The sequence below is a fragment of the Lytechinus variegatus genome, chromosome 7, assembly GCF_018143015.1.
Source record: "Lytechinus variegatus isolate NC3 chromosome 7, Lvar_3.0, whole genome shotgun sequence".
Classification (NCBI taxonomy): domain Eukaryota; kingdom Metazoa; phylum Echinodermata; class Echinoidea; order Temnopleuroida; family Toxopneustidae; genus Lytechinus; species Lytechinus variegatus.
In genome coordinates this window covers 14454713-14526801 of record NC_054746.1, presented here as the reverse complement: position 1 = coordinate 14526801, position 72089 = coordinate 14454713, and the positions used below count along the sequence as shown (strand labels likewise).

General features: G+C 35.5%; 3 protein-coding genes and 1 long non-coding RNA gene across 4 annotated transcripts; 2 read left to right on the top strand and 2 right to left on the bottom strand.

Moving 5' to 3' along the window:
* Positions 1-18763: 18763 nt before the first annotated feature.
* On the bottom strand, positions 18764-20702 carry LOC121418518. Its single transcript, XR_005970471.1, has 3 exons — positions 20608-20702; positions 19424-19495; positions 18764-18778 (listed from the first exon to the last, which is right to left on the bottom strand). It is a non-coding gene; the product is annotated as an uncharacterized LOC121418518 (long non-coding RNA).
* Positions 20703-21135: 433 nt separating this feature from the next.
* Positions 21136-31109, top strand: LOC121418516 (eukaryotic translation initiation factor 3 subunit K-like). Its single transcript, XM_041612429.1, has 7 exons — positions 21136-21286; positions 22318-22416; positions 23245-23365; positions 27510-27584; positions 28538-28604; positions 29870-30073; positions 30579-31109. Exons 1-7 carry the CDS (start codon positions 21231-21233, stop codon positions 30608-30610), a joined length of 654 nt encoding a protein of 217 aa, XP_041468363.1. The 5' UTR covers positions 21136-21230; the 3' UTR covers positions 30611-31109.
* A 610-nt stretch (positions 31110-31719) lies between these two features.
* Positions 31720-38552, bottom strand: LOC121418517 (acylphosphatase-1-like). The gene is made up of 4 exons (XM_041612430.1): positions 38441-38552; positions 35185-35201; positions 34294-34403; positions 31720-33632 (listed from the first exon to the last, which is right to left on the bottom strand). The coding sequence occupies exons 1-4, from the start codon at positions 38520-38522 to the stop codon at positions 33518-33520; spliced, it is 324 nt and encodes a 107-aa protein (XP_041468364.1). The 5' UTR covers positions 38523-38552; the 3' UTR covers positions 31720-33517.
* A 390-nt stretch (positions 38553-38942) lies between these two features.
* On the top strand, positions 38943-68685 carry LOC121418515 (proteasome activator complex subunit 4-like). The gene is made up of 39 exons (XM_041612428.1): positions 38943-39253; positions 40347-40487; positions 43418-43534; positions 44498-44542; positions 44960-45109; positions 46361-46424; positions 46741-46815; positions 47275-47394; positions 48011-48100; positions 48503-48561; positions 49051-49257; positions 50072-50258; positions 50872-51026; positions 51387-51540; positions 51999-52097; positions 52533-52670; positions 53136-53351; positions 53774-53928; positions 54214-54309; positions 54927-55098; positions 55585-55683; positions 56286-56444; positions 56870-56998; positions 57290-57484; positions 57912-58033; positions 58352-58405; positions 58732-58861; positions 59244-59488; positions 59924-60119; positions 60929-61081; positions 61542-61747; positions 62079-62210; positions 62755-62960; positions 63397-63473; positions 63906-64034; positions 64431-64586; positions 65147-65294; positions 65730-65863; positions 66414-68685. The coding sequence occupies exons 1-39, from the start codon at positions 39063-39065 to the stop codon at positions 66546-66548; spliced, it is 5436 nt and encodes a 1811-aa protein (XP_041468362.1). The 5' UTR covers positions 38943-39062; the 3' UTR covers positions 66549-68685.
* Positions 68686-72089: the final 3404 nt, after the last annotated feature.

The following is a 72089-nucleotide window of genomic DNA, read 5'->3' as shown; positions in this document are numbered from 1 at the left end:
TAATGCTGGAGCTTGATGCCAAGACGTTCATGGGGCACTCTATCAAAGGCCTGTTGCGATCACCATATATCAAACTGTCATACTGTCTGGAAATTCATACAATCTAGCAAGTTATAACTTATACTCATTTCGATAATCAGGCTATTATTTCACGTGGTATAGTCTGACAGTGAAATGTGTGATATCATTGTATCCAGCCTTCATACGCGTACCCAAAGTGATTCCAATGAAAATTATTTTCACGCAAAGTTTATGTGCTCTATATATAATGACAATTTTTTTTTTAGATAAGAAGACTGTTGCGACTCAAAAAAGTAACATGAGTCAGCGATGAATAACATAAAGCCTACTTATCAGCAAATCCCGGGGGGGGGGGCACTTCCATTCACGAGTGGATACCATGCGCGACCATGGGGTCTCGAAAAGCACCCTAAACACGTAATTTCCATATTCTGAAAATGCACCCCTTAACAAGTATTGGCGTGTGAAACCCTACCCTTAACAAGTATTGGAAACAAAACGATACTCTTGGCAAATATTCCCTGAAATGAACCCCTAAACAAGTACACGAATGTTTTATTGTTATGGGTCCTTCGGTCGTAGGCTTTAACCTTATTTGGTTTAGTACGACCCCATCTTCTACACCTCGCGCAAATCGGACTCTAAACACGAAGTGTTGGGAAAAAAAGGACATCCTTTATAAAACATTTTAATTTTGTTTTATCATCCCCGCAAATTCGACCCTAAACACGTAATTTTCCTAGCGAAATAGATACCCTTTTTCCATTAATTTTGCGTTTTTGACACCCTTATCACGTTACGTACGTAACGTGCCCTATCGTGAAAAGGACATCCTTTTTACGTGTTTTTTGGTCGCACATGGTATCCACTCGTCAGTGTAAGTGCCCCCCCCCCCCGGGCTGGGGAGTCATCATTTACATTGTTATGAATCTCTCTTCTTTTGCTTTGTCACTGTGTTCTTCTTTCCAGATTATACAAACTTTGCGGTGTTCCGTTTTGAATGAAATCACAACCTGCAAACATCCCTCAACAAACAACCGCAGTTGCTCTCATTGAAAATCGAATTTTAGTCCAAGTAGACGCTAAATACATTCTAGATAACTATAACAAAAAAGGCTCATGACTTCTTGTAGTGGAATATTATGAATTTTACATAAAATTGATTCGTCAGAAAAAATCAATATGACTGATTATGGAGAAGTATGACGGGTGAATGAATTATAGATCAGGATAGAGATAAACTGAAATAGGACATATTTAGTGTTGAAGCCTATTGTTTCTTTTTACTCTTGGGCTTTATTTATTTTATGTTAGACCAATGCACATATATTGATATGATGAATGATTAGCGTACATGGGAAAGCGGGCTTTGTACAGTTCACCAAGATACATTCAGCGGACATTCAGAACAGAAATTGGCTTCATAATATAGAACAAGAGGATTTAGTTGTCAGTTTTTGACCAACCGGTCTCGTCTTGACCGAATTCATGTATAGATGATCAAATTACATAAAATAATCAAGTGTGAAGTCTGTAGTTTTTATAATTATTAAAAGTTTTATTAGGCCTATAGCAAGAAGCATACTTCATGTTCTGCAGCCCCTAATATTATTACTTATTTCTATGATTTGATAAACAGAAATAAAAGGAAAAACGGATATTAAAAGAGGAGAATTCATTTTCATGTATTCATTTCATAAGATACAAAGCAGCTGCATGCAATAAAAAATGTGACTGTGGAATAATATAAAATGTCTGGCTTGCAAAACAGCGATTACCCTTGACCGCAAACATTCGTAATTCCGAAGCTTCGTTATTTCGAAGGTTCGGATATTCCGAAGGTTCGTAATTCCGAAGGTTCGTAATTCCGAAGGTTCGTTAGTCCGAAACGAAATGAGGTTCGTAATTCCGAAGATTCGTTAATCCGAAAACGAAATAAGGTTTGTTAGTCCGAAAACTAAATGATTGACGAACCTAATTTCGTTTTCGGACTAACGAACCTTCGGAACAAAGAACCTTATTTCGTTTTCGGATTAACGAACCTTCGGAAAATCGAACCTTATTTCGTTTTCGGATTATCGAACCTTCGGAACAACGCCACAAATGTTCGAATTAACGAACCCTTTTACGTTTTCGGATGAAGAACATCGAGGTATAGGCAATTTACATATTTCACGAACCTTCGGAATTACGAAGTGTAACCACCTTTGACAATGCATATACAAAGTAGTGAATAAAGAATGAAAGTAAAATCTACAATGAGTCATTTACCACCATTAATAATTGATACAGGTTGTAGGTTGAACCCGTCTAACTTTTGACTACTGATAATTCTTTTCCAAGAAGATCGGAAGTTCAGAGAAACTATAAAACTAAAGTATTCTTCTCAATAATGATAACATACTATCTTCCACCTTTGACCGACGCTTGGCCTTATATTTTCGTTTACCAGAAATTTCATTGGCCTATCCGAGTAAAAGAGTAGGCCTACATTATTGTTATTTTACGTAAATGAATTTCTCAATTTTTAGAAATATGAGATGACGTATAACCGATTGTGTATTGTGTATACATTGGGTTTGTGTTACACGAAGTTTATTACGTTACATATTCTCGGGTAGGCCTATATTCTTTTCATTAAAATCAGAGAAACAAGGAAAACTGAAACGAAAAATTATCAATCATCACCTACTTATACCATTTTTCCTTATGACAATTTGATAATTCATTGTAACTTGAAATTTATTTGCTTATTTATTTACTTATTTATTTACCACTGAGTCACCATGCCCGGTTATATTACCCGGAAAGAACGGAAGGGTATATAGGCCCTATAATAACATGAAAAATTAGGGAAATATGAAAAAAGGAACGCATGCATACATCCTCACAATAATTGTGTATGACATCCAACGTGAGGTGAAAATTGACGTATATCATTAGAAACACATTTTTTACATGATAATTTGAAAGAATTTACTAAAACTGCATTCTTAAGTGAATCTGGAATTTTTTTCCAGACTCTTGCGCAGGAAAAGAAAATATCATTTTATTGAAGCATTTAATATTGAGTTTAGGTGGAACAACATTTAGTGTATTATAATTCCGCGTAGGACCGTGTTCTAACTTCATGTCTTTCACAAACCATATCATACCATTTGAAATACCTAAAATATATGCCTGAATTTAAGCAAATATATTGAGTTGAGTTCTATCTTTGTTGCAGGCACATTTCGCCTTTTCAATGTATAACATACAAAGTCCAGGACATTATGAGAATTCTAAGTATACATCTATTATTTCTCGACCTATTATCTAAATCAATATTGTTCGAGATAATCTTAAATCATTTACACCTTCAATTGAATTAATAGATTAATCAAGGAATGTCATTTATTTGACAACTCTCCACAAGTTGAGACTTGAATTATGTTTATTGATAATGTCATTAAGAGATCATGAATGTTAGAATAATATTCATAATAGGGATTTTTTTAACATACAAGTGATGAAATGAAAAAATTATGAGGAATACACGGGTCTCTACACTGCCAGCAGATGACTAACCCAACTGAATGAAAATGTCGATTCCTTCTCAATGCAGCTTGAAAAAAAATCTGAGTACAATTCTTTATATTTATTCATTTTGAAAAGACTCTGTTAGTCTTTAAGTGATCTTATTTGTCATTGTTAATAAGTGTAAATAGCAGGATCTCTCTCTCTCTCTCTCTCTCTCTCTATTATGTAAGTCACCCTTATATATTAAATATATTTTTACATTTCAACTTGTTTTTTTTAGAAAGTAAGGTTAAATTGATGTTTCGAGGAAGGGTGGTGGTGACGGTGATCATAGAGCCCTATGGAAGACCAGTAATTTTTATCAACATTTTGATTGTGCATATTGTGTAATTTTACATACTCAGGCTACTCTGGATAAAGATTTGCAATAAATAAATAGATAGATAGATAGATAGAGAGTGAGTTAGATAGATAGATAGATAGATAAAGATAGATAGATAGCTAGATAGATAGATAGATAGACTATAGATAAATAAATGAACAAATGAATAAATAAATAATATAGTGCCATTAAAAGTCCCTTACATTTACTTCATGGACCTATTATAATAGGTCCATGGTTGTATTAAGGTAAAATGGTGAGCGATTTATTTTAATTTTTTAAGGGAATAATTGATTTGGTTGATTTAGCGTGTTTTTCACGGTGTTGCATTTCAGAGTAGGCCTGTTGAAATTAACTTGGGATTTCTGCACACGCTGGTGAATTTATTTAAACATGCATGCATGGGATCGTTTCTTTAAAAAAACAATTTTGAGCCTGAAAGAACATTATGGCCGTGCATTAATTGTTCAGGTTGTTTGGTCCCTATTTTTGACAATATCACCTTTCTTGTGTTCGCATTTCATATCCTCCGCCCTCTTTATATTAGTCTTGTATTTCAAACTTATTATTCCGAAATTGACATCCCGATCCCCGTGGCGCAGATCTAGAGCGATAGCATCGGCAGAATAGCATGAATAGGGACTGCGCGAGTAGCCTATACCGTGGGATTTTCAGACATGACGTCATTGTTTGCAATGAGTGTGAGGGGGGAAATCCCCGGTCAAAGATGCTATTCGCATGACAACATCCCATGACTCCTCTGAAGGGAGTGAACTAATTCCTAATATTAGATAGCCAAGACAGATAGACAAGCGTGATTGGTCCATAGCGCGTCACGTGATATGATCGAAATCGATGTATTTTCCAGGCCGGTCCACCTTCGATGAATATATTGACCAACCGGTCCATGAATATATTTTTACGTGTATGGCGCCCTCTTGTGGATTAGATGTTACCATGCATTATCGGCCTGCCTTGGGTCCTGGACCTGGACTGGGCTCGAACTTAGATTAGATCTAGGGCTAGGCCTAAACAAAGTTGATTTGAATAGAAAAGGGTCATTCACTGCGTTAGACTGATGGGATGTGTAAAAAAAATTCTTTGGACCACCTAAAGGATTAATATTTTCCCTCGTGATCACATTTTCCCTCAGCGCTGCGCGCTTCGGGAAAATATACCCCCTCGGGTAAATACAAATCCGGCGGTCCAAAGAATGTTTATATTACACACCCCATTAGTCAATATCTGTATATTGCGACATAGTGAATTGCAACGCGCCACGTATTTCATGGTATTTCAGATCAGACTCCGTACACCTACAGAGATATAATAATCTATAATCGTTAGAAAAACGTCACTTGACAAAGGAGGTTGTTCCCCGGGGGGGGGGGGCACTTACATTGACGAGTGGATACCATGCGCGACCAAAAAAACACGTAAAAAGGATGTCTTTTTCACGATAAGGCACGTTACGTACGTAACGTGATAAGGGTGTCAAAAAAATAAAAATAATGAAAAAAGGGTATCTATTTCGCAAGGAAAATTACGTGTTTAGGGTCGAATTTGCGGGGATGATAAAACAAAATTAAAATGTTTTATAAAGGATGTCTTTTTTGCCCCAACACTTCGTGTTTAGAGTACGATTTGCGCGAGGTGTAGAAGGTTGGGTCGTACTAAACCAAGAAAGGTAAAGCCGACGACCGAATGACCCGTAACAATAAAACAGTACTTGTTTAGGGGTTCATTTCAGGAAATATTTGCCAAGAGTATCGTTTTGTGGGGTCCGACCACTTGACCGAAGGTCCGCGAGGCCGAGGGTCCGCGAGACCGAGGGTCCGCGAGACCGAAGGCCCGCGAGACCGACTTTTTTCCCCTTCATCGGTTGCCGCGGTCGAGTGGTTTAAGACGCCTCGTTGCAGTGGCGTAACAGGTGCCTGTTAACTGGGGGGGGGGTGCCAAATAATTCCCGGTAACTATATAGAATCAGTGGCGTTGCTAGGATTTCATGACTCATGAGAAAGAGACACATATCTCACCAACAAATTATAATGCAAGCACACCTGCTCACCACCGCCCTAGCGGTGGTGCGAAACACGTACTGCGCGCACGAAACGTCTCTCTAGGGGGGTGTGGTGCAGGGAGGGGGATGTTTCTGCTACTTACAGTATAAACTTACGATCAGAGGCGTCAATCCTGGGGGGATGGGGGGGGGAACATATTGTTATTATCTTGTATCTTTTTATGGTACATCGCCATGTGGTCTACAACACCCATTTTATCTACTTTCAATGCAGTCTCATCCCACAGTGATAGATCCTACTTAACCATTTGGTCTAAAATTGATTTAGTCAATTACAATAATTTTCAGTAAGGCTATACCCATTTGGTCTAATTTTCACTTGGTCTAATAACACTTCATCCACATGGTTAAATAAATTGCAAATGAGCTAAATTTTCATTTGACAATACGTATACGTAGTGCATATTAGATCCACTGGGCATTAGACTAAATAAGAATTAGACTGAGTGGGTATTAGACCAAGTGAGTGTTGAACTTGATAGTAGACCAAATGGGTATAGCCCATGTGATATTAGACTATGTGAGAGGTAGACCACCTGCTTTAAGGCTAACTGGACAAACCTTAGTTGGATTGGCCAAGGTTTACATGGTAGAGCCAAGTCCTTGTCTTAATTTCTATCACTACTTTAATTATTGCACTAAGTTGGTCTCCTGTTCCAAAAAAAAAGATCAATGAAAATAAAAAAAATGTTTGTACACAGAAATTAAGGTACTAATTCATCTTTCTGCACTAACAATGCACAAACAATTGCAATAACCTTTTTTTCAATTATTATTCATGAAGAGGTTAATGTCATGAAATTCATTCAATACACTTAATGCCTGGAATAAATGTAAGTAAAAGGTACAAGGTCTTCTCATTTATCATTAAATAATATTGATTTATTAAAGATTGAAATACATGTAATACAAAACAGCAAAACCTTTGGTATCAAAATATGAATCATCATACTACAAGTTATCAGCAAATCAAATCTAGTTCCTCCAAAGCAGACATCAATCAAGGAAATTTAGGTGGAACAACATTTAGTGTATTATAATTCCGCGTAGGACCGTGTTCTAACTTCATGTCTTTCACAAACCATATCATACCATTTGAAATACCTAAAATATATGCCTGAATTTAAGCAAATATATTGAGTTGAGTTCTATCTTTGTTGCAGGCACATTTCGCCTTTTCAATGTATAACATGCAACAGTGGCGTACCGTGGGTCACGGCATTGGGGGGGCACCAGCAAAAATTTCGGGTCACTTAGGGAGCGCGCGAAGCGCGCTCAGTTGTCAGGTATACTGACTTAATAGAGATATTTTAAGCAGCTGTCAGGTATACTGACTTAATAGAGATATTTTAAGGACATGCAGTGCCATCAAACGGATATGTATCTTATTAAATAATGCGAGCGCGAAGCGCGAGCTGAAAATTTTTGATATTGAGGGCTAAAAATTGACATTATAAGCGAATTGTTTTGTAATCATGATACTTAACTGTCTCGCTAAACAAACAATGCGAGCGCGAAGCGCGAGCTAAAATTTTTGTATATACTGACCCTAAACAAGGAAATTTTAAGGATTATATTTTAGAATCCATTAAGAGTATAAATATCTCACCATAGTCATCTAATGCTATTGACATCCTTTGCTGATTTTGTTAGAATTACATCTAAACACAGTCATGAAGCACCTTTTGTAGTCATGTAATCATGATTATCATACGCATCTTACTAATCAAATACTGCAAGCGCAAAAGCGCGAGCTGAAAATTTAGGAAATATAGACCTGAAGAGGGGTATTCTAAGGGTTGTTTGTAGGAATTCTCTAAGACCCTACGTATTTGACTAACCAAATGATGCGAGCGCGAAGCGCGAGCTTAAATTTTTGTATATATTGACCACAAACATGGATATTTTAAGGACTATAGTTACGAATCCATTAAGTCAGAGTATACATATCTCACCATAGTCATCTAATGCGAGTGCCAAGCGCTTGCTGATTTTGTTAGAATTTCATCTAAACACATGGAGCACTTTTTGAAGTCATTGTAATCATGATTATTATACGCATCTCACTAATGAAATACTGCGAGCGCGAAGCGCGAGCTGAAAATCTAGGAAATTCAGACATGAAGAGGGGCATTCCAAGGCTTGTTTGTAGGAATTCACTAAGACCCCACGTATTTCACTAACCAAATGATGCGAGCGCGAAGCGCGAGCTAAAATTTTTTGATATTCCGATCAGCAAAATTGACATTTTAAGGACTGATTTTAGGAGTTCATGAAGAGCAGAAACCTCACCAATCCACTAAATGCGAACGTTAGCACGGACAGGAAATATTTTATATTAAGACCTTAAAATAAGGCAATAACTTTCAGTAGTCATGAAAAAGAAGAATATATCACTACTTAAAACAATAATAACTCTAATTGCGAGAAAATATATTATTTTGTTGTATATTGATTTGAAAACGGGAGGCTTTAGTATAGCAGGTCTATACAGTATATCTCGTTAAAAAGTCTATGCGAGCACCAGGAACAATTAAGACACAATTAAGCAAATAATGTTTCATAAAGTTGTGAAAAAATGCTTCTTATGTTATTTAACCTAATATTATGTAACACTATGATAAACAACAATTTCTTCTTTCCCCCAGTACGTTTCTCTTCCTTTTTCCCTCTTTTTCTCCTTTTCCCCGTTTTTTTGCCAGCCGATTGGGGGGGGCACGTGCCCCCCCATGCCCCCCGTAGTTACGCCACTGACATGCAAAGTCCAGGACATTATGAGAATTCTAAGTATACATCTATTATTTCTCGACCTATTATCTAAATCAGTATTGTTCGAGATAATCTTAAATCATTTACACCTTCAATTGAATTAATAGATTAATCAAGGAATGTCATTTATTTGACAACTCTCCACAAGTTGAGACTTGAATTATGTTTATTGATAATGTCATTAAGAGATCATGAATGTTAGAATAATATTCATAATAGGGATTTTTTTAACATACAAGTGATGAAATGAAAAAATTATGAGGAATACACGGGTCTCTACACTGCCAGCAGATGACTAACCCAACTGAATGAAAATGTCGATTCCTTCTCAATGCAGCTTGAAAAAAAATCTGAGTACAATTCTTTATATTTATTCATTTTGAAAAGACTCTGTTAGTCTTTAAGTGATCTTATTTGTCATTGTTAATAAGTGTAAATAGCAGGATCTCTCTCTCTCTCTATTATGTAAGTCACCCTTATATATTAAAATATATTTTTACATTTCAACTTGTTTTTTTTAGAAAGTAAGGTTAAATTGATGTTTCGAGGAAGGGTGGTGGTGACGGTGATCATAGAGCCCTATGGAAGACCAGTAATTTTTATCAACATTTTGATTGTGCATATTGTGTAATTTTACATACTCGGGCTACTCTGGATAAAGATTTGCAATAAATAAATAGATAGATAGATAGATAGATAGAGAGTTAGATAGATAGATAGATAGATAGATAAAGATAGATAGATAGCTAGATAGATAGATAGATAGATAGACTATAGATAAATAAATAAATGAACAAATGAATAAATAAATAATATAGTGCCATTAAAAGTCCCTTACATTTACTTCATGGATTTTATCATGAAATTCACCATTTCATGCCTCCTTATTATTTTTTTTTTTGGTATAATTATCCGCGCGTTGAAGTCCTGCTGTATTATCTCTGTTATCTTTCTTTATCTCTTTTCATTTTTATTTTCATATCCTTTGTGTGTGCTTCAATTGTTTGATTGTTTCTTGTTCTTTGTTCTGCTGTTCTCTGTTTTGTAAACTTGTCTGTCTTCGTAGGCAATTCTAAAATAATTATTTAGAGGGGTCCACACAATACAAGCACTGCTTTTTAGTGGATCCCTCCATTTTCACAGAATTTTTATTTTAAAATGGTTATGATAGTTGCTTATATATATTCTGTTTTGCTTTACTTCGTTTTATAGATAAATATCAAATACTGTACATGCCTGAATTTATTTTATCTGTATAAGTTCATTGTAACTATTTTGATCACATTACTTTGTTCTTCTGTTGAAAATGAAAAATAATAAATTGAATTGAATTGAATTGAATTGACCTATTATAATAGGTCCATGGTTGTATTAAGGTAAAATGGTGAGCGATTTATTTTATTTTTTTTAAGGGAATAATTGATTTGGTTGATTTAGCGTGTTTTTCACGGTGTTGCATTTCAGAGTAGGCCTGCTGAAATTAACTTGAGATTTCTGCACACGCTGGTGAATTTATTTAAACATGCATGCATGGGATCGTTTCTTTAAAAAAAACAATTTTGAGCCTGAAAGAACATTATGGCCGTGCATTAATTGTTCAGGTTGTTTGGTCCCTATTTTTGACAATATCACCTTTCTTGTGTTCGCATTTCATATCCTCCGCCCTCTTTATATTAGTCTTGTATTTCAAACTTATTATTCCGAAATTGACATCCCGATCCCCGTGGCGCAGATCTAGAGCGATAGCATCGGCAGAATTGCATGAATAGGGACTGCGCGAATAGCCTATACCGTGGGATTTTCAGACATGACGTCATTGTTTGCAATGAGTGTGAGGGGGGAAATCCCCGGTCAAAGATCCTATTCGCATGACAACATCCCATGACTCCTCTGAAGGGAGTGAACTAATTCCTAATATTAGATAGCCAAGACAGATAGCCAAGCGTGATTGGTCCATAGCGCGTCACGTGATATGATCGAAATCGATGTATTTCCCAGGCCGGTCCACCTTCGATGAATATATTGACCAACCGGTCCATGAATATATTTTTACGTGTATGGCGCCCTCTTGTGGATTAGATGTTACCATGCATTATCGGCCTGCCTTGGGTCCTGGACCTGGACTGGGCTCGAACTTAGATTAGATCTAGGGCTAGGCCTAAACAAAGTTGATTTGAATAGAAAAGGGTCATTCACTGCGTTAGACTGATGGGATGTGTAAAAAAAAATTCTTTGGACCACCTAAAGGATTAATATTTTCCCTCGTGATCATATTTTCCCTCAGCGCTGCGCGCTTCGGGAAAATATACCCCCTCGGGTAAATACAAATCCGGCGGTCCAAAGAATGTTTATATTACACACCCCATTAGTCAATATCTGTATATTGCGACATAGTGAATTGCAACGCGCCACGTATTTCGTGGTATTTCAGATCAGACTCCGTACACCTACAGAGATATAATAATCTATAATCGTTAGAAAAACGTCACTTGACAAAGGAGGTTGTTCCCCGGGGGGGGGGGGGGGGGCACTTACATTGACGAGTGGATACCATGCGCGACCAAAAAAACACGTAAAAAGGATGTCTTTTTCACGATAAGGCACGTTACGTACGTACGTGATAAGGGTGTCAAAAAAATAAAAATAATGAAAAAAGGGTATCTATTTCGCAAGGAAAATTACGTGTTTAGGGTCGAATTTGCGGGGATGATAAAACAAAATTAAAATGTTTTATAAAGGATGTCTTTTTTGCCCCAACACTTCGTGTTTAGAGTCCGATTTGCGCGAGGTGTAGAAGGTTGGGTCGTACTAAACCAAGAAAGGTAAAGCCGACGACCGAATGACCCGTAACAATAAAACAGTACTTGTTTAGGGGTTCATTTCAGGAAATATTTGCCAAGAGTATCGTTTTGTGGGGTCCGACCACTTGACCGAAGGTCCGCGAGGCCGAGGGTCCGCGAGACCGAGGGTCCGCGAGACCGAAGGCCCGCGAGACCGACTTTTTTCCCCTTCATCGGTTGCCGCGGTCGAGTGGTTTAAGACGCCTCGTTGCAGTGGCGTAACAGGTGCCTGTAAAGGGGGGGGGGGGGGGTGCCAAATAATTCCCGGTAACTATATAGAATCAGTGGCGTTGCTAGGATTTCATGACTCATGAGAAAGAGACACATATCTCACCAACAAATTATAATGCAAGCACACCTGCTCACCACCGCCCTATAGCGGTGGTGCGAAACACGTACTGCGCGCACGAAACGTCTCTCTAGGGGGGTGTGGTGCAGGGAGGGGGATGTTTCTGCTACTTACAGTGTAAACTTACGATCAGAGGCGTCAATCCTGGGGGGATAGGGGGGGGGACATATTGTTTACCCCCCTCCCAATAATTCCGGATATGTAAAAATAAAATAAGATTGTAATGTTAGACAGAAATCGGCAAGAACAACTCGTTCTTTATTCAAAATCGTGCTCAAAATATCCGTTTTTCAGAGTGGAATATAAAAATTTTCAGCTCGCGTTTCGCGCTCGCATCACTTCTTTAGCAATAAACCCATACTTTTCATGATTAAATAGGTGAATAGAATGTCCCGTTTTCAGGTAAACCTAAAAAAAAAACTCCCGCTTCGATTTGCAATAATATTTGGTTGGATATACATCTTGTTCTTTATTAAAAACGTCCATTACTGTCAATTTTTTCAGATCGAAATATCAAAATTTTCAGCTTGCGCGCTTGCGTCAATTGTTCTTTTAGTTACCCATCTTAATGCTTGGAATATCAAGCTTTCATTCGGCAACCGATGAAGGGAAAAAAGTCGGTCTCGCGGACCTTCGGCCTCGCGGGCCTTCGGTCTCGCGGACCCTCGGTCTCGCGGACCCTCGGTCTAGCGGACCCTCGGTCTCGCGGCCGGACCATAGGTCTAGCGGACCTTCGGTCTAGCGGGCTGTCACCCGTTTTGTTTCCAATACTTGTTAAGGGTAGGGTTTCACACGCCATTACATGTTAAGGGGTGCATTTTCGGAATATAGAAATTACGTGTTTAGGGTGCTTTTCGAGGCCCCATGGTCGCGCATGGTATCCACTCGTGAATGGAAGTGCCCCCCCCCCCCCGGGTTGTTCTTGATCACAGCTATGCAGGGGCGTCGATCCATTTTTCAGATTGGGGGGGGGGCCGGGGCAAAATCATTAACGTTCCAAAGGCGCTCGTTCGTACAAAACACCCACCCACACACACACGGCACACACATATGTACATACACACACACATATGTGTGTGTGTGTGTATATATGACTCATGAGACCCAGACACGTATCTCACCAACAAATTAATGCGAGTGCGAAGCGCGAGCTGACTTTTATTGTAGTCACGGTATGGAAAAGCGTGCCTGTTTAGGACTGTTTGTAGTAACTCATGAGGAGGATACATATCCACTACACATATGATACAAGTGCCGAGAGTGAGCTGATCGAAATTTCTTTATATTCTGATCTGAAAACTTTATATTCTAAGCATTTTTGGTACCAATGATTAAGATTTGTATCTAACAGAACAATAGATGCGAGCGCGAAGCGCGAGCTGAAAATTTTAATATGTCGATCTGAAAAAATGACGGTTTAATGGACGTTTTTGATGAAGAACAAGATATATATCCAAGAAAAGATGATCGCAAATCGAAGAAGGAGTTCTTTTGAGGTTTAGAACTGAAAATGGGACATGTACATTCACCTATTTAATCATGAAAAGAATGGGTTTTTGCTACAGAAATGATGCGAGCGCGAAGCGCGAGCTGAAAATTTTTATATTCCAATCTGAAAAGCGGACACTTTGAGCACGATTTTAAATCAAGAACGAGTTGTGTATCACCATCTCGCTCTGCTGAACATTACAATCTTGTTTTTTTTTAATGCATATCCGGAATTATTGGGGGGCAAAATTATATGTTTGCCCCTCAACATTTTTGTTTTTATCTATAGTCTTGAGGCTAGTCTTACGCGGGGACACGTTTCATTCCAATGCTGTAACTGATGTTTTTCATTTGGTATATATCACAAGATGGATAATTTTGCTAATCGTTTGGATCAGGCGTCCACTTTTTAATGGAATTTCCATTTTTTTCTTCCACAATTTATAAGTCTGCACAAATAAACAAATATTGACATAAATCTATTATGCCAGGGATGCCAGCATATGAGAAGGGCTATTTAATAAGGCCTATTTGATTCATCTCAAATCGATCGTAAAACTAAAAGTAATTCTTAAAGGAACAATCAGTTAGATTTGGAACATTCTCCATTTATTCAATAAATAATTTGCGTTCATTTCAATTTTTAATAAGATATTGCATGTTTTTAAGTTGAATATGATGTGACTGTGCTTCAAAACCATTTAAAAATGAACAAAGAAGAAATGAGGAAGAAGAAAATAAGAAAGAGAAAGAAGGTAAGCAAGAACAATAAAGGGATAAAAGAGAGAGGGGGACACAAAGATATTACGCTAGCTGGCCCGGGGGGGGGGGGGCACTTCCATTCACGAGTGGATACCATGCGCGACCATGGAGTCTCGAAAAGCACCCTAAACACGTAATTTCCATATTCTGAAAATGCACCCCTTAACAAGTATTGGCGTGTGAAACCATACCCGTAACAAGTATTGGAAACAAAACGATACTCTTGGCAAATATTCCCTGAAATGAACCCCTAAACAAGTTATGGGTCCTTCGGTCGTCGGCTTTACCTTATTTGGTTTAGTACGACCCCACCTTCTACACCTCGCGCAAATCGGACTCTAAACACGAAGTGTTGGGGCAAAAAGGACATCCTTTAGAAAACATTTTAATTTTGTTTTATCATCCCCGCAAATTCGACCCTAAACACGTAATTTTCCTATCGAAATAGATACCCTTTTTTCATTATTTTTGTGTTTTTGACACCCTTATCACGTTATGTACGTAACGTGCCATATCGTGAAAAGGACATCCTTTTTACGTGTTTTTTTGGTCGAGCATGGTATCCACTCGTCAGTGTAAGTGGCCCCCCGGGCAGCAAATCTACATCCCAATCATGTAAAGCTGCCTGGGAAAAATAAGTTATAAAGCTATAATGACCAAGTTTGTATGAGTTTTAGAATAAGGCTTTCATTTGTTTGGGGTAGATAGGCCCCATCAAAGTGTTTAACCGGAAAGCAGAATCCTCCTGGTTTCTAATTTATATAGTTTTATCTCAATATTGTTAAAGATTTTTATTTTTTGTACAAATAGGTTACGCTCATTAACTTTCACAAAGAGCAAGATTTGCAATGGGAATCACAATAAAGTTACATTTGTTATTCTCCCCGATACATTTTATAATGTATTACATTAAAAAAATATGAATATAAAAATAAATGAGGCACTGATTTCCAAGTTACACAAGCATTCCATCAAAGTACAACAAACCTCTTTCGAAGGAAATATATCATGTCATACAGTCATTCCCTAGTAAAACATGAACAAGATACAGAAATCAAAGGTAAAATGTGAATCAAGAGGGATTGGCGTTTAAAATGCTCTGATAATCTCACATAAACCTGTGAAGAAATACAAAAGTGACACATACATAAACAAGTGGAATGCCTCTGGCCGTCTCACCTGCATCACGCGGTTCAATAAAGCAGCAGTGCTCACTTTGAATACTACTCTAACTCGCACAAGATGTTCAGTGATACATGGTTACTCTTATTTCCCTTTTTTATGAACTAGACCAATAAACTTACAGAGATATGATGGTTATTCAACGAAAAACCCCAACATGGCCAAAGTTCATTGACCTTACATGACCTTTGACCTTGATCATGTGACCTGAAACTCGAACAGGATGTTCAGTGATACTTGATTACTCTTATGTACAAGTTTCATGAATCAGATCCATAAACTTTCAAAGTTATGATGGTAATTCAACAGATACACCCAATTCGGCCAAAGTTCATTGACCTTTGACCTTGGTCATGTGACCTGAAACGCGCACAGGATGTTCAGTGATACTTGATTACTCTAATGTCCAAGTTTAATGAACTAGACCAATAAATTTTCAAAGTTATGATGGTAATTCAACAGATACCCCCGATTCGGCCAAAGTTCATTGACCCAAAATGACCTTTGACCTTAATCATGAGACCTGAAACTTGCACAAAGCTTTCAGTGATGCTTGATTACTATTATGTCCAAGTTTCATGAATCAGATCCATAAACTTTCAAAGTTATGATGGGAATTCAACAGATATCCCCAATTCGGCCAAAGTTCATTGACCCTAAATGACCTTTGACCTTGGTCATGTGACGTGAAACTCATGCAGGATGTTCAGTGATACTTGATTAACCTTATGTCCAAGTTTCATGAACTAGGTCCATATATTTTCTAAGTTATGATGACATTTCAAAAACTTAACCTCAGGTTAAGATTTCGATGTTGATTCCTCCAACATGGTCTAAGTTCATTGACCCTAAATGACCTTTGACCTTGGTCATGTGACATGAAACTCTAATAGGATGTTCAGTAATACTTGATTAACCTTATGGCCAAGTTTTATTAACTAGGTCCATATACTTTCTAAGTTATGACATCATTTCAAAAACTTAACCTCAGGTTAAGATTTGATGTTGACGCCGCCGCCGCCGCCGCCGCCGCCGTCGCCGTCGGAAAAGCGGCGCCTATAGTCTCACTTTGCTTCGCAGGTGAGACAAAAATCAAATTTATCACATCAAACATTTGTATTTACAAAGTAATATATAATGTTCTCATCATAATACATGAACACCATTTCACACAACTGTCAATTCTTTTTCCCACAAATATAGAACTCCACATCTAACACACATTACTGTGCACAGTTTATACCTTGATATGTTTTAAAAACACATTATTCTTTATAATTATGCAATATCATGACACACTAAATTCAGTAAATGACATTGTTGAAAAAGCGTGTAAAATGACATCACAAGAAAACACACAAATCAAAAGATCATTTTCTTACTGAAAGATATTTAATATGTCAACAGACAAATAAATGCAAAGAACATGAATGAATGTGTGACATAAACCTTTGACCAAGCATGATACATTTCAGCTGTCTTATATCTTTTTATCAATTGGTCTATAACAACACTTAACCATTTGGTCTAAAATCAATTTAGCCAATTACAATAATTTTCAGTTAGGCTATAGCCATTTTGTCTAATTTCTAATTGGTCTAACAGTACTTTATCTACATATTTAAATAAATTGCAAATGAAGTAAATTTTCATTTGACAATAAGAATACAAAAGTGCATATCAGACCAACTGGGTATTAGACTAGATGAGAATTAGACTTAGTGGGCATTAGACCAAGTGAGTGTAGAAAGTGATAGTAGACCAAATGGGTATAGCCCATGTGGTATTAGACTATGTGAGAGGTAGACCAACTGCTTTTAGGCTAACTGAACGAACCTTAGATGGATTGGCCAAGGTTTACATGGTAGAGCCAAGTCCTTGTCTTAATTTCTATCACTACTTTAATTATTGCACTAAGTTGGTCTCCTGTTCCAAAAAAAAAAGATCAATGAAAATAAAAAAATGTTTGTACACAGAAATTAAGGTACTAATTCATCTTTCTGCACTAACAATGCACAAACAATTGCAATAACCTTTTTTCAATTATTATTCATGAAGAGGTTAATGTCATGAAATTCATTCAATACACTTAATGCCTGGAATAAATGCAAGTAAAAGGTACAAGGTCTTCTCATTTATCATTAAATAATATTGATTTATTAAAGATTGAAATACATGTAATACAAAACAGCAAAACCTTTGGTATCAAAATATGAATCATCATACTACAAGTTATCAGCAAATCAAATCTAGCTCCTCCAAAGCAGACATCAATCAAGGAAATTTAGTCTACTTGAACAGACTTCATGTGACACCAGGGCTGGGCACTGTAACATTGAAGTTAACCATTACCTTCTATTCAGTTACAGGCAAAACCATGAATTTCCTTGAAAGTGCCATCTGGATGACACCCCCCCCCCCCCATTGTCCATGAAATACTCCAAGTTTATTTATAGCTTCTTCCTTCAGCTTACACCAAAGTGGGGGAAAACACAATATAACATTATAACATACTAAGGGTCACAGGGAGTTACAGTGGTGTAATGAATAAAATAATCTTTGAGGGGGCACAACATTGCATAAGGTTAGGCAACAATTTTTAATTATGTAGCAAGTGAGCAAAAATAAGAAGTTTTCCTAAATGAAACTCTAATTTCATCAAAGATAAATTTGATTTTATGATTTCAATGTATCCAGAGTATACGGTAATTAATATTTAACCCTTTTCCATTTCATAATTATCTGGTAGAACAGTGGTGTAATGAATCAAATATTGGGGGGGGGGCCGGGTGGGGTGGGCACAACATGGCATATGTGGTTGGTGACATTTTTAATTATGTTGCAAATAGAAAAAAATAATTCAAAATCTAATTTTTATTCAAAAATAAGTTTTTCGAAATGAAACTCTAATTTTATCAAAGATATTTGTGATTTCAATGTATCCAGAGTATGATTAATATTCAATCCTTTTCCATTTAATAATTTCCTGTTGTTGTTGTTTTTGTGAAGCATTGGGAAAGGGATGCAAGTGCCCCCCCCCCCCATATGCCGGTGAGCTTGAATAGATCAATTCCTGCCTCACTGTGTCGTAATTGAGAGTTCAGAGTCTGTGCAAGCATACTAGATGATCACACCAACTTTTTTACCTGTTATTCCAACAGGAGCTCATCAAGAATATCGGAGCACATAATCTGGAAAATTTCAGCTCAGCAATAGCTATGGTTTCCTCCCATTTCCATTGGATCAGGTTTTATAAAGGCATCTCCTTCAAAACGTCCAATTCGGTCCAGACTGGACTGAATGTGATATGAATTTCAAACACTTAGACCCATCCGTTTCCTTCTTGCTTCTGTCTTCTCTTTGTTGGCTTGAAGTCGTACATGATACTGTGTTTTAATGGACAGAAAATGAAGTGAGAGCAGTGATCCATGTAATCATTACATCTGAATAAGCATATTATGATGAAACTCAGCTGTGAAATATCTGTAGCCACAACCTGGTAAATACTCATTCGCTTACATGTAGGTATGTTTGTATTCAAAGGTTTGTTACAACATGGATTTCCTTTGAAAAATTCTTAAAGATAAAAAAAATCATGTTAAATCAAAATACTCATCAGAATATTCAAATTTATAAAATAATATAAAAGGAAAACAAAATTTTTTAATCTTTCATTTGAATCAAATTGTTTTTAAGTACATTAAAACACAAATAAACTGATGATATAAATTGTAATGATAAAAATTATAACATGAAAAAATGAACATAAAAAAGTGAATGATCAGCGAATTTACAAAATAATGAAAATGATGGATATGAAGATGTTGACAAGGATTGGCATTACCGTAATGATGATGTCCATCATGACGACATTGATGATGGTGATGGCCCTATAAATACATGACCACATCAATATTGATGATCTTCATTACAGATTCTAAAATATAGAATGACCACATCTAGCAGAAAAAAGTGACATACTAGTGGGGAGAGAGAGATATTGAGGAAAAGGTAATCTGAGAGAGACCCACCTCTTTTTTAAAGCATTTGTTCATTGCTGTATTGTATTCGTCACATGCTCCAACAAACTTTCTCATAGGGTGCTGAAAAGTGGAACAAAAAATGAATTAAAGTAAAATTATCACATCATAAATTGCATAAATGACATGGAGCCTAACTAGCTAGATATCATCTAGAATGTAGCCTAGATTTATAGACTAATTAACTTAAATTGCCTAGACAGCTGAAATATGGCTGTTACAAAGTAGGAGCAGTTTAAAAACATTTTAAACATTAGGAGCAGTTTAAAACATGTCAAACATTAGAACAGTTTAAACATTAGCAGTTTAAAACATTTTTTAGAATTTTTCCGGGTTTTCCTCCTATACACACATTGAAGAAATAGATATCAAATCAAGACATAATCTAGCGGAACTGAAGAGACACTCAAACTGATGAGATTAATGACAAAAAATCTGATCAAGCCATTTATTGGTTAAGCCTTTAACAAGATTCTAGCATTAAACCTATCTCAGATCCCATGTCAAACCAAGCAACATCAATCTGCTCTTCCTACGAGATTTATACTATTTTTTATATTACACTGTACAGACAACTTTTAAAGAATATTGTCAAACTTATTAGTTAATAAAAATTCAAACATTGTTTCTATGGCAAAATAAACTCCCAAAGCAGTTCAGCGATTCAGTGCAAATTTTAAATTGATTGCAAAACATGTGGTTAACCTGGGAACTCCAAAGGCAAAGAGATTTGCAATTGCAATTGATTAGATTCTTGCAAATAAATTCCCTGTCCCTGAATGGAACCGATTCAATTCAACATTTATTTCCAAAGCCCCAAAAGCCAAAGCAAAGGTAAAGGTAAAAGCATGACTGAGAGCAGTTGCGGACCGTGACCTTGAGGCAACAAAGCATTGGAGGAGCACAGCATTGTTCACTTACAATACAGTGCCCCTCCAATGCTTCGTCTCCTCGTGTTACAGTCCGTCACTGATTGAGAGTCTAGTAGTCTTTTAGTTTTACATGTTAATGTTAACCACAATTCTCACAATTTAAACACTTCATTTAACTTAAATTAAGCTTAACTAACACACAACATGCACGATAACATTAAAGTTACATCTTACTTAAACTATCTAACATGGATACAGTTTACAGTAAGGTCTTGTCAATTTTAACCACATGTTTATTATAACCTTCGTTCGTAGGATGAGTGTCTACTTGCTTGGCTTTTTTTACTGTAAACCGTATTCAGTCTACATATGTATCCTTGACTTGTTATTTTCATTGCTCTCGCTAGCTATTCACCTGTTTGTGGCAGTCAAGAAGTTGTCGTATGATGGCATTGCATTCATCGGAATGTAGATGTGGTGACAGATCTGGATGCATATTCTCTTATTCTTCCAATAATTAATAAACAAGCAACGGAAAATCAATAAATGGACGTGATCGTGACGTGCAATGCGGCAGCTGATGTAGAATGCCCAAATACATGAAGATCAACGTGTGGGACTGTATACGCATTATACAATTGAAGATGTAGATTTGTACTGCACGTATGCAGGCGTTTTTACATGTCGTATAAATTAAAAAGAGTAATATCACTAAAAACATGGGATGAAAAAATATATTTTACATTGATTATTATTATTCACTCATGACTATTAGGGCCATTTATCCAAAATGATACATTTATGATCAATTTTAAATTCATATTTCATTGCAATAATCAAAAGATCCTCATTCAACGCCTAAACCCGGACACAGACCCACACGTGAAACTGAATTAACCGAGACCCGACCAATATTGAGGGATAAAATGGCTTTTGAACAGGCCCAAGCTGCTGTTTCGTCGATGCTACATGGTATAAATAGGTAAATTGAAACTGAATCATTAATTACATGGAAAAACAATTACAGGAATGATGTGGGTTTTTTGTTGGCTGACTTAAGTTACAATTCCAGTCAGGACACTGACTGCAGCTGCATGCAGGGCTTGTGCGATTTCTATATGCATACAGATGTATAGGTAATGACACGGTTCCATGATACATTCATCCAAGATGTAAATGAGCGAAGTCGCTGGCTGTTGTGTGTAAGATCAACTAGTGAATGAGAGATGATGAATAACACAATATGGTATGCTTAATAGTTCAATGTTCTACCAGGGCCTGGCATTGCCATGGCCTGGGTTGTATTATTAAAAAAAATGTTTTTTAAATGTTTTCATTTATTTTAGTTTAGGACTTTAGTTTAGCAAAGTTTAGGGCAGGGCGGCCGAAGTTAGATATTCACTAAAACTGTTTTTAAAACTCACCGTTTGAAAAATCTGGCAAAGACAAAGTGTATTTCAAAACAAAATTATTGTGCCAACCCTGATTATTAGTTCAATTGTTTTCTTTATTTGAAATATAATTGTAAGGCTTACTAGTAGAGGTCTAGTTGATCATTTTGCATTGCTTTGCTGGCTTATATGATCATGATGAGGGGGACCTAAAGCTACGCACTTTGTTTTCAAACAATAAATGTGCATGTTTCCGAACACCTCTTGATTTCGCCGCCCGATGTATAGGCCTAAGGGGTACTAAAGCTATGCACTCGATTTATCATACAAAGAAATAGTATTTCCTGTGCCTCAATTTCTAAACTATATCTAGGAAAATATGAAATTAAAGTGGATATAACTCCGAAATTCCAAACAGCCAGTTCTCTGCATTCAAGGATTTATTGCAGCCTCTGTATAAAAATTGAATAGGGATTGTTCATCACTCTGCAGTCACTGCTTCACACATGTACACTGAGCTAGAGTGCACATTTATTTTGCCATTGGAATTGCATGTGCAATGGAGTGGTGTGTAGTTTCAGGACCCCCTATGGTACCATATATTTTTTTTTGTAATGTCTAGGTACAATCCTGAGAATCTTGCTAACCTGGAGAAATATGTGGAGATCCAAGTCAGAGAAAACCAATATGATCTGGAAGCAAATCTCGCCATTTTGAAATTGTAAGTATCAAGTGGGATAAAACATTAGAAAGATAATGTTTTAAGCTTTGAAATGGGGGATAGGTGAAAACAATGACTGAGCTGTTTATTTCATGTTATTAATTGAGATTCCAGTCTTTTGCCTGATTTTATCTCCTGAGAACATACAATGTCAGCCTCTTTCAAGTTACAGCACGTACAGGATGTGATATGACCTGGCTTCTTTTCAGGCACAGAGAGTAAAGCATATTGCAATACTCCGTCAAAAGCTCCCCAGAGCGATTGTTCATAAGATGCACTATGTATGAATCAAGAAAGCTGAAATGTATGGCCTAACACATATTTGAAGTTTATAAGCTCTTTTGTGTGCATTGCACCAGAAATTTATCATTATCAATTTGCTATTTGGTAAATCTGATTTTGCACAGGGTGTATGATTACATGTAGTTCCACATTTTTTTCCAATCATCTGAGAAAGTAGTATTTACAATTCAATTACAACAATCTAACCTTTGATTTTAAAAAAGTAATCAGAATCACAATTACCCTAAAAGTAGGATTATGTTGAATGGTGGATTGAAAATGAATACAATCAGTTCCAGTACATAGATCTATATTTTTTGTGTGTAGGAAAATAGGACAAGGGGAAAAAAATGAAACCTCTTATTTTGGAGCCATTGTCTTATAAGGTCTTGGAGAATTCAATTTAGCTGTTATTTTTCTACTAATTTGGGGAATAAAATATTGTGCAGAATTGATGGAGAATATGTGTACAATCTAGCAACTTTCGAAATGTGTGAGTAAATATAATTTTGATATTCTTCCATCTTTGTATCCAACTATCCATAGGTATCAGCTGAATCCAGCGCACTTCAAAATGCACACAGCTGCTCTTATCTTTCTCAAGGCAATGACCAACCTTCCACATACCGATGTCATCCTTTGCAAATGCCTCTTAGACAATGATGTTGTATCCTTTTGTTATCACAATGCCTGTTATACTTGTATTCTAATTTGGAAACAAGCTTGATTGGTATATTCATGAGCAGAGGCCCATTTTCATGAAGAGTTTCAATTATCATGGTAAGCTTGATTGTGGTTGGCTGCTGAGCCATGTTACCATGGTAGTTGCCATAATGGCAATTAAAATAGTTGTAACTCTTTATGAAAGAGGGCCCTGTATCATCCGAGAATTTTAGTTATATTTAGGTTTCAGGTTATTTGCAGGGGCAGCACCATAGGGGTGGGACAGAGAGGCAGATGCCCCCTATGAACCCCCAATGATTATTCAAGTTTTTAAGAAGAAGAAAACAAAGACAAAAAAGAGAGAGGAGGAAAGATTTAGATAGGCTTTATTACATAGTACAATTGAAAAAGAAAGAGTCTGACATCATTGTAGTTTTGTAATTTTAATGATTTTACACAAAATTTTACTTAAAGATTAATTTTTATTCCATGAGAAGGAGAAAAATAGTGGCTCATAATATTCGAGATATACATGTACCAGTCCCTCTTTTTACCATCACCTTGAAAACAAAATTGTCAGAGGAATAATTTATTGTTGAAATAATTGGAATAAGAAGTGCTGGTTCTGGTAGTTCTGTATTATATTTGCCCCAATTTCCTTTGTATTTGTATGTTTGATATTTTAGCACTTGACTGGTACTTTTGTCTCCTATGGTATTCATTATTATGTATGTGAGCACTACAGTGCGTATTAAAAAAAAGTTTACACTTTGAAAAAATCCTGTAAAATTATACATTTGTAATATCCTGAAGATTTTTCTACATTTTAACATTGGTACAGATCCATTTAAGCAAATGACGATATAACTATCGAAAAATATTTCCGCTTGAGTGAGCACCACTTTTGAAAAGTTGGTGAAAAATGATTTGCGCAGAACTTTGAAATAGTTATGCGAATAAAAGTAAACCTTTATCATGAAGAACACGTAGAATTTAGCAAGTAAAATCGATTTGAAGATATCTTTGACCTCTTTTAACTTGTTTCCTTGCCCTATACACTTTGAAGAGTGCATTGTGCCCCGTCCCACACACCAAGGCCATCAAGACGATAATTGATTTACACTGAGCTGTGATGTACATAAAATGAATTAGGCTTGATTTTCATTTTGTTAATCATTGTCAAGCTTGGGAAAAGTGTGGAGAAACAAGTATTAAATGAAAAATGAAATGTCAACCCACTTTAAATAATAAAAACTTAGTGAAAAAGTGCTGGAGATGTCTGATGTAAACATTTGTTCAGATACAGTTATGTCCTCAGATCCAGCTGGCACAAAAAGGGTGAAAGTTGTGCTTACTAAGTGTTGAAATTTCAATTTGGGTGGCAACTTAATTTGTTTAAAAATGCTTGAATGTATCTTAATTTACTAAAAGTGCAAGGGAAATGTAGGAAAAAATGTATCGCAGGGTAAGTTTGTTTTCGCCCTTTCCCATTGACACTGCGTGAAAACGGGCATTTCTGCGTAAACAGATTTCTGCGAGCTCTACAAAAATGGACAGTTCTCATTGAAGTGTAACATACTGTCAAAACTTTTACTTTCATTGGATAGATAAGACTCAAATCCGAGATTATATGTGAAGAAAATACCCACATGTTGTACAGTGCGTATCAAAAAAAGTTTACACTTTGAAAAAGCCCTTGGAATTAGAAAATATACAACATGTGGGTAATTTTTTCACATATAATTATGGGTTTGGGTCTCATCTATCCAATGAAGGTAAAAGTTTTGACAGAATGTTACACTTGAGTGAGCACTGTCCATTTTTGTAAAGCTCGCAGAAATCTGTTTGCGCAGAAATGCTTGTTTTCACGCTGTGTCAAGGGGAAAGGGCGAAATCAAACTTACCCTGCAAAGCATTCCTCATAAATTTCCCTAGCACTTTTAGCCAATTGAAATAAAAACGGATACATTCAAGCATTTTGTAACATCTTTGCCGCCCAAATTTGAAATTTCAACACTTAGTAAGCACAACCTTTACCCTTTTTGTGCCAGCTGGATCTGAGGACATAACTGTATCTGAACAAAAGTTTATATCAGACATCTCCAGCATTTTTCACTAAGTTTTTATCATTTAAAGTTGGTTTACATTTCATTTTCATTTAATACTTGTTTCTCCACACTTTTCCCAAGCTTGGCAATGATAAATAAAATAAAAATCAAGCCTAAGCCATTTCATGTAAATCACCGCTCAGTGTAAAGCAAATATCGATGGACTCGGTGTGTGGGGGAGTGGGATGGGATGCAATGCACTCTTCGAAGTGTTTTGGGCAAGGAAACAAGTTTAAAAAGGTAAAAGATATCTTCATATCAATTTTACTTGCTAATTTCCATGTGTTCTTCATGATTAAGGTCTACTTTTATTCGCATAACTATTTCAAAGTTCTGCGCAAATCATTTTTCACCAACTTTTCATAAGCAAGTGGTGCTCACTCAAGCGGAAATATTTTTCGACAGTTATATCGTCATTTGCTTAAATGGATCTGTACCAATGCTAAAGTGTGGAAAAATCATCAGGATATTACAAATATATAATTTTACAGGATTTTTTCTAGGTGTAAACTTTTTTTTGTTACGCACTGTATAATATTTAATTCCCAGAGCTTTTTCAAAGTGTAAACTTTTTTTTGATACGCACTGTATAGTGCAAAGAAATAAGAAACGAGATATAATTTTATTCAAAAGGCAATTTATTTTACTTTTCATCAGAAACATCTTTTAATGAATGGTTATGAAGAATTGCATTATTTTTGGATGAAGTTTAAGAGACAATATGACCAATATTTAAGAAATAGGTGAATAGGCCTACATGTAATTTCCAGATGGCAGCCGCTTGATGTATTTTATAGAGCATGAGGAATGCAAGCTAGAATAGACTAACAATTGATCTTATTGAATAATTTAGCGAATGCCTTTACCATAATTGTGCTCAGATTAGTTTTAATGTTTTATTAAATTCTTATAATAGTCATTGGCCTAAACTCACAAAGGTGGTCTGAAATCTGCGGTTTGAAACTATGGGTTATAAATGAAGATTTTATCCATTAATCACACAGTATTTAGTGTTTACAGTGGTGCTCAAAAGTTAGTGAACCCAACCAGAAAATGAACATATTTAAAGTGTTCAAATTCTGCATTGTTTTAAATATTTAATGGTGAAATCGGTTACAATTCGCAATTCCGAAGGTTCGTAATTCCGAAACACGTAAATTGCCTATACCTCGATGTTCGTTAATCCGAAAACGTAAAAGGGTTTATTAATCCGAACATTTGAGGTTCGATATTCCGACGTTTGATAATTCGAAAACGAAATAAGGTTTGATGTTTCAAAGGTTCTTTATCCGAAAACGATATAAGGTTCGTTGTTCCGAAGGTTCGTTAATCTGAAAATGAAATAAGGTTCATTATTCATTTCATTTTCGGACTAACGAACCTTCGGAATTCGAACCTCATTTCGTTTTCGGATTAACGAACCTTCGGAATTACGAATCTCACTTCGTTTTAGGACAAACGAACCTTCAGAATTACGAATCTTCGGAATACGAACCTTCCGAATAACGAACCTTCCGAATATCCGAACCTTTCGAATATCCGAACCATCGGAATAACGAAGCTTCGGAATTACAAATGTATGTGGTTGAAATCAGGTGATAAAATATTACATTCGATACAGTTAGTTTCTCTGTGCTCGCCGAACATTGTAGTATTGTTGTCTACATTCATCCCTCTGTATGAAAGAGTGCATTTTGTAATGGGTTTCACTAATGTTTGAGCACATCTGCTTAAGTGTTCATGATGTTGATTGCATGTTATTTTTACAGAACATTAATGCTAGTTACCAAGTTTACGTCATTAATGAGCCCACTGTTTGTGAAAATTAATTTACATAAACAGTCGACTTGAAGAGAAGAGTAACAAATATCCTATGAAAAAAAACACATGCTTTCATTATTGGAAGCTTTCACAAATTACATGCTGAATTATTTAAGTGTAATCAATGCAAGATCTGCATAAAGTGTAGATTCAAAACCACCATTGTGTGAATTAGGACCTTTATGTTTATCTCATTTTCCTTAACATGATATTTTTTAGCAACAAGAGGAACCACTGGCATCCATTTGTTACTTTGCAGGATTATTAGAAACCTGTCACTTTAAACAGTTCTGGGTAAGTTTCAATATTTACAGGGAGCTTTGTCAATTTTTGCCTAAGTCAAATCCTTTGGGACCGCAAAAATCTTTTTGACTTAAGGTTTAGGAGAATAATGTTAGTTGTTTTGATCTAAAAAATTCTTTTGACTTTATATAGGCAAATGTTTGGCTTATGGAGGGTTGACTTCGGCAAATTCATCTGTAGTTTCAATCAATTCCTCTTTTCTAGCAATATACTTGCAAGTACAATCCCTACTACATGTAGCTTACTTGGTGATGATAAAAAGGGAGAGTTTCAGTTGCGTCTAGTTTAGTACCTTAAGGAGCTCTTTTTTTAAAGTTTGTAGGCACTTTAACATTTTGTTCAGTGTAGATTATTACAAAAGCTATCTTGAGGATAATGTTTGGTTCATTATTAAATGGAGGATCCCATGTAATGGCTGTAAGTGAAATGTCATTCCTGTGTCACGTGATGTAATATCTTAAGTATACATTTACTGTAGTATATGCCGTACAGGAATATTGTCGAATTTTAGTTGATTGCTGAACATGTATTGAAACTTATATATTTTGAGTGTGTAGAGACAATTGATGAAAAGCATCATCTTTTTGTGATATAATCGTTCTAAAAATTGGATGAACTGACAGACTGGACAGAAATGATTGAAGACCCTGTAATCAGGGGCAGATCCAGGATTTTCAAAAAAAAGGGGGGGGCACATTTTCCTGAGGAAAATTTGACTAGAGAAAAAAAAGGTTTCCACCCGAAATTTAAGGTTATTTCATTCATGGAAAATATGGCCCCTGGATCTGCCAGTGCCTATAATGCTATTCTACATATTGTAGCACAACAATGTCACAGGCCTGTGCAATACTGCAGAGTATAGCAGAACAAGCCTTTAAAAAAGACAGCTATGCAAAACAAAAATTGCCACCATCACATCTTGTATGTTTCATATCACTTAACAGATTGAGTATGATGCCAGGCCTGCAGCCTTACAAAATATTGCTGGTTTTCACAATGCCATCAGAAAATGTAAGTAGTTTATTGAGAACACTTACATGTACCGGTAATTGATTATTCTTTGGGTTGTTTTTACCAAGTTGAAGCACATTTACAATCAGGATCATTATCATGACATGGTAGATGGAGAGCCCCACTTTGCCACTTTTGTTTTTTATCTTCAGTAGATTTTACTCATTTCAGATGTAACAATATAAAATGTACAAAGGTTAAAAAATGGGTAGCACCTCAAAAAGCTTACTCTTGTTGAGCAAGGTGCTCCCTCGGAAGAAAATTTGTCACTATGTAAATGTGAACTGAAGTATCATGTAGAAAATCTTCAAATTTGCATACTTCACATTATATGGCACTATATTGAATATATTTGGGGTTTTATTAAAGAGTTTCCTGTCATGTTGAAATGATTAGATTTGGATAGTTGCCTTGACCATCTGCAATGAAATAAAGAATGAAGTCGACAAAATTGAATTACATGTGACTCAGTTTAAGTTTAATCTTTGGGTACCACAGAAATCTTTTTGATTTATGAGGAAATAAAAGATCATAAAGCCGCTTATAGTTATGCACAACTTCAGGCACGACTGGAACATTATCTCAGGTGCTAAGTGAGCTACATAGTGATAGTGTGGCACAAGAAATGTTCACCAGTCGTGTGTTAAGTCTTGTGTAACTTTACGAACAGCTTTATGAAACACCCACCTGGTCTGAAGAAATGCCTTGACTTGGTGATAACTCAACGTATGAATGGTCAACTTGAATAGGGTATTCTGTAATTGGGGTTTGATGTTAGTGATACAATAATGGCAGATGTGTCTTTTCTCATCCTTCAGCAATAAGATATAATAATAATCCTGATGTATTTTTTAGGTAAATTTACCCATGAAATTACATGTCAAATGGATATCTCATTCCTTTCACATTTTATTTTTGTCAGTAAATTTTTCTACCAAAAATATACCATTACCATAATTCATTTTAAATGAAATTTCTTTATGTAGAATGTACATTCATATTTGTTTGAAAATATCAATTCTTTTGAAATCTCAGTTCGATCAATGTCGATCTGGCACCACTCATTGGCTGCCAGGTCCACGATCGATTTGGCAAAATGAATTAGAGGATGTCTTGTTCTTATTTCTATTTCGAACAATATATATGGATTTCTATCATAAATTGTATTATTTCATATTTTTGCATTTCATACTCAAGTAATTTTGAAGCTGTGCATGACTTGTGGTGATTTTCTTTTTGTGCTTTGAATGACCTTTCACCTGCAGTCATCTGTCATGTGATCAACAGTACCTACCAGACCATTGAGAAGGTACAGCTTGGTGAACTTCTAGGAATATCAGATGATACAGAGCTGAAGAGTTGGATGGCCAACTATGACTGGAAGGAACTTGATGGGGGTAAGGTCTTCATTTCCAATCAGGATGAAAGCGTCAAGACGAAGAACATCACAGAGAAAATTGGCTTTGATAGTAAGTGTGAATGCATATGTAGTTTGAGTTTCTTGGCATTTGTTTTTCCCAACAGAGATTTTCAAAGATTTTATGCTTTTAAACTGATCTAAATTTGGACTTCCACTTTAATTATTCTGAACTAGAGAAGTGGTCCCAACAGCTAAAATTACCCATCATTGTTGATAGTTTAAGTCTGCATAAATAAACTTAAGTTGAAGCAATTTTACAGAGGGTCCTGTAACACAAAGTTTAGTGATTGATTGTACAATCAATTAGCATGCCTGTTTGCGCATAAGATCAATCCTTAAGCTTTGCATGAGGGGTCAAGGTTGTTTGCAAATTTATAAGAAAAATTAACCTCTTAGTTTCCTAAATCAAAGTGATTTGACTTGGGGCTATAGTGGATATGTTATTTTCTTATTTTCATCTGGAAAGATATAAAAACAAAGACCTTATACTTTGTTTTTTTTAATGTTTCAAAAGACGGTTAATGAAAGTACCTTTCTTATCAATTTATTTGCAGATGTGGCTACTGTTATGAAGATATCCCAGTGACCCTTGAGTAAGACAACATGGACAATTCATAAACTTTACAAATACCATTCTGAAAATGGCAGTGATACGGAGTGTATATGAGACACATTCATGTAGTGGAGCAATTTATGACCTTGTTGTGACCTACAAGAAGTTCAATGTGATTTGTCTTCATGTTCCAGTGTATAGAGGTCTGCTGTTCAAGTGCATCATGGGATTCCTCTACTTTCTGTGTGTTGTCGTGTTTACCATTCGTTTCAGTTTAGAATCATGTTATATTTATGTAGGTCAATTCATATTAGCATTTACAAATACTTTACAAAACAGTGAATTTAAGTTCTTGTCCTTGTGGAATATTTACACCATGTAAGAAAGATTCTGGAATTAATACCGAATTGACCACTAAAATAACGGTGGGAATAGTATTCAAATGATTCTAATATTTGAAAATTCATATTTGTTATTTTGACACTGATATTATCATGACAGGTCTGCCCAAAGGCAACTGTCAAAGAATATACTGCAAAGCAAAACAGAATGGTATTTAATTCCCAAATGCATAAATTGGCATAATTGATTAAATAAAGGTCAAGTCCACCCCAGAAAATGTTGACTTGAATAGAGAAATATCAGACTAGCATAATGCCGAAAATTTCATCAAAATCTGATTTAAGAATATGTCATTTTAAAATTTCGCTTATTTTTCACAAAACAGTTCGGCAACATGCAAATTAGAGTCGATATCCCTCACTGTTTCTTTTGCTTTCATTGTTTATATTATACAATGTTTCAATTTTTACAGATTTGACAACTTGATTGAATTATATAGTATTAAACAATGCTAATTCCACATGTTCAGGGAGGAATTGATTAACTTGACAATGAGGAAAAAAATTAGAATATTTCATATTTCTGATAATAAAATACAGTAGAAATAGTGGATGACGTCATCAGTTGCCTCATTTGCATACCAACCAGGATGTGCATATAACTGTTTTGTTAAATTAAGCGAAAGTGTGATATGTCATAATTTTTTTTATTTTACATCGGATTTTGATGAAATTTTCAGTGTTATGCTTGTTGGATTTTTCTCTTTTTATTCAAATCAAATTAACTTTTTGTTGGGGTGGACTTGACCTTAAATTATGGAAGATTTTAGGGAAATTTACTGTATAATCTTACTGATCCAGCGCTCCATAATGTAAATGAATGCGATGAAGTAAAAAAATGAAAGAACCAATCTGATTGGTTTCTGGTCAAATGAACAAAGGGTGCATGCTACAATGAATCTAGATTAGTCATTGGCATTTGATTGCAAACCTTTGTTACAGAGCCAAAATAGCCTGGTACTGTAATGGTTAACAAAACTATGTAATTTTGATCGTCATGAGAAATCCAATTTGTCCATTATGTTATGAAAGCCTATTATTCACTTTTCTTGGAAAGCAGCATGAAAGATAATTGTGGACGATTAAGTTTAATATCACTTTTGACCCACTTGTCATTATAAAATAATACAAAAGCTCTGAATGAATCATTAGAATACCTTAGAAGTTTGCAAGTATATACAGATTTATTTATTACAATAACAAAAGAAACACTGTTTATATTGTAACTAAAAAATCACGAAATATCATTTCAGTGTTAAACAAGTACTAGGCCTATAATGCAATGCAGGGAAATCAGTTACCATTAAAATTGAATGTACACAAAAGCACTATTGTACAATATGTAAGTAAACAATAGTGTAATACTGTTTTAACAAAGCCTCATGACATTATGGATTTTTTTAAAGGTTAACGTAATAGTGTATTCTGATATGAAATACCAAGGAAAGAGACTTTCAGAAAGATGTTTCAAAACACAAAGGTTGTCTTTTCCCCAACTACAATGGATTTAGGTGATTTCCAATCAACTGCATTTTTACAGTAATTAATATTAAGCTTGTGATATTGATTGCAATGCTACTTCATAAAAATGCATCAATACATGTGTTTCCAATTAGAGTGCACTGTCCCTTCCATTATTTGTCTTTTTTTTTACATATAAGAAAATCCTTCACAGTATCAAGGTGGAATATGTTTCTTTTTAACCAGTATCCATGTTTCATTTCTTCTATAGATATGAAGAGTTATCAGAGAATGTCAATAAATTTGTACAGAATTTTGACTGTATATCTCTTAAGACACTCAATCTTGTTGACAGAATTTTTATTAAATTTTCCTGGTGATCTATTTCATGCTTTCATTGTGAAATTTAGGGATGCCAGTCATTGTCACAGCCTTAGAGGGCAAGAATAATCTGGAGATGTTGGCACCCATGAATCAGCCATATATCAAGTTAGACTTGATAGAAACTGAACATCTTTGCTTTGGGGACAAAAGGAAGAAGTTTTTCAATCTTTTTTTTTACAATACTGTTTTTAGTCGTGCATTATTTTTTTTTGCCTTATTGAAGGAATAATGTTTGAAATCCAGAGAACAAATGGACCATCACTTCAGTCTGTGATTGACTCCCACAACAAATACAGCTCTAATCAGGCATTTTGTAAATGAAAATGCCTTAAATATGGCCTTTACATGCTGAAATACTACTTTAGTACTTTCCTGAACTTTGCATCCCTTAAATTTTATGGTTAAATAGGAAATGATACATCTATTTGAAGCATCAGCAATAAATGTATTACATTAATGGCCATTATATTTATTCGAATTCAAAACACTTTATAAATCTTAAAATAAACAATTGAAACAATAGGATACACTTCAGATTATAGCTGTTATCAATCTGATTAAATTACATTTATAAGCACTCTGTACAAGGTACATGCAAATTTATCACTGCAGACTTGTAAAGAAAATAAATATTAAGACACTTTGCCCAATAATAATGAATACAACTCAAGTAAATCGGGTATTTGCAAGCCTGCTACCTTATAATGTCAAATGATTTAAAAGTTAGCTCATCAACATTCTTCTCATTCGAGAATACTGCCTTGTCAATCCTTGACTTCGGGCTTCCTTTAGTTTTCAACCAACTTTTCCTACAAGGAAAGAAAAAATGACAAAGAAAGAGAAATGCCATTTTAAACTGAAATGTATTTTATGTGTTGGTTACAATGATAAATGTTTGAGACCTAGTTATTATTCACAAATTCACTTCATATCATATATCCTGTGATAAGTGTTTCAGAAATTATTTGAAAATGAAAATTTGAGAAATTATTGGCGTTAAAAGTGGCCAAGTGCTACACAAAATGCATTACTGGATCAAATTTTACAAAACTGATCATTGCCTTTGGGCATACATGTACAGGTTGTAAAGTGCAATTATATTTAGATTATCAAAGTCTATCATTCTGGTCAAAAGCCAGAGCTACATGTAGTGATTGTGACTTTTCCAATGCATTAACACCGAGGATTAATGTGATTTTCCTTTCGAACATTATTAGAACATTAACAACAAACCAATTTCCCCAGTTCTTCTTTATGGTATTAGCCAAACTCTGAAATGTTGTCCTTTCATCCCAAAGGGGATGTTTATCTTGAATTCAAGTCAATTTTGATAAAAGCACAAAAATGAGCGAAGCATATTTTGTCACTGGTTCATTTATATTCTTATATTTTCCTTTTTCAGAATTAAAAGCAACTTAACATCAAGGAGGACTTCCGCCTTGTGCGTTTCTTTTGAATATAAATGCTTACATCAGTCTGATTTTATCTTCTTGTCCCTGTGCTTGCCCAATAACTGTTCCTTTGTTAGTGTTTTGTACCCATCCTGTCAGAGCTAAATCCTTTGCTTTCCTTCTCGTATCCTATGGAGAGGGAAAGAATTAGATTCGTAAGCATATTCAACCTGCAGATTTTCTTGTAACATAAGCCAAATTGTTTTACATTTGCACCACAAAACAAGGCCTACTTCTAGAGCTATGATAATTCTCCTGTTAACACTAAAACAGCTACAGGTTTAATATGATACTTAAAACATATTAACATCACTTACAAAATGGGCTGAAAGTGTATTTGTGCAATAATTTACTTTTGATCTTTAAACTGGATGTCTTCTCCCTGAAACAGTGCTTAAATTGTGAAGGAAGAAGACTTTTGTTTGATACAGGCCGTTTTAATTTCCTTACGAAATACAAAAGCATGCATTATGAAACCATAGTAAGAATATGTTGCATAGATCTATATAACTAGAGTCTACAGATATTATTCTCTTCAGAACCTAAATGAACTGTCTATTCATTTTGGGGTTAAATTCTCTGCAGCAATAATTAAATTTCTCCTCTGCACTCAGAGAATTTATGGTTGAAATATGAACCAACTAAATATTGGTAAAAAAAAAATCAAATTCCTTTTGCATACAATTTTGTATTAGCCAACTGTTGGTAAGTTCATATCTGAACAAACTTATAGGTTGGTTAAACAATTTCTGAGTGTAAGTCCGAACTTTTGTTAAATCTAAGACATATTTTTCCATTAGTAAAGATAAATCATATTGCTTTGGCTTTTATTCTGCAAAACATGTCACCATTACAATAGGCTTGACTGAAAGATAAGAACATCAGATGTGGGTGTGTAATGTTCACTTACCCTTCTAAAGAAGACACCTGCAAAATAATCATACATTAAAGAGAAAGTTTAAAAAGTTTGATTGGGAGAGATTAAGAGGTAGCTCTTCTAGAATAATTGTACAACTTGATCGATCAGGAATAAGTAATTTAGTCTAAACTATTTCTTATTTTATTTTCATACCCTCACACATTTATCTGTCAGTATACTCCATTTCCTTTAAATTGATAAGCAAATGAAGAAAAGGGTAAAACCTGATAGAAAAAATCTTAAGTACTGAAGTGATAAGAACTTAAAAAAATCTAAATTGGTAAATGACATTGCTGAGATGAGAAGACTCCAAACTAAAAGAAATAGCATGAATGCATGCAAGTAAAATGAGATTAATAAATGCAAAATATCCATTAAAACTTAAAGCTTAAAGAGAAATGCCAGTAGTTGCAGTAAACACTGATTTCATAAGAAATAAGTCTGTAAAACCACGCTTAATTGTCAGTATATCATCGAGGATCTAGATCTGGTAAAGTTACATAAACTGAACTTTGTGAAATCTTGAAATCTACGCTAAAAAATGTTCACACTGAAGATCACCGACAAAGATAGGCACACGTGGGACAGCGTATTATTATTGCTGGAATAAAGACCCGACGGAAGTGACCGAATCAGCGCTTATTTTGCTTATTTCTCAGCAATTACACAACTTCTTCCAGAATCCTTTGGCACATATTTTTTATTCATACAAACAGACACTTTGGTGGTCATTATATTAGATTCTGTAAAAAGTCATTTTGAGATCGTTACCAATACTGGAATTCATCTTTAAGTCTGAGACTGAAGTACTATGGAGCTGTACTCCATAGGCCATGTAATTTGAAAAGATTTCTCAAAATTGAGTTCCACCTTCACTGCTCTTCTTCTGTTGAAGTACAGTCCACCGTCTGATGTATTATTGTTATTAGATACGGGTCATTCCATGCCAATTCACCCAATGAATGTGCAATTTTGCACCCGACCGTCTCAGAATTTGTTGTAATTTGGTATATTCAACATGGCCCAAGCACAAAACAAAAAAATTAGTCCAATCGGTCTGTCGGTTCTCGCGCTACGGCCCGCCCTTTTCTCCTTGTTTTGACAAAAATGGGCGTGACCTTCAACTTTCAATGGCCACTGCATCGTTACGTGTTGACCAATTTTCATGAAACTGGTACCATTTGATAGGAAATTCAGAGAGGAATCCAAAACATGCATCGAATAATGTATTGGAGCAATTTATAAGGTCATGACCTTTGACCTTAACTTTGACCTTGAGTTTGACCCCTGGACAAATAATTTTTTAACTTGATTTTCGTGTATGTTAATTATTGGTATGATATTGACAAAATATGTTAAAATCAATGATGATATTTTATTTCTTCACCTTTAAAAACTCTTCCAAAGATACCATGAAATTTCACTCTAGTCCCACACACTGATATTCATGTTAGTAAAGTGTTTACCAGTTACATGATTTCTTCCAATCTTCAGTTACAGCATGCAAACACATGAAAAGAAATTAAGCTTAATCAGTTTACAAATAAAAGACTAAACCTTTATGCTAATGAATAGGTATCTGTTTAGGCATTTTATGATTCAGCAATATATATCTTATACATATATATATATATATATATACATGTATATATTTTGATGATAAAAGTGAAGACTTTACTACTATGAATATATATGATATATATTGCCGAACATCAAAATGAATATATATTGATGAACATCAAAATGCCTAAACAGATACCTATTCATGAGCATAAAGGTTTAATCTTTTATTTGTGAACTGATTAAGCTTAATTTCTTTTCATGTGCTTGCATACTGTAACTTAAGATTGGAATGGAAGAAATCATGTAACTGGTAAACACTTTACTAACATGAATATCAGTGTGTGGGACTAGAGTGAAATTTCATGGTATCTTTGGAAGAGTTTTTAAAGGTGAAGAAATAAAATATCATCATTGATTTTAACATATTTTGTCAATATCATACCAATAATTAACATACACGAAAATCAAGTTAAAAAATTATTTGTCCGGGGGTCAAACTCAAGGTCAAAGTTAAGGTCAAAGGTCATGACCTTATAAATTGCTCCAATACATTATTCGATGCATGTTTTGGATTCCTCTCTGAATTTCCTATCAAATGGTACCAGTTTCATGAAAATTGGTCAACACGTAACGACGCAGTGGCCATTGAAAGTTGAAGGTCATGCCCATTTTTGTCAAAACAAGGAGAAAAGGGCGGGCCGTAGCGCGAGAACCGACGGACCGATTGGACTAATTTTTTTGTTTTGTGCTTGGGCCATGTTGAATTTTATGTATACCAAATTACAACGAATTCTGAGACGGTCGGGTGCAACCACTGGGTGAATCCAGATGGAATGACCCTATACCAGCAATTGTCCACATTGGCATTGCATTTCTACTATGGTACATGAGCAAAAAAGATAATTCATTCAAACAAAACCTTGGTCTAAAAAGGTTTTTTTTTTAAAGATATGCATAGATCAAACACTAAATGACAAAATTTTTATTATTCCAAAAGCCATTTCAAAACAGAATTCTTGTCAGCTTTAGTTTGATCAAAGCCAGGCAATCACAATTATACCCATTCATATAATGTAATCGACATGATCGAGTGCAAATTCAACTGAATTTTCGGACTTTAGTACTTAGTAGTAGTACGATGGGGGGTCGGGTGTCCGGACACTTTATATTTTTGAAGCCATCTTTTTTGTCATTGGATTACACTAAATTATATGAACTCAATAGTTGTAGTTCTAAAAAATTTGTTTTAAAAATTAATGAAACTTCACCTGTAAATTTTTCCAAATGACTTTCTAAAATTGATCGTCCAGACACACAACTGGGTAAACCTTGAGACCCCCCCCACCCATTTTTCTGACTGTAGTGTAGGCCCTAACAGCATTACAACAGCGAGTCATCGTCTCTGTACTGTACAGATATCAGCATAGTGCCAGTGCCCTCCTGCTCTACGGTACGGAGTCTAGGCTAGCTCTGCCGACGTCACGGACGGGACTGTCGTGTTGCGCTTGCACTGTGTTGCCAACACTAATTAACTATTGCTGTAGTGTCGGCAGCAGAAATGCCAGAAGCCATGGCAATGTTCTACCCAATAACATGATTTTAATTCACTTGATTAAAAGAGGAAGAAAGAATACATCCATCACAGGCATCACTACAATACTGTTATGATTTCGAACACTTTTACCTTGAACTTTTCCAAATATTTCGAAATCTATTGACCTCCAAATTATCTGTTTTGTTGAAGCAGACGCTCCTGATGTCGCCATGTTTACAATTTTAATGATCTTTCTTTCCTCGTTCACACTTTGTAATGCTATCATATAAAATTTAAAGAAATTCAAACAAAATTAAGATTTTTTGATAATGATCATAATTCAATAAATAAAAAATAGTATATTTAAATACACTCAAATGTCTAAAAATAAAGATAAAAATTATATTACTTTATCGATTTATTTACTTTTAGAATAGGCCAATCCATTTTTCAAGTAGGGTGGTTGGGATAAAGATGTTCAATATAACCTTGATATTTGTGCATGATCATCCAAAAATTGATTCAAACTAAATTAATCTTAGTTTTAAAAATTGAAGAATGTTCTTTAAAAAATGTTTACGTAAAACAGGCGACCTCCCGTAAACTTTTTCATGTTTCGGAATTAACTCGTAAGCCTGCGATATTAATCAACTAGTCATGACGTGTGAAAAACATGTCGGATTGTGAAATGGGCTAATTCATCGTAAATTTCAGGAGCAGAACCCCAAGCCAGGCCCAAATGCAAGGTTGATTGTCAATCAACGAAGACAATATGGAAGATCAAGATGGAAACGATTCTCGCTACCAAAAAGAATTGATTTACAACAAGCTATTGCCATATTCATCAGAATTCGAGGAGGAATCCAAGAAGCATCTGAGTGAAATCAAAACCAATTTATCGCTTGCTGTGCAGCTTCGTGAACTTCGCCCCGGTGTGCTCTTTTGGACCGGGAAGTTTGCCGCGTAAGTTGACCCGTAATACCGACTCCAGTCGCTAGCCGCGCCGCTCCTCTTTATACTAGACTCTTAACTAAATAATCTCACTCTTTCTGCTGCTAAAATAAAGCTAGTGGTATCGCAGTAAATTAATAAGGATTTTATTATTGTTGTTTGGTAATGCAAATAGAAAATGGGATGCATTGCATCTATAATTTGGAGCTGGATCTGGAGCTCCGTCTCGGCGGGAGACTCAGTCTCCAAAAAAAAAAAAATGCCCAATCAATTTAAAAGTATTGCCTTTAAAAAAAAGGCTTGACTAAGTAGAATGGCCAATGGAATTTATTAATTACGAAAGTAACAATGACAATGTAATATGAGACGTGATACTGATAATATGTGACTTTACTTTAAGATCTTAATTCTTATGTAGGTCACTGACACTGATTTGGAATTTAAGTTTTGAATGATAGGAATGTATGAATATGATCCAGACCAAAATGATCAATGATCATGAAACTTGTATTAAAGTGTATAAACTCAGCTCAGACAGTATGTAAACTTTTTGTATGGAAAAACATGTTTCAAAATAAGATTTTCTCCAGATGGTATTATGCCCAGCCACCATAAAATCTGCCAGACGGATTGAATAATTCATTTGTATTCATTTGAATTTCTTGTTTTTAATTATGAAAATTTACTATCGGGTCTAATTTCAATGCCATGGAATAAACATCATTGTCATTTATAACTGAAAAAAAAATTGCTGCCTGTTTTCTGTGAGATTTAGACATTATAAAGTGGTTCTCCATGTCTGAAGTTGAATATTTTTTTACCATTTTTTACTTTGAGTCAGACAAATGAATATCTGTCTCTGTAAATTGCAGATGTAAAGTTTGTGGTATTTGGGTGTCTTCTTCAATAGTCATCGATTCGTGCAAATCCACATATTCACAAACGGTGGGCACTGTGCAAATATAAGGCATCACATCATACATTTTTATAATTCATTTCCCTGATATTAAAGGCAAAGAGAGAACAGTTATGAAATATTGTCCTAGACTGATCTGATGCAGATGAAAAAATATGTAATGGTGCCATCTGCATTCATTTTCTCCAGGTATATTCATTATTATGGCCAAAAATTCAGCAAGGAGGAACATGTGGCCTTCATCAAGCTATATCTAGAGCTTTTCAACATTCCAGACCTGGAATTTAAGATCATGTCAGAGTTTGCCAGAGTTTTAATCATACTCCTCAAGTAAGTTATCAAAGATCTTTGTTTTCCTATTTTCCATATTAATGTCATTAAGTTTTATAGTGGTATGTTTGTCTACGGTGCATTGTGTGATTGCTCTTAAGCAAATAAACTTGCACAGCTGATTTGGATATAATTTCTATATTGCTTTTTCACACTAAGATAAAAATTTGCCTCCTTATTGTTGACAATAAACATGAAATTGACATGAGGCCATTCCTTTTCACTTCTTGACATTAAAAGAAATGTAAACGAAAAAAGGAGTAGGAAAGAAATTTAGAGAACTTTAAAGAATTTTTTTTTCAAAGAAAGATATAACATAAAATATGGAAAAAATGAAATAAAGGAACATATCAGAAAACATAAACAAAAAGAAAAACAAAAGAAGAAAATGTGATTAAATACAAAGAAAGGGAAAGAAAGAAGGAGAATAAATAAGAAAAAGAAACCTCAAAGAATAATAAGGAAACTACAAAAATAACTTGATAAAAACAGCTCTGGCAAAATTAGTCAATTTTTACTGGTTGTATAAAGCCAAGCAAAGAAGAAGAACATTGGAAATCATGTAATCAACAAAAGAATATTCAATTTTTGTCTCTTTATAAACAAATCAAATTAAGGTCATTCAAATTTTCCAATATCTCTTGCACTGACCAAATCTTATTTTCCAAGAAAACCAGTAATTATATGATTTGGTACAGCTATAGAAAGACAAAATACTACTTGATGCAAGAAAAAAAAACTTTAAAAAACAACAACTGCATTTTAAAACTGAAAATTTTGTCAACCACTCTATCATTTGATTCAAATTTCACTGTTTATTCTCAATACAAGGGCAAAAAAAAAACAGTTTTCTCATTTAGATTTACCAGTGTTTTTTATGAGGAGGCAAATTGAAATCTTTATTTTAAATTGACTGATTTTGTTGATGAAGCAAAATTGAATGTCACCATTTTGATGGAATGCATTTTTACACCATATTAAAGTTACAATGAGAAAGCAGTATTGATATTTCCATTTTGAAGTCATTCAATCATAGTTGAAATGGGCACTCTGCCAGGGAATCTATATCAATGTTTTTAACCCTTCACCCTCTTTTTTATACAGTTACTAGTATTTGATATCTAATGAGATAGCAAAATTGAATGGATTTGTATTTCCCCATTTTCATTTGATGTTATTTCCAATAAGACTGCAAAATTGAAATGATTTTTATTTCATATTTATTCACTTTTCTACTGAAGAATCAAAGTGGAATATTACCATTTTTATTATGTTACATATTTCATCGATCATGAAAGCAGGTGAGATTCCTGAGGCCTGTCTTACAAAGAGTGGCGATTGATCCGATTAATCACAATTATGGATGGCCAGCAAAGTAATTTGACAATTTGGTGTGTTCTCCTTTATTTTCATAGGACATTTTGCAAATTTCCTGTACAAAAAAATATGACACTGATGGATTTTCATAGAGTTACAATTGATTGGATCAATCACAACTCTTTGTAAGAAAGGGCCCTGGTTCTTGAGCCACCTTGTTTGATGACAGATGGAATATGTCAATTAATTTTTTATCATGAGAAAACAATATTCAGATTTGCCATTTTGATAATCACTATTGAATTTTAGCACTCTACCAAGCAAAAAAATATTTTTCCACCATCACCCTAGCTTTGATTAAGACAAAGTATTGATTATCCAATGAGAAAGCAAAATTGGATGATATCATCATTTTGATTTGATGTTGATTTCTAATGAGAAGGCAAAAGTGAATATCACTATTTTGATTTGATGTTGATTTCCAATGAGAAAGCAAAATTGGATACCACCATTTTGAGTTGATGCTGATTTTTAATGAGAAGGCAAAATTGAATATCACCATTTTGATTTAAAGTTGACTTCCAATGAGAAAGCAAAATTGAATATCACCATTTTGATTTATTGTTAAATTTGATAAGGCGGCAAAAGTCAATATCACCATTTGATTTCATGTTGATTTTAAGTGAGGAAGCGAAATTGAATGTCACCATTTTGAGTTGATGTTGATTGTGATGAGGAGGCCAAATTGAATATCACCATTTTGATTTGATGTTGATTTTAAGTGAGGAAGCAAAATTGAATGTCACCATTTTTATTTATTGTTAAATTTGATGAGGGGGCAAAAGTCAATATCACCATTTGATTTGATGTTGATTTTGAGTGAGGAAGCAAAATTGAATGTCACCATTTTGAGTTGATGTTGATTGTGATGAGGAGGCAAAATTGAATGTCACCATTTTGATTTGATGTTGATTTTGATGAGGAGGCAAAATTGAATATCACCATTTTGATTTGTTGTTGATTTTCAATGAGAAAGCAAAATTGAATATCACCAATTTGATTTGATTTTGATTTTCAGTAAGAAAAAAAAATGAATATCACAACATATTATTTTGATTCTGATTTCTCATGAGATGAGTTGAATATCACAATTTTTTCATGTTAATTTTCAATGAGAGAGCAAAATTGAATATCACTTGTAAACATCATGATTTTCATTTTTGCTTCTTCCTGGCAAGCCAGTCTCAATCTTTGAGGGTTTAAAGAATTACCTACATGTACATGTACATTACATTTTTCAAAAGTATGCATTTTACTTTTAAGCGTTTTTTTTTTTTAAAGATCTGATCAAATTTATAGATTTTTTTCCACCTTAGTAGGGCATATTTTTCAAGCACAAATTGGAAAAATGAAAAAGGGCAAGACAATTTCCAAGGCCAAATGCATGGGCATTATGGTCAACCAGCTGGGCATCCATGACCATGGGCTTTGTTTGCCTTAATTCATTTAAGCTCCGTTTTAAAATAATTATGAACGCTCAATCAGAACTTGAAGACTTTATAGATGTATTTTTCGTAAGGGAATTCTGAAATGTATTATTTTGCCCTTTTTAGGAAGCGACGTTTACTCTCGCGAGATGACTTGGTAATACCTTGGCGACCTATGTACAAGATTGTTGAAAGGATCCTGTACTCCCCTTATGAGCCACTAGGCTTGGAGTGGTACCCACAGTAAGTTTTACTTCTACTCTGGTTTTATTGATCTAAGGAGTATTTGATAGCTCAGCTGGCTAAAGGGTTTTCTCAAGCCCACACTTCATGAAACTTCATTTTCCTGATCATGAGGAATAGGAATTGACATGCCTAACTCCCTAGGCCAAGTCACATGACAATTTATCAATTTGAATTGATTGTGATTTTCCCAGCCAATGAAATAAAATATTTTTTGGTAGATGCGATTGTTACTTAAATTTGGTTTGTGAATTAACTTTTGGAAGTGGATATTTTGATATATATAGTGCATGCTTTGCTATTTTAAATTTTTGTTTGTCCACCTAAATGTGATGTTGATTTGATGTTTAATTTTGGTTAGAAGTAAACTATCCTGCTTTCTTAATCTATTCACTGTTGCACCAGAACACAGTCTATTCCAAGTCCCTGAACCAGTTAGTGCCGGAGAGAGGCCTTGAAAAGGAAATGAGATTTTACAGCCAAAAATCAAGTCCTTTATGCAAATTTACCACAGAGTTTACATTACTATCAAAATTCCGTTACCATGATTTTCACCTGTCAGATGAGATGTATGTACTTGCACATATTTTTACCATTCGACAATTTTCCACAATGAAATCAAAACATTGGATTGCTATGAAAGTCACTTTGTTTATGCGATAGTTCAGAAGACAGGGCTATGCAATTACATATTGATCATTCCATCACTTGAATTTCACACAATTTTATCAGTACACCACCCAACTTTTTTTTTTACCTTTAACAGCTTCACATAATGCATATCTTCTGCTATGCTGTGATGTATAAACATTGAATAATATATTTCCAAACAATGCTACTCCACAGACACACCATAAAATAAAAATAAAACAAAACTGGTAATTGATATCTGTCATATTTTAGTTAATATGTGTATCAAATCCTTTCTGGATGTTTTAAGTAATTTCTCCTTTCTGTTTTCAGCACTCTGGAAAATCGTCTGAAGTCTCTCATACGTATGTCTAGACCGTAAGTGGGTTTCATATTGCATTTTGTACTTTAATAGCTTTTATGTCCAAGTGTATGAATTATTGTGACACTTAAACTTGATGAAGATGTGTTTATACTGTTGTCTTCCAGGGGATGTGGCCAATTTTATGGTATTGAAAACATGTTCTTTTATACAAATCACATTCGGGTAATTTTTATGTACAGCTTGTGAAAAACTTCATTATTTGTGATCCAGTGTAGACTTTAAGTAATGAAAGCAAATGATATTGACACAGACTATGTATGAAATTATGAGAGAAAAACATTGATTGTATGTATCTTTTGGCAGGCAATTTGTGATATCCATGTCATTTAGCTATGGGATGTGTAAATTATGTATGAATGTAGTAAATAACCAAATAAAATGTGTGTATTGCTACTCTTTCAAAATCACAGATATTTCTCAGTTGACAGTACTAGAGAAATGCTTGAAGAGTGGCGCCCTCTCTTGTGCCCATTTGACGAGACCATGGCTAAAGGTATCCAGTACATGGAGTGTTTCCTCCCGACATTGCTTCCACCAGAACAACACGAGCATGGGTTCAAGTGAGTGCATTGGGTGTTACTTGAAAATGTTATGTTGGTGTTAGTGTATTAGTATTGATAGCATTGACCATCATGCTGACTCTTGTAGCTATACCACCAAATGCTGGTGTTCGTATTTGAAATGATACCAATTGTAGTGATTTCAATTCATGTTAGGTGAGTTTCATTTCATGTTAGGTGAGTTAGCCGGTGCTGTTCATGCCCATAATTAACATTAATGCCAGCTTAACTTGAAATCACCAATCACCTAGGGTTATGGCTTATCTAAATGAATGATTTCATCTTGATTGAAAGTAAATTTTAAAGGACAAGTCCACCCCAACAAAAACTTGATTTGAATAAACAGAGAAAAATTCAACAGACATAACACTAAATATTTCATCAAAATCGGATGTAAAATAAGAAAGTTATGGCATTTTAAAGTTTCACCTATTTTTAACAAAATAGTTATATGAACGAGCCAGTTACATCCAAATGAGAGAGTTGATGACATCACTCACTCACTATTTCTTTTGTATTTTATTATATGAAATATGAAATATTTTTATTTTCTCGTCATTGTCATGTGAAATGAAGTTTCATTCCTCCCTGAACACGTGGAATTCCATTATTTTAACATTTTGTGCTTCAGGCAAGGAGGTCCTAATCGTCATATTTGTAAAAATAGAAATATTGTATAATTCAAACAATAAAAAAAAAGAAATAGTGAGTGAGTGACATCATCGAGTCTCTCATTTGGATGTAACTGGCTCGTTCATTTTGTTGAAAATAAGCGAAACTTTGAAATGTCATAACTTTCTTATTTTACATCCGATTTTGATGAAATTTTCAGCATTGTGCTTGTCTGATTTTTCTCTATTGATTCAAATCAACATTTTTCTGAGGTGGACTTGACCTTTAACTACCTGTATGATACAGCTGGTGGGATAAAACTTTTTATCATTTCAATAACAACAATGATATCCAGTTCTTGTCTCAATACATGTGGAAGGTTCAAATTTTAATGGAACGATTATCCCATTGGCCAAATTAGTATGGCAGGCATATAAATCATTAATCAAGCATATCAAGCATTATTCATGAAGAATTTGCAACAGATATTGAGACATCAAGAAAAGCAAGGTTTATATGAATGGGACTTAGTAACAAGTTTAGTATGTAGAAAAAACAAAAGAAGAACCATCACATTTGTATGTATCCACTTTATGTGAAGTTGATGTAGATAATAATACCTTTTGTTTTGTCTTATAGGTTGTGGTTGGATGAAATGATTAGTATATGGAACAATTCTCAGAACTCTCCTCACATAGAATCAGTAAGTATTATTAAATTCAATTGCAATGAGATCCCTTTATTGATATAGATCCATAATCATTTGATGTTTAGTAACTACATAGTTTTAATCTGTGATTTAAGGTAAAGTCTGCCCTTACAAGTTGACTTCGATAAATACAGAAAGAGAAAAATGAAACAGGTAGGGAAATGAAATTTTCATCAAAATTTTAATTGGGGTTAAGTGTCCATAATATCAGACCCAACCCCATACGGTGTGCTTATCAAACTAGTCTAAACTATAGTTATGTACCAATTAATACTTCAAGTAATAATCATGTTTCCCTTTCTTTCTACAGGCACTAGTAGACTTATTTTCTAGACTAGCATCAGAGAATATAGGATACATCGATTGGGATCCACACATACCAAAGGTGAGTGGATCTATATTGACAGTAGGTATTAATGATACTTTCCTCTTATCTATCCCTTATACAATGGGCAATGTCCCTAATGCGCTTTACAGAATGTTATTACCATGGTCCTTGAATCCTGGCTTTCCCGCATACAATGTATGCACTTTCTCCACTCCATGAAAGTAAACATTGCTATATTGAACTTGAAATCCTTGTGATACTATGAATAATATTTCTATTTATTTGGGGCTCATATCCACTCCACAGAATGCTCAATCAAGGTGCTAACTATCATTATCCTGTGTTGTGATCAGATTGTATCAGATTTTGTTAAGGACAAACTTGTCCTCATTTCTTATTTGAAGTGGTTTTACCTTTCGCAATGTGCTAGATCTTGATAATAAAGGATGGTTGTGGAACAGTTGGAATGAAGGAAGGGAAGATGTGTTTTTTTTTCAATTTTCTTCTTTTTTTCAGATATTCACCTGTTTCTTGAGAGGCCTTAGTCTACCTGTAGGTTCTAAGAAGCTTCAGGTTGCTCGTAATGGGAAAGGCTTTGATGTTGGTCCATTAGCAACATGGATTGTGTCAATGCTGGTAAGAGAAAAATAGTTTGTTTTTTTGTTCATTCGGTAATGAAGTGTTCAGTTGAGTCCATTTGATTATTTTTTCCCTGAAATGCATTTGAATTAATTGAATCACAATGAAATCCATTAAATAGGTATATTTATATAGAATAAGGTGAAAAAGTACAGACCTTCACCAAATTACTCTATCAAAAAGTAGTGGGAAAAACAGAGGCCCCAGGCCTATCACAGGCAGGCTTGTCCTTGTCCTTGACATATGATGATTACGTGATATATACATACATATGCAAGATCTAATGCAAGATCATGGTTTCACTCTTTAGTGACCTGGGTTTGATTCCCACTTGATGCACATGTGCCCTTTGGAAAGGTATTTATTATCATTACCAAGCCACTCAGAGAGGACCTTGAGCTTTCAGTTCTTTGATTGCTTTCTCACAAGCATTCATGCTTTCTCAGCAATGAGGTTCAGAAGCCATAAAACAGGCATTGTTGCCTCATGAATTTAAACCTATGGTTCACCAAATGATATTTTAAGGAGTAATGTGAATGCTTTTTTGCCTTTGAAAAGCTGGGATATACAGCTTTGTTTGACCTTGTTCTTCTCTTCTTGCTTCATTTCACAGGGTCACACAAAGACTTGTCAGGACCATCTGCAAAAGTTCTTTGTGGCAACAGATTCCTACTTCCATCCATCAAATTCTGGGAAATACTCTGTAAGCATCCTCAATATTTAATGAAATGATATGAAATAAAAAGAATTAAAATGATATTAATTTACTTGGGTTTGCGAGGCCAGAATTCCATGAAATGTGTACATCCAATTCCTATTCGCAGGATCTTCCTGTGTGATATGTCTATGCTTTGTACTTAATACAAAAAGGTGTAATGCTATCAAATTATCATTGCTGTAATAGTTCATGAATTGAAGAGAAATTTGAGATAATCAACAGGTTGACTGTGTTTTGGGAGTATTGCTCCACTGTAACTTTGAGCAGATTCGTTTTAAATGGAACATTTTTAACTAGTTAGCTGTAATAACTTGCATTTCATTAGAGCACATTCCAACCAATAGTGAATAATAACTATATGTTTGTTTGTTTCAATTGATCTATTAGTTCAGCTTACAGAGGGTGCTTGGTCAGCTAGCCAGTGAATTCATCAAGAGATTACACAGGTGAATACGTTAAACTACACCGAAACATTTTCACTTCATTACTTGTCCCCCCCCCTCGAACAAAGGTTGCATTTGATGTTATGAATTTTTTTGTACTCTTCTGCCATTCCCTTTCCACCATCTAACGATGTTGCAATTAACCGAAATGAAAAGTATGGATTCAAGGGAGCAGAAATTGTAAAATGGACTTGGCAATATATTGGCACATTCAATAACTAAATAAAAGTGAATATTTGTGACAATAATTAGTCATGACACTTGCTTATACAGGATAATAGTGCTTAACGCTTTATCAGATGTCTCTAAAAGGGCTCTTCAATATGATTACTTGGCTTTGGCAGAGCACCTGTTAGTGGCGTTCTAGGAGTCTTGGATATTTACAGAGTTGTAAGTACCTACAACTGTGCCATATCATGATATCGCCACTAACACATATGTGCATTATTTTGTTTATTAATGTGATGTGTGTTGTAATTTCTTTATTGTCAGAGAGAGGTATAAGAAACCGTCCTGGCAGCACCCGATACCTGATGATTACAAGCTGACAGATGATGACATCACAGCTTTTGTTGAGAGCATCAAAGCCCCAGTATTCCTAGCCATGTACAGTAAGATGGGCCACAGGGATGCTGCTTCAACACTACATAACCTGGCATTACTCAGACCAGAGCTAGTGATACCAACACTGCTTGAAAAGTGAGAAACATCACCTTTTTTTTTAGGTTTTAAGTGTCAAATTTGTAATAAAAATATTTAATTATTGTAAAATTTATTTCTAAAATGAGTTTCCTCTTTTTTTATGAGACGCATTGTATGTAATTGTTCTACTACTACACTACACTGCACTACAAATCTGACTCATCTATGAATGAATCAACAGTGGTTCGTTAGCTTCGCGATCTGACATGAGAATTGGTAAATCATGTAACAAATAATTTGTATCCCTACATATCAACAGAATTTAAAGGTTTCTGACCTCATGTTTTATTTGGGAGGCGAAACAACAGAAATAAATTCCTTCTCACTACAGAAACAATGACCAGCAAACCTCATACAACATTTAATTACCGTGGTGAAAGAGTTCCATGAATTTCATCTTTTGTTTTGTGATCTCTCCAACTGATATTTTGTATCCTCATTAAAAGTTTAGTAGATATACCATCTAGTCTATCTTTTAAGGACTTTGTGATTGTTCATGTTTCTGAACCATGCAAAAGGATACTTTCTATGCATGCCCTAAACAGGGAGAGTTTTGTTGAAAAAGAAATATTTTTATTCCCATTCTTGTCTTTGGCTAGTAGAAGACTGGGTTGCCACTCCTCAGCCCCCATGTGACAGGTAGTACCGAGCTACATGTTATCGGTAGCAAGTCATTCCAAGATTGGGCAGATATCTGCCCAACCACATTTATGTTGGAAAGACTGACCTGACAGACAAAAGAAATTTGAAAAAGAAGTTTGCTCAACCATAATTGTTCACCCCCATCTCCTTTTACCCTTGTTGGCACCAGGACCTACAAGGCCTTAGATACCTTGACAGAGCCCCACCAGCTGATAGCCACTGTGAGCTGTCTAGTGACGGTATCTTGCACCATGCTCAAGGGAGGCAAGTGGCTTCCCGATGGCCCCACCCACCTACTACCTCTCCTCCATGCTATGCTACCTGGTATAGACCCCAACGACTTTGCTAAGTGCATGGTAGGTACTGCTGCTTCATGATAGTCACATTTAATTCTAATTGGGTAATTTGATAAAATTTGTGAAGGAAAAGAGTGGTCAATTTCAGATTGTATACATAAATAATTAGAGATTCATTCAAAAGTAACATACATAATGACATGTGATGAAATTTATTTTGTACTTGTAATGGTGAAAAGGAATTTATGCAATTCATAATACATGCTTCATCAACTTTTAATTACCATGATAGACTTCATGGAATAGCCTGTTCTTTTTCCTATAGATCTATTAATATCATGCACTGCAAATGAAAATTGAATTATTCAAAAAATGTTTAAATGATGAATCACAAGTGCAGCAAGAATGAGGATTAATATCAGTAGACCATAAGTGAGATGCCATAAATATTGTGTTTAAATGAGGTTTGTAATCACTTTGAAAGAGATACTCTGTATTTAATGCATTATGTTACTGTTTAGGACCATGTTTTCAACCAATCAATCGGGATTAACGTCACAGCAAGGGTACAACTTGTGCGCATGTATCATGAAACCCACAAATTGTAAGATGCTTCTCTGTCTGCCATGAAAACTCTCTATCCACATGAAGTTTTTTTTTCCTTAAACCTCAGGTCACACTGCAAGCTATCTCTACCTTCACTGTCATGGTACCAATAGTAGATTGTTCTGAAGCTCCCCTGGTAAGAGATGACATCACGGAACAAGAGAGGGAGCTCTGCTCAGCAACAGCAACCTTTGAAGATTTTGTGCTTCTCTTCATGGACAGGTAGTGTGCCTGTTTAGATGATTTTTTTAATTCAAGCCTTATAGAAATGGGTAACTGTCTGCTAGGAAATGAAATAATAAGAGATTCATTCTGTGGAGGGGTGGGGAAGAAATGATAAAGTGGTTACAGAACAGACAATGATTGATAATTAGAAAAGCAGGAGGAAAATTCAACAAAGGCTTAAAGAAATGGACTAAAAGCATCAGAGATAGGGAAAAAATTATTTTGATATATCTTCAGAATTTACAAAAAGTACTGTCCCTCATAACAAACTATGTTTTTCCTATCCACCTACATTTACCTTTCTTTCTCAATTATTATAATGTTAATTATGTAAATGTATCTTCCCATTGATTTTAGATGTTTCAATCTGATTGAAGCATGTTCCATTGAGCACACCCGAAGCCAGGACAATGATCAGGAGAAAGTCAATCACCAAGAAGCCATGGTGGATGTAGGATTGTCATCAACATTCAGTACCATCTGTTCTCAGAGCTCACCTCAGATATACAAGGTCAGACACAATGTCATGGTTTATGGTACAATGTCCGACTTAAAACATTACTGTGCAATGTCAGACACAATGAAAAGTATAGAATAGTAATAGTATATGGTTTGTGGTACAAGGTCAGATTTAATTTCATGTTTTAGAGTAGAATGTCTCGGTACATGGTACAATGTCGGACAAAATATTATAGTACAAGGTCAGACTCGGTGTTATGTTATATGGTGCAAGGTCAGGCACATTGATATGGTGCAAGATCAGAAAACGATGTCATGTGTTATGGTACATGGTCAGACACAATGTCATGGAGGTCGAGTGTGATGTCATAGTTGGTGGATGATCAAAGACGAGAGTTGAAACTGATCCACCCATCATACAGTTTAGTTATGCCAAGAATAATTGTCTATATTATCAACCCCAAGTATTCAATATGTAATTTTTTTTTCCTTTTCTTTCAAATCTCACAGGCAGCTGCTGATAGACTGTTCCGCTATGTTTCATCATCCATTTTGGAAACTAAGGTGTCGGGTAAAATTATTGCCAACATGTGCAGGGCAGCGGCCAAGGTATGTTCAAGAAATTATTTTTTTTTAAAGTTGTGTTGTTTCAGGTTTTACTCTTTGATTCTAGAAACCAGCACATTCCTGTGAGGGAATTATCAGAAGATTGGTTGCTTTTCCTTCTTTTCTGATTGACTTGTTAATGAGGATTGATTCACTAGATGTTGATTTTAACGTGTGAAGTGTAAGGGGTTTTACAGTGAAAACTATCAATTCACATAAACAATATTTCACAACTATTGCTTTCAAATTTTTTTCCACATTTTGACATAGCTTGACCATAGCTTAGTGTGAAAATACAATGATGTGGCAGAATTATTAAATGATTGTTATTTTGTGCTGAATCAGATAGAAGGTTGTATGAAAACATGTCTAAGTTTTGTTTTTAATTAACCAAATGATGTTTACATTATAATGCACTGATGTCCTTTATTTTCATAGGTGAATCCCACATACACTCTATCCAAGTTTGTGCCTCACTGTAGTCAGAAGATACTAGATGCCTTTACATCAGAAGAGGTTCAGTTGGAGGAAGAGTTAGATAAAGAAATTCTCTTCAATCTACAAGTTCTCTCTGAGGTGAGTTTACCCCCCCCCCCCCTCCACTCCTGTGCTATTATTCATGGGGTAATGAAGCGTATAGCTTTACAGAGTAAAGAAAATGTAAAGAGCAGAATTAAACAAAAACAGATTTTAGACCTGTGGTCTGGAAATGTTGTAAATGCATTCACAAATCTGGTAGTGAAAGAACAGTAAACACCACATGCACATTGCAAAAAAGTATGCAGCAACACTATAATGCTAAACATTCCCTTCAATGGTTTTAACTTGCTTAATCATCAAATAAACATAACATATAATATAGATAAAGATAATTTACTGGGGGGGGGGGGGCATCAAAGGTTCTCAAGGCGATCTTTAGTTCTGACGGATGTGCAGAAATTTTGCTTCACCATTTTGTGTAATATCTCATACTGGCTGTCTTTCCTTCAAATTGTCACTTATGATTTGATATTTGATTTTGTTTCATTTTATTGTTGGTAGGTTATACGAGTCCCTAGTGAGGCTGTCCTTGTCTACAAGGATACTTTGAATGACGTCTTGAAGGCTACCCTTCATGTAGCCTCAAAGAAAGGTTACGAACTCTCCTGCCAGCTACTCAAGCACTGGCTCAGAGCGATGTGCCTCATGTATCCCAGGGAGTACTGTAGTATAGCAGAGGGATTCGACAGGCCTCTTACAGAGTACTTGCCCATCAGGGTAAGTATTGCTTCATTAGTAAACTTCACCCTGACAAAAGTTGGTTTGATAAAAGCAAAAAAATTGATGAAAACTCATTTAAGAATTTAGTTTTAATTTGTGATGTCATATGCAAGCGACTGTCCCATATGTTGAGTAATATGTAGGTTGTAGATGGTGATGGTGATTTTGGTGATGATGATGATGGTGATGATGATGATGGTGATGATGATGATGGTGGTGATGATGATGATGATGGTGATGGTGATGGTGGTGATTGTGATGCTGCTTTTTGGATGACAGCAATAATCAATTGTTTGGAAATCAGAGTGACAATAACAACAACCCTTACTGTCAGTCTGTTGCAGTGGTATTAATAATCATTGATTAAGTATTCGTAACACTCAAAGAAAATGATTGTTGATACTTATTTTCCGTCATAGGACTGGGCCAAACCTGGTGACATTCACAACCTCGGTGTGAAGTGGCATATACCCTCGGATGATGGAGTAGCCTGTGTGAAAGAACTCTTAGATTTTTACTACAAACCAGAGATAGAGAAACTCAACAACTACATCAAGGGAGAGTCTATAAGCAGGTATGGAAGGATGATGACGACGACGATGATGATGATGAATGATATTGGTGCTTTTGGTGATGAAGTTAATGATGATGATATTCTTCCTTCATTTAGTTAGATCCTCTCAATCATGAACCTCCATGGTTGCATTTATAAAAAGTACTCCCTTCCCCTATAAAATCTCTAATTACTAGTATGGACCACCATTAATTAAAGCAGAAGCTCACAAATTTATGATGATATCAATATGGATGGGGAAATTCATGAGATTTTGTAACAATTCATCATTTTGTATTATTTCAGAGAGAAACTACTACAGAGCCTGACCATCTTATACAACATATTGACTGGGGCTGGAGCTCTTCTTCCAAAATGGAAGGGGCCATATATTCCAGAGCTGTGAGTGTGTACAATGATTATATTTGATTTATTCTGTTACTTAAGTAACTAATTTTATAAATGACATGCCAGATGAGATATAAATTTATAGATGTCTTCAGTATTGATAAAAGTATTAATAGTAATATGCAACATTTGTAAAGGGCTTTACATAAATGATTCTAAGTGCTTTGTGCTCTCACACCATCTTTACCATCTTTGGTAAATGTAGATAACTTCTTGCCAAATGATATAAAGTGTACACTAGTATCCCATCAGGAGCTATGATAAAGATGTGACCTGTAGACATGATTTGAAGTCACATATTAATCACAAGCTTACAAAGACTCCTTTAATAAACTATGACAAATGAATTGGGAATGGGATATAGGAATGAATTTAAAATCCTGCTGATCAAACTTCTTCCTATTTTTTGAAGTCTTTCAAAAGAGATTCCAAATACACATTGATCTTTGGAGAAGATAACGACACATTATATGAATGTTTCAAAAGCTTCATCCTTTATGATTGCCTATTTTGGCAAGACAAAGGCAGGGGGATATGGCAGATTGACCTACCTTATACCTTTTATAATTTTTTCTATCAATCAACCAACATATCGTACAATTTCTTATCAGGAGTAAGAGTCAGGTTGACATGCACATCCAGGAGAGGACTCTAGGATCAACGGACAAACAGAAGATGTTTGCAGGTATCAGGGAAGAACTGGCACAGGTGATGCATGACCTTCTCAATCATCTCCTAGCAACGGGAGAAGATGACACCAAGTCAATCATACTCATCATCAATGTAAGCAACTGATATATTTTCTTTCTTATTTTGGCTTTTACTTGTAAATATGCTGTGCATCTCATTAGTTCTAAAGAAGAAGCAAAATCTTTGTTCTGTGTTCACAGACACACTTGCATGTAGAATTCCTCAATTTCTCACTTTTAATGTTTTAACAAAGATTCAGAATTCATTATGGACTTTCCTATGATGTATAATATTTTGGATAAACGTATATGTAGTATTCTCATTTTCCATAACTCGTTCCATTGATTCTAAAAATATATTTTCTAGCTTTTTTTTCTGTGTTAATATTAGCTTTCCAGTAATGTGTTGCTGCTATTGTCACATTAATTCCAAAACTGTTTCATGTGTCATTTTTTGAAGTAGACTGGGTCTGTATTAAATTTCTAGCCAATTATTTTCAGATAGAAATGCCTTTTATTGAGCCTGTCTTATACAAACATTATCCACACTGGACTTCCACTCCCCCCCCCCTGTATGTAGATGAACAATGCTTTGATGTGGTACATGGGTGCAGACAAGAAGGACTTTGAGAGTCGATGGAAAGGTTTCCTCATCATCAAGAAAGCCATGGAAGATAGGGTAAGTATGTTTACAGAGAGAAATGCTTGATATATAATACTTTGGGTTTGGGAAAAGTCTTATGCTTGGACCTATTAGTTTTTGTAGATCCATTGCATGATATGGAATAGATATATGTCCATGAGAATGAACTGATGACAGTTTTAAATAAGCGAGCGATGGTGTTGGCTCTTGCTACTATTTTTCACTGTTTTTAATATCTAAATTTGGTAAGAAGCATTAATTCATGGTAATATTCCAAATAAATTGTTGACAGTGTCTTGATACCATCCTTAATCTTAAGTTTCCCTTTTGTTCATTTCCATTCAATTTAACTCAAATTCACTTATACATTCATTGAGAAATACATGCGCCACAGTCAGTGGATGTAGAAAACGTGTATATTTGTCACCCTGATCAGATGCTAGCATTCAAGGAATTCTGTCCTACTGGGTACCCATTGATATCACCTGAGTGGAGAGTGGCAAATGTAGATAAATGCATAAAGAGAATCAAAAATCAATATTATACTGACATTGTGGCCTTAATATACAGGTGATTGAAATCTTACACAGAGATGATGATTAATGATGGTCTCTCTCTGTATTGTTTGTCCATCTTAGTTACATGGGAAGAAGAAGCATCTAAGAGCCCTGTTGATAGATCGGGTGTACCTCCAGCATGAGATGAGGATGCTGATACAAGCCAAGCATGTTTACACTGATCTTGATAAACGTATCCACAGCGACCTGTTCACACTTGCTACAAGCAGGTACAGTGAGGTAAGAAGAGACACTTGTAATGTAAATTTCATGATCGAGGCATGATTAATGAGAAGATAAATCTGTAAATGTGTTTGAATCCAATAGAATTACCACCTAAGTGTTTGTATGTACAGATAAAAAAAAAGTATAGGATGAAATGGAAGGAAATGTACAATTGACAAAAAAATGACACAATAGGCATGATATTCCAGCCAGCTGTCGCCTTTTTCCAAGCAATAATGATACGCTTTCCAACATATGTATATCTGCATTGGTGATTTTCAATGTGATATCTCAGCGTAGCTTTCATGCAGAGCTTGGTTTATGTAAATGATCTAGATCTATGATAATAGGATAGTTAACTGTGATTTTAAAGAATTTCTCATGAAATCATTGTTTGAAGAATAATATTAATTGTTTATTGATGTTTGAATAATAATCAGGTGAGGAAGAAGGCCCAGGTCATGTTGTTCAAGATGATGGATCATTTTGTCTCGTCAGTGAAGCTAATCATTCCCAAGGTTCTAGTCAACCTCAAACCAGATCCGGAAATCCCACATCACCAGTTCAAGGTAAAGTCCTCAAATTCCTCTTCATTCCTGCGTAATCTTAGAAATGATTAGTTTGATTTTCCTGATTCGACTAAAATTAGATTATCATGCATAACTTGTATGCTGACTCAGGAAAAGATCATATAAATGTGATGCAGATTGCAGAATGGATGAAAGACCTTTCCGAGTATTCAGTCTGGGATAGAGAAGAATAGTATGGGTCTTACTTGTATCGAGTGCACCAATTTAATGTGAATTAGCATTACAAAAAGGAACAAAATATTATATCACAATTTTTCTCTCCTGCTACAGGGCTCCCTCTATGTTCTAAGTGGGTACAGCATGAACAGCTCCTGGGCTTGCCTACCATACTGGCCGCTCATGAAAGACATATGGTTAGGAATAGTCAATGCTGGTCACTCAGAGAAGCCATCTATCATGAAGGTTCTGGGTCAGCTTATGATGAAGATCAACAAAGGGTTTGACACATCTGCCATCATTGTCAAGGTTGGTATACTGTACAAAATTACTCATTAATTCTATCATCTACATATGTATAGGTAGCAAAATGAATATTGATTTGAAACTAAATATATTGTCATAATGCTTTGAATGTAGGGCTATATGTTCATACTCATACTTTCTTTTTCTTCTCATTCCATTTGAAGATTTTTTTATTACATTCTTCATCATTTTTTTTATTGTTTAGTCCACTCATGATGCATGCCAAGAAAGTAATCAATGTATTGTGTTTGTCATGAAAATGTATTATACAAATTATATGAATACAGAAAAAGAATTGTAGAATTAAAGTAATCTGTGATTATTGGGTTTAGACAAACATATCACAATAAAATAAGCCAGGCTTAAGTTTGTCAAAAGTGCAGAACGACACAATTGATATTTCAGTGTTTAATTCCCATGTCTCCCTTAGGTTTCAGATGGTGCTAGAAGTAAGGCTAAGGATCTAGTGGAGGGGTTGAACATCGGCATAACAACCGAACAAGACTCTTCATCAATACAGAGGTTAAATGAACACAACCAAAGAAATATGAGGTAAGTGGGAGTGGCTTTGACGTGGTCTCTCTTATAAGATCAACTTCAAAATGGAAATATTACTTAGAATTGTATGACAATTATTGTTAGCAAAAAATTGTTGGATTTCCATTACATTTTGGAAGTTAGTTGCAAATCTTGCTGATTTAACTATGTTAGACTGAGAAAACAATGTTATTTTCATATGTTCCTCACACAATGCAGTTACAGGGGTTAGATTAGATTAGATATGTTTTTATTTTTTTTAGGGGGAGTGGATTTCTTTGAATTCAATAGTTATCAATTTATACCCTCCATGTTGTATGTCATTTTTAACAGATTGTACAATGAGCTAGTAGCAGAGCTGGTGGATCTTATAGAACAAGGTCAATTGTGAGTATGCTACCATTTTCAAAGACGAGCATGGATATTGAAATGATATTCATGAATCAAACATTCACCATAACAATGTTTAATTGCCATTATTTATTTTTTTCATAAATGTTTTCCCGATTTTTGATGTACACATTGTTTAATAATGTTCTGTTTGATACTGTTAACCTTGTTAACTATTTTACCTTTTATTATTGTAATGCGCAGTTGAGTATATACAAAAAAAAATTGCGCAATATGAATCTACAATTATTATCATTGTTATTACCTATCCAAGAACTCTATTGATAGCAAATGTTTGTGTCATTCTTCTTTGTGTAACCAAGGCGATGGAAGTTTGCTCAGATGGCAGCAACCCTCCTTCGTCTACATCTTAGGGAAGACACCCCGCCTCCAGTTCCTGCAGTGAGACTCTTCACATCCCTCTTAGTACATGACACTCTTCACTTACGAAAGGTAACCACTGATATGATTGGATTTGAAGCTTCTCTGGTTTTCATGAATACTAAGCTAAAAACAAACTCTGTTGTCTATGATTAATTTATTTCTAAATTTACTTGAAGTTCATGATTCAGCCCATTGGTATTAGTTCTTATCTCTTATTTCAAAAGCTTGTACTGTGATTGGATTTGGAGCTACATTGTTCTTTTGAGTTTGATCGATTTCTCAGGAAAACAAAAAGGGATAAAGTTGATTTGCCCTATTTATTTTGAATTATGCCGCTGTGAGGCAAAATATAATGGAATAAAAAAAATAATTCTGTATACAATAGAATTCCACCATTTATTTAAGGAAATAATTTTGATATTGCTACATGGAAATGTTCCCCCCCCCCCAGCTTGCCATTTCAGCCATGAGTGCAATACTGAAGCAACTAAAGCGACCCCACAAGATGGTGCCCCTAGATCCGTACGCCACTGCTGGGTGCCCCGCCCCTCCCGAGGATGCCCCACCCAACCCCGGGGAGAGGGTGGACAACAAGTGGACCCAGTACCAGTGTGACGGGTTACCAACCACCCAAGAGGAGTGGGACCAGTCTGTCTTTGTGGAGAAGACACACTGGGGCTACTATACCTGGCCCAAGTAAGTTCTTAGCCCTAATCAATGGATGGTACTTGCAAATAATAATGATAACGATGATGGTAATAAGGATAAGGATGATGATGATGATGATGATGATGAGGATGATGATGATGATGATAAAGATGATGGTGGTGGTGATGGTGATGGTGATGATGATGATGATGATGATGATAATGATGATGTTGTTGTTGGTGACCCAGTACCAGTGTGAAAGAGAATTAACTTTGTAATCAAGGGGTATAAGTGAATAGTCTTTGATTAACTTTAGGTGGCATCAATTTTAGGAGTTATGTGGTTTTAACTTAACTTCAATAGTAGGTTCAATTAGGAATTTGGTTCTCATTTAAACAAATCAACTGATGTCCATTGAATAGTACTTCACTTGTACTATGTGACTGTTATTCAGAAAATTTCAAACCATGCATTTGCTTCCAGGAACATGAAGATTTATGCCCCATATGATGAACAACCCAAGCTAGACCGTAGCAGGGAGGAGCTGTCAGAGACAGAACAGATCATCTATGATCATTTCAGCAATGCAGAGTTTGTAGATAAACTAGTCGGATTCCTGTCATTAGAAGACAAGAAAGGAAAGGACAAGTTTGATAACAAGAAGTACACACTCTTCAAGGTGAGTGACATGGTACAGGCAAACAAACAAAACCAACTCCTAACTGATCAATGGTCCGTCGTTGGTAATTATGTAATACTTGTTGACGGTCCAGAGTCTGATGGTATGACTAGTATGAATAAGGTTCAAGGACTGTTTCATAAAGCTGTTTGTAAGTTAAGAGCGACTTTAATAATGACTGGTGAACCTTTCTTACGCGCTAAACCATTGCCAGTTTAATATACCATTTACCACAAGAAAGGATTACCAGTCGATCTTAATGTCGCTCTTAACTTTAGAATTGCTTTATGACACACTCACCTGGTACTGATCCTGATTTATGAATGCATGTATATATCCCGAAGAAGCAAAAATGTTAGGAAAAATTAGAAATACTAATGAACAGAATGATAAAAGTATATGTTCACTCAATTGTCATCACATTCACAGCCAGGTGACTGGATTACACACAAATGTACAAATTAACCATTTCATGCCATATATGAATATAAATGATAAGAGGGAGGTACATGTACATCTGACATGAAAAAGAATATAAGAAAAGTGTATATGGAGGGAAAAGTAAAGAGTAAATGGGAACAAGGAGGAAGAGAAGAAGAAAACAACATTGGGGGTTAGTGAGATCATATCATGCATGCATATGATTATCTAAAAGATGATGATGCTGATTATGAGGGATATACAAGAGAACATTATGTGCAGCATATTGTTTTGAGTGGGAGCCTTTGACTGTTTTTCACAAATAAATGGGGCAATACAAATACTGTTCATCTTCATCTTTTGCCTTTCACTATGGTTTCAAATTTCAGGGACTGTTCCGTGACTTTGGGGACACTTTCCTACCCGTCTTCCAGCCCCATATAGAAAGGTTATCCAAAGATTCACAAGAGAGCAGTCAACGCAGTATGATGGAGATGGTGGCTGGTGTTATACGAGGAAGCAAGCACTGGGGCTTCCAAAAGGTATGCTATATCCAATATTGTTTATATCTTTCTGTGCTTAAACCACTTAAATTCAAATATATGTCTTACAGCTACAGTTGGTTTACTCTATCTGTCCATGGCATTCCTCTTGTTGATTTAGATTATGCATCATCAATTTTTTTTGTTTGTTTCCTATGTAACTTTATTTGTCAAGTGAAATAATGATGAACTACATGTACCATTACTACCAATATATCTTCAACCTGTTGTTTAACTATTTCTTTTTAAACATGTCTTTTTGGCTGCATTGCTTGTTGAGGCTAGGGCACTGGGGGAGATGTCACATGGTTTGTGAAATGCCACAATCATTATCCCTGACAAAAACGGAGACCATCATAGATTGATGAATGAGCATGGCTTATTTGTGTGAGAGTAGAGGTCCTTAGAATCTACTTTGACTTCATAATTTAATCTAATCCCGACATGTTTAATCTTGCAGACCAATAATCTTTGGGAGACAGTATTGCTACCTGCCATGAAGACATCGCTATCATTGGTGACAGCAGAAACCATCATAGATTGGGGGATGTGCATGGCTACGTCTTGTGAGAGCAGAGATCCCAGGAAGTTACATTGGTTGTTTGAATGGCTAACCCAACAACCAATCAGTGAAGACGAGGAGAGGGGGTCTTTTCTTGATGCTAGGTAACAACAAACACATGATTGAAATAACTTTAATCATGTATATATTATAAGGCATTGCAAGAATCTTATATTCAACTCCAGATCAAGCATAAATAATCAAGCGCAATGCCTGTGAGTAAAAAAAAAATTGTTCTTGATTTGCATTTGATGGCAGTTCCCATTATGCGTGCTTGAGGAATTACGCTTGACTTGTAATTTGAAGCTGTCACAACCCGCAATTTGTTTTTGATGTGTTTTTTACCTATGGCTGTATCTTTTTCTGTGTATGTGTTCTATTTTTGTCTGTTAAACAATTGTGGATGCTAATAAATTCTTTTTTTTGGTCCCTCAGCCGTCTGTTCATCTTGCAAGGTGGTCTGTTTCAGCAGGAGTGGCGAGTACCGGGCCTTCATCACAGACTACTAGGCTACATAAGACAGCATCTCACACACAGCTACAAGAATGTCAGGGATAAAATTGGCAGGTAAGATGTCCTTGAAAAATAAATATTTTTGGTAATGTAGTTATTTGCATGGAATAAATTGTACACTGATGGCATGAAGTTCAGGCCGTCATGGAATATGCCACAAATCAGTTAGTGAGTTTGTCTTTGACTGGGGTGTTGCTGTTATTGTCTAGCACTCCTTAACTTCCTGCTCCTATGAAGTGGTGAAGATGGTTATGATTATGATTATGATGATTGTGAAGGTGATGATGATGATGATGATGATAATGGTGATGATGATGATGATGATGGTTATGATGATGGTGGTGATGATGATGATGGTGATGATGTTGGTGGTGATGATGATGATGGTGATTGTGATGGTGATGTATGTATCAGGACGTGTTGATGATGGTGCTGCAATTGATTTTGATGATGATAGTGGTGATGATTGTGATGATGGTGATGATGATCCTGATAATGAATCCTCATGATAATTATGATGATATTGATGATGGCCAAGATGATGAAATCTTTAATATGCTTTTATATGATGCAATCAACATTTCCATTTGATCACCAGCTTCTTAGTGATGATCTTCATGTATGACAACGCCTGGTCCCAAGAGAACAAGACGGAGTCCCCACACCGCCAGGAGTTCTTGAAGTCCATCCTTCCTCAAATGGCTCCTCTGGCAAACATTGACGTCTGGGGAGCTATCCAGGTTTCAGATGAACAAAAGGCTGAGGATGATGAGAGGAAGAAGGTCATTAGGTTATGTAAAACAGGTGAGTGTACCCTGATTTCTGTGACTTCTCAATGGGAGTAATTAGAGAAAGTTGACTTGAATTAATATACAAATGCATAGGTCAGAGTGGGTCGGTATATATTGTACGAACAAGATAACGGCGTGGTTTAGACCATAATTCCAGAGTCAACGTGTGCACACATTTCCTCTGACACAAAAGAAACCTGTTCATCATTTGGTTAATGTCATGTGTGGATAAGACCTAACGCCGGATACCTTAATAGAGGTGTATGGTTCGCTGCCTGTGGATTTATCATTAAATTAACAACATATTTCACATTAGAATTTATGCTGTGATGATTTATAAATACTCTTGGGTCTTTCTCTCAGGGATTGTGATCTAGATTTTTTTGGCTAATCTTTCAAAACCTGAATAATGGAATGACTTTGCTATTGATTTTATTCCTCTTTCCTAGTGATGAAGTGGATCATCGGAAGCCTTGGAAACCTAGTATCTCCTGCACCTCAAGAGATCTTTCATTACCTTCCTCTGGTAAGTCAGCCATCTCTCGTCCTCTGACCTTTCTTTCATTTATGTGTTTATTCTGGTGTTAGTTATACACTTTATAGAAAATTCAGATAAAAGCCTTGACTCGATAACTATGATATGACCAAAATCATTCAAAATATGAATAGCACAAATTTGATAAAGTGGAGAAAGATAAGCAATCAATTAAGTAGAGTATATGTATAGTGATGTTTTATTATACATTGGTGTGTAATATGTTGATGAGAGGTATCATGGTGTTATGTTGTACCTTACTCCAGTCTTACAGAAGTTGTGGGTTCAATTCCCACATAATTTCTTTCAGCAAGAAATGAATTCATATTTTGCTGCACTCAACCCAGGTGAGGTAAATGCAGAGCACGTAAGGTGAGTGTTAAGCACTATAAAAGCAATTATTTTTTTACTTATTTATTTCAGTTGGCACCCCTTGAAAGCTGTGAATCAGATGAAGAGCTGAGGTTTGAAGCTGTGATGACCCTAGCTTGTTTAGCCCAGACATTACTGCAACCAGAGACGATACCCCTGATACTCGCATCTTTACAACAGGTACAAATATAATTTAACTTATTTTTGTCATTTTACTTTTTAATGTCAAACCTGCTGTTGGTACCACTTCTCTGTGAAGACCACCTGTCTGTAAAGAATATTTTTCTTATCTTTTCTTAATTTATAATATATCCGTAAACGACAATGTGTCTGTGAATGCATGTTATGGTTCCTCATGGGGGTATGTGTAATCTGAATATGTCCATGTAAAGAGTAGACCACTTTCTTTGTTTTTATTGTCAGATCTAATAGTTTTTACTGATTTTGGTTGGCTAAATCTGACTGTTACTGTGGTAACTGTCAGATTAAACAAACTTTGTCAGATAAAACATCTGACAAGTCTTTTCACAAAATGCTCCCTTGAACTTAACCTTTTACTTGTCTGTATTTCTCAAGATTGGTCAGGGCCAGTCCTGGAGAGCCAAATGCAGTATGTTGGAGTACTTGCAGGTGATGGTCTTCTACAACCTCTTCACTATCAATAGTCTACCCAGACATATAGAAACCATTGGTCAGATTGTGCTAGACAGACTCAAAGATGACCGCCTTGAGGTAGGGTCAGAGCTTGATATGGATGATGTTGATGGTTCTAATGATGATGATGATGGTTCTAATGATGATGATGATGGTTCTAATGATGATGATAATGATGGTGCTTATGATGATGATGATGTGATGGCGATGGTGATGATGATGATGGTGATGATGATCATGATGATGATCATGATGATGGTGATGATGATGATAATGACGGTTGTGATGATGGTTCTAATGATGATGATGATGATGATGATGTTGATGATGATGGTTATGATGATGATAATAGTGATGTTAATGGTTATGATGATTATAGTTGTGATGTTTATGACTCCATGATAATATGTTGTTGGTTGTGCTTTTAATTACGACAATGATGCTGCTGTTGCTGCTGATGATGGCAATGTTAATTTCAAATTTGGTGATGTCAGTTCTTGAAGTTCATGTATGCTGAAGGCAATGAAGATGTTGATAATGTAGACAAGTGAGCTTTGTTGCTAGTCTTTGATGCTGAGAGTATGAACAAGGCTTAATTAACCAAGTCAAGTGATAATGGCTTCATTTTCCCTATCCAGGTAAGAGAGGTAGCAGGGGCAACATTGAGTGGTCTGATCCATTGTGGCTTCCTTCCAATGGAGAATGGAATGCAGAGCCACTTTGAGAACCTTTGTAAGACAAGACTACCCACCAAGAAGGTGGTCAGTTTGGCTGCACCGGCTGGAGGTAATGACTTGTCTTTAGATCATACCCCCACATTGCCCCCCCTTCCCCCCTCACCACCGCCTCATGCATCCCTTATATAGCCCTGTCTTTCTCTAATGGATATTCTGAGGTAGTTAGCAAAATCTAAATCATACATTGCTGTAGAGGTGCTGTGGCCAAGTCTGATTAGATATGTGCTCGTATCTTTCCGAGTTGTCACGTATTTCCAAAATAAAAAAAGATCTGTCAAGACCTTGAATTGGAATTGAGAATTGTCTTTAAGCATGAAAAACAACTTAATTTTTACATCTCTCAATGCATACATGGATTAGCTTCATTTAAATTTGTGTGATTATTCAAGCTTTCCATAATATCTCAGCATGTCCTCCTTGTCTTATTGATAAAATGGGATGTTAGCTGATATAAATGAGTCTTTCAATTATTCTCTATTCACAGCCATCGTCCAGCGACATGCCGGTATCCTAGGCTTGAGTGCTTGTGTCCAAGCGTATCCCTATGACGTCCCTGAGTGGATGCCACAGATTCTAATGGACCTTACTGACCACCTACACGACCCCCAACCTATCGAGGTATGACCTATCAAAATATGTATCCGTTGAACCCCTATAAATTTAAGTGCATACAGGTATGTCAGTTTTATAACATGGCCAGAGTTAAACCATTGCAATTTAATTCGAAGCCAATACTTGTGTTGATGATAACGATATTCCACTTTTATATAGCACGTAATACATTGGAACAATGCCTCTCAGCCTTTAAAAATGTATTTTTACCATGGTCATGAGATCCTGACTTGCCCACTCAATTGCTATGCATATTATATAGACTTTTGCATTCTACTGGGTACCAATTAAACACCTGATAGAGAGCGACAAAGTGTACATCGACGCTTTGTCTTAGGATGCTAGGTCGGGGTGAGATTCAACCACACGACTCTCTGATTACGACGAGAGTCTGAATATTCCACCCACAACACTACTGAAAGATGAAAAGTATTTCAATTATTTTTGGCCTTGATGGGAAAGACATATTCTGTTGGTCAGTTTTCTGTTTCACTATTTCTCAAATTGAAAATATTTACATGATTCATTTTGTTTCGTTTCTGTTTGCTATCTGCAGAAAACAGTACGGAAGACCCTGTCTGACTTCCGCAGAACACATCACGACAACTGGCATGAACACAAACAGAGCTTCACAGACGATCAGCTTGTAGTACTAACAGATCTTCTAGTCTCTCCAAACTATTACGCATGATGAATCATCCACTATTCTCGTATCCCTGGGTGGTGTTTCACAAAACTTTAGTGTGACTGAGGTGGCACTTGAATAGCCAGTTGTGTGTGGTAAATAACGTATCATTACGTTAGTCTGATGGTGTTTAGAGGATGTGCGCTATTGCGTATTCATCAACAAGGTAACCGAGATGCTATTCGCTCGATGCTAAGTCACTCTTGAATCATTGTGAAAGACAGTTCTGATAATAAAAATATAAATTATTATATATTGTTTGCATTTTGAAAGACTGAAACAACATGTGTGTTCGAATCTGCTCATCTTGTGATGCAGTTGATTTCATCATGTTCAGATACCGCTCTGTCTTAGTCCCAGATTGGCCTTCACCACATTGAACTCATTTGGTTTTATTACAGTTGGTCAAGGCTAAATGTTATTTTGTCTGATAATCAATTAGTCTAATTGAGACTTGTGAATCGATTTTCAGCTTCGTCTAATGGCCGTTCATGCTCTCATAAGTTTGCCTACTCCAAGAAGGTGGTGATAGACACCATGTGAGTGTTATAATAATGTGGGGGGGTAGGCTTAGTGGAAATGGGGGGGGGGGTCTGGACTACTAAGGCATTCAAGATGAGATCTAGGTTCTCCAATTAAATTTTCTGTCCCTGCTTTGTAAGATGGGATATTTAAGAGCTTGATATGATCCATTTTTGCAAGTTAAATACTTCCAAGGTACATAAAGATGACAATATTCAAGCAATATAGGTATCCTTATCATAATTTTTCAGTACTTTTAATAATATTTTTGTTATACTTAGTTGTTATGAGTTGTATTGGGCAAGCCGTGAATCTTCGCTGAAAAACACAAAGGGTTCGTTTAGTACAGCGGTGGTCTTGTAATTTGGTTACCTGGGTTCAATACCAAATTGGTAAGGCATTTTTAATGTATACCAGGTCCCTAGGAGAGGACCTCAAGCTGTCAGTCCCCTGGCTGCTTGCTTACAAGCATTCATATTTTCTTAGCAATCAGGGTTTTTTTTTATAAATCACAACAAACTACATAGCTATTGGTCAGTAATGAGATAAGCTTGAATTGTTTTTATTTTAAAGATGCCCTAAAGCCCCTTATCCATGCTTATAATGAATGGTTTTTATTGTAACTAATCATTTACTGATGTTTTGGTCTGAAATGTGACCATAAACTCTTGCAATGACCTTGAGATGGGTTTTATCATTTTATTTTTTACACATAGACCTCTGTATGAGCCCTTTCATTGAAAATCGTATTTTGATAATACTCATGTAATGTACATTCTATTAACGAAAGTGCAATTTGTGTTTTATTGCTTCTATGCACTATTATCATCTACAGAATTTTCTTATTTTTTCTAATCAATTGTCAATGATGTGGTATCCCTTATATATGATAATAGATATTTTCTTTTGATTTGACATATTTTAATCCATTGATATTACATTGAATTATTTTTAGGAAGTGACTACAATACAAAAACGCAATACCTATCAAGCATTAGTTAATTTGGAAAATAATTACAATCATTGCATACATCATTGTTAAGTGCAGTGGTATAAATTATTCCAGTCATCTGTTCAGAATAATTTCTTAGCAGTAAAAAACATTAATTATATATCTGTTGTTATGCTGGACAGACGTTCTAATTTTGTCAGACCTCATACAAACTAGATGTAATTTATACTACTACTGATGTGGATTTTAAAAAACCTGACTTTCTGTGCAATGGTCATAAGAAAATCTTTCTTTAGCTGTGTTAACTTTATCAGGCTATGATATATTATTATTTCATCAATTTTTTGTTTTAATTTCTATTGAATGATATTGCATGATATTTTTCCTTCAATACTCGTCATTTCAAACTTTGCTGTAAATTAGATATTTTAAATTATGATGATATAAATACCTTTCTTTAATGGACATAAAACTTGTGTATTTTATAATTAATCTTGACTAATATTCAGTAAGTCCTATATTATGTCCTCGGTTAGGTGTATTGTTGGATACATCGTATATTATTGAAAGAAGAGCTTGATAAAGCCGATCTTGGATTACAGAGTTTATATATTTTTGTTGTTAAAAGAGGATCCATGTTTCACAGTAATGTACATCAAGTTTGATAACCTACCAAATTTGTTTATGTGTCAGCAATGTTCTGTTGTTTTGAGGAGTTTAACTTTTCTTTTTTTTTCTTCTAAATGTGCAGTCTTGTGTATGTTATAGTTTAATTGATTATTTGATTGCTTATTGTCATAATTTTAACACTTTTCCTCCCCCCTCCCCCCAATCATCAAAGGGTAGTATTCTGTGGTTCTCTGCCCATTTAAATTTGTTATTCCTTTTTTCTAACTGATAAAGATTACCGGATTGCCTATTTAGATCAAATTTTGAAATTTCATTGAATGCTACATTTCATAGTTTCGTTGCACTTCATACATTATTCAGATAAAGTGCACATAGATAAAACTCTCTTATTTATACCATGTTATTTGTGTTATGTTGGAAATTTTTGCATTTGTTGAATAAATTATGTACATTATTTTTAAACCTGTAACAGTCATTTTTACAGATTCATATACCAAATTATGGCATTTTTATTGATTGGGTACATGGCTATTTATGTTCTTTAATTTCATGTGGGATATATGATTGGTTATTTTGATATCTTTTATTCTGTGATGCCTTCCAGCGGTCCATGCGGGTGCTAAATACTGATTGGTGTTCCCAATAAAAAAGAGTTGATAAAAGTTCATAAAAGTTTCCAGGCAAGTCTCGATTCAGACCCTTGCAATTCATTTTAAGGCCAAATATGATAGGTTTAGTGATTTTCATGAATCACTGTTCCTTTTTTTACAAAACTTGATGGGAACAGATGCTTGAAGTATTTTTGTACCAATGCTTGATTTTATAGCTTAGAACACTACTTTCTAAATTAATGACTAGTTTTATGAAACAGGGATTTGATGAATTCTAGAGGCATCCTTTATATTCATTAAATAAAGATGGATATTTCAGAAATTAATTCAATATCTTCGATAGACTATTATCATTAATCATTAGTACAATATTTCTAGTAATACTAGTTATTATGCTAGTAATTGTCATTATCATCCTTATTTTCGTGACAATGTGCATCATCTACCACCATTTAACAAGATTTGATTTCAAGTCAGATTCTGTTTAAACCATGCTAGTATACATCCAAGGCTTTCGATGTTGGTGTTTGACTTTCGTGTCGCTATATCTGATGGTATTTAGAATACACATTAAGATTCTTGTTTCAAGCCCAGTCCTGAGAATGATTTTATGCTATCCTGGGTCCTGTTTCATAAAGACCTCTTATAATAACAAATGCAAACTTTCTTTAACAAGTTTACTATCAGCCAATCAAATCGAATGATTTCAGTAGCTTTTAACTGTTATTGCAAATTTGTTACTACAATAAGTTTTATGATAAGGGCCCCCTGGTCAATATCTATATTTTCATGCATTGTACATGACAGAATGAAGTTGCATGCAAAGCTCCTGTCTCGTTTATTTGGTTTATGTTCACTTTGTCTACAAACAGTTGGTCTATTTCTCAGTCTATTACCACATGGGCTGAACTCATCTAGGCCCCGTCTTACAAAGAGTTACGATTGATCCGATCAGTCTCAAGTATATGGAAATCCAACAGTGTCATAATTTTTTCTTTTGGAAATATGCTCAATGTCCTCTGAAACAAAGAGAGGCATACTGAATTGTAAAGAAAATAGTGAATGTATGAATAGATGTCATTTCTAGAAAATATTTTGAACAAACGCGTATGTTAGATGTTGATGTTGCTGGCTTTCCATAGTTGCAATTGATCAGATCAATTGCATCTCTTTGTTAGACGGTTCCCAGGTCTATATGCTGTCAATTGGATCTAATTGTCATTTGGCCTGCACTTCACTTGGTCTCATTCTCATTGGTCTAATCTGCCCAGATGGTCTAATTTCAAATGTCTGCTAATCATTTTGCACTTTCAAATGAAAAGTTAATTTGTAAGAATTTTACCTGGTCATAGACACTGAGTGGTGGTAGGCCACGTAGAAATTAGATGAAATGGGTTGAACCTGACTGGAAATTAGACAAAATGGCAAATGGGCTATAATGTGGAAATTAGGAGACAAACTGGTTTTAATGATTTGACCATACAGGATGAGATCAAATGGAAAGTAGACAAAGTGGGTAATAGACCAAGTGGCAATTAATTTACCTAAAGTCGTTGATTGCTTTGAGTATGTGGTGAAGGTGTATGATTATTGTGTTAATATTATGCAATAAAGATGGTGTATATTGAAATTAAATCTATAAATTAGTATCTGAATTTAATTCCAGTATTCTCCATGATTTCCGAGTTTGGACTGGTTAACTTATACAGGTAGTTATAAACTAGCCCCTCCCCCATCTTCCTTCCCACAGAGTATGGGAAGAAGGGAGAGAGAAAGAGGGTAAGGAAGGGAATAGAATGGAAAGGAAGAAAGCAAGGAAGATGGGAAATGAGATAAGGGGGATGCAAAATGAAATAGAATACAATTAAGAAAAGCTAGAAAAGGAAAAGAAGAAAGAAAAAGGAAAAGCAGGAGAATGGGTGAGGGAAAGAGAGATATTGAGGGGGGGGGGCTAACATTGAGGATGCCAGTATATAGGGGCAGAGAGATAGAGGGGGGGCTAACATTGAGGATGCCAGTGGATGTGGTAGAGAGATATAGAGGGGGAGGAGGGGGGGCTAACATTGAGGATGATAGTGGATAGGACTTTGAACCATAAGGTCCGGGGTTCAAATCCCACCGCAGCACTAACGTCTTTTGGCAAGGCGTTTATCTATATTTGCCACTCTCAACCCAGGTGTAGTAAATGGGTACCCGGGAGGAAGGAATTCCTTGAATGCTCGTTGCGCCCGATCAGGGTAGCCGTGCTAAAGCCAGGGTAATAGTTTGCAGCGCTTAGAAACATTTGTATTAAGCACTACATAAATGTTGCATATTATTATCATAGGGGCAGCAAGGGGGGGCAAACATTGATGCCAGTAGATGGGGGCATAGAGATAGAGGGGGGGGGGCAAACATGAAGAACATTGAGGATGATAGTGGATAGGAGCAGAGAGATAGAGGGGGGCAAACATTCAGGATGATAGCGGATTGGGGTATAGAGATATAGAGGGGGTAGGGGAGGGGGACTAACATTTAGGATGTCAGTAGATAGGGACATAGAGATAGGGGGGCAAACATGTAGAACATTGAGGATGATAGGGGATTGGGGCAGCGAGATAGGGGCAAACATTGAGGATGCCAGTGGATAGAGGCAGAGAGATAGAGGAGGCAAACATTGAGGATGATAGTAGATACGGCAGAGAGATGGGGGGGGGGGGACAAACATTGAGGATACCAGTGGATCGATAGGGGCAGAGAGATAGAGGGGGCACTGCTAACAGAGAACTTTGAGGATGCCAGTGGATGTGGTAGAGAGATATAGAGGGGACAGGGGAGGGGGGCTAACATTGA

Excerpts from the sequence above, each read along its gene's own strand:
- LOC121418516 (XM_041612429.1), top strand. The coding sequence starts at position 21,231 with ATGGCTTTTGAACAGGCCCAAGCTGCTGTTTCGTCGATGCTACATGGT. Across the intron at positions 21,287-22,317 it reads ATGCTACATGGTATAAATAG|GTACAATCCTGAGAATCTTG; the intron begins GTAAATTGAAAC and ends TGTAATGTCTAG. Across the intron at positions 23,366-27,509 it reads GCCTCTTAGACAATGATGTT|CAACAAGAGGAACCACTGGC; the intron begins GTATCCTTTTGT and ends GATATTTTTTAG.
- LOC121418517 (XM_041612430.1), bottom strand. The coding sequence starts at position 38,522 with ATGGCGACATCAGGAGCGTCTGCTTCAACAAAACAGATAATTTGGAGG. Across the intron at positions 33,633-34,293 it reads GAAGATAAAATCAGACTGAT|GAAAAGTTGGTTGAAAACTA; the intron begins GTAAGCATTTAT and ends CTTTCCTTGTAG.
- LOC121418515 (XM_041612428.1), top strand. The coding sequence starts at position 39,063 with ATGGAAGATCAAGATGGAAACGATTCTCGCTACCAAAAAGAATTGATT. Across the intron at positions 47,395-48,010 it reads CATGGATTGTGTCAATGCTG|GGTCACACAAAGACTTGTCA; the intron begins GTAAGAGAAAAA and ends TTCATTTCACAG. Across the intron at positions 65,864-66,413 it reads ACGACCCCCAACCTATCGAG|AAAACAGTACGGAAGACCCT; the intron begins GTATGACCTATC and ends TGCTATCTGCAG.